A 54,801-nucleotide genomic window follows, 5' to 3' on the forward strand; every position below is an offset into this window, starting at 1 on the left:
CTAGTCATGCCCCTTCACTTTAAGTTAACGACGATCCCCCCCAATCATGGAATGGGTGGGGAATTACACAGCATCATAAGGATGGGGAAGATCATAGCGGAGATAATACAATGCCATGTTCCAACCATGAATGTCTTTTGTAGAGTCCATTACTTTTCAGGATCTCATCCGATAAACAGTGGGCGTTCGAGCATTTGGCAGCTGCTTGACTCATAGATCTATATTGCTTTCATCTCCCTTCTCCCCTTATGAAATGTTCACCATCAGATAAAATAAGGTGATAACAGTTTTAGGGAGGTTGCAGCTAGACCTAGGCCTAGTTCACACGAACGTATGGCTTTTATAGTTTTTTGCGGTCCGTGTTTTACGGATCCGTTGTTCTGTTTTTTGAATTCCGTTGTGTTTCCGTTCCGTTTTTCAGTATGGCGTATACAGTAATTACATAGAAAAAAATTGAGCTGGGCATAACATTTTCAATAGATGGTTCCGCAAAAACGGAACGGATACGGATGCATTTCCGTATGTGTTCTGTTTTTTTTGCGAACCCATTGACTTGAATGGAGCCACGGAACGTGATTTGCGGGCAATAATAGGACATGTTCTATCTTTCAACGGAACGGAAACGGAATGCTTAAAGAACATATTCCGTTTTTAATGCGGAACCATTGAAATGAATGGTTCCATATACGGAACACAAAAAACCGGCCCGTACACTCACAAAGAAAACGATTGTGTGAACTAGGCCTTAGAGGCTAGGGGCTTTAACATGTGTGAAGATTAAGATGACGGTCTTCTGGTAGATAGAGGCTGTGAAGAAAAGTAAGACAGGAGCTTACAAAAATTCATCCACACCTAGAGCTCTGCCCTCTCCACCTTGTAAGTTTTCTAATGTACAAGTTTCTTTAGCGTGAATATTTTGATGCCTGACAAGCGCTCTTTTGTAGGTAAAACATTTGTCACATTCTGAACATGAAAATGGCTTCTCTCCTGTGTGAATTTTCTCATGAAGAAGAAGACATGACTTCCGGGCAAAACTTCTCCCGCATACTGAGCATGAAAATGGCTTTTCTCCTGTGTGAACTCTTTGATGTTTGACAAATGCTGATCTCTGGGTAAAACTTCTCCCACATTCCAGACATAAAAATGGCCTCTCCCCTGTGTGAATTTTTTCATGATCGACAAGAACTGATTTCCGGGTAAAACATTTCCCACATTCCAAGCATAAAAACGGCTTTAACCCTGAGTGAGTTTTCTGATGTACAAGAAGAGCTGATTTATAAATGAAACATTTCCCACATTCCATGCACAGGTATGGCCTTTCTCCTGTGTGAATCCGCTGATGCTCAACAAGAACAGATATGTGGTTATAACCTTTCCCACATTCAGAACAGGTAAATGGCCTGACATCTTGGTGAAGTCTCTGATGTCTCTTCAGGTGATCTTTGCGTGTAAAACATTTCCCACATTCTAAACAGGAATATGGCCATTCACTATTCTGAATTTTCCTGCACTTGGATAGACTCTCTTTATATTTCCCACAGTTAGTACTTGGAAAAATGTTACCTCCGTTACGACTTGCACTTTCAGTAACAATCTTTGACATATTAGGAGATGGGGCTTTGTAATCATGTGATGGCTCTCTATTCCAAAGAGCTGGGGATATATTGGGGTTAATGGGGGAGTTTCGAAATATATCTTCTTCAACATGGTTATCTTCTGATCCACAATCTGGAGATAAACAGAGCTGTTTCTCTGTGTCTCTGTTGAAGTGATCTGCCAGAAAAAAAAGATATATATATATTTATTTATTTTTAGTTAAAAAAATATGTTTTGGTAAAAAAAAATTATCACGCAACACTCCTTCAGCAAAGATTTTTACAAAATAATTATTTTCTGTGTGCTTGTAACATGGATTATAAAAAATACAGATTCTTATTCATTAGCATTGGCATTACTATTACTTGAAGGGGTTGGGCCACTAAGACTAGTCTCAATTTTTCAAAACAGGACCTGGTTCTGAAAATTTTTGTAATGGGATGTATAGCATGGTACCGAGTTAGCCAGAAAAACAAGATTTTTGTGAACTCGCCTGTAAAATCTCTTTCTCGCTTTATTCATTGGGGGACACAGGACCGTGGGTATAGCTTGCTGCTGCCACTAGGAGGCGACACTAGGCTGAAAGCTGTAAGCTCCTCCCCTACAGGCTAAACCCGCTCCAGCCTGGAGAGAGCATATCAGTTTTTAGCTTTGTGTCGTAGGAGGCAGACCTCCCTGCCTTTCAGAGTGTTTGTGCTCCAGCAGTAGGAGAAGCAGAATTAAACTAAAAACCAACATAAACTGCACACTGCCGTAAGACCAAACCAAACCAGGTCCCAACTGGCAAAACCTGGACCCCACTTGCCGCATAACAAACATTGGGTGGGTGCTGTGTCCCCAATGAATAAAGCACCAGTGTACGGTGGAAAAAAATGGATAGGGCTGAGACCTGCCCCTTTAGAGAACTAAGAGCCAGATCCAGTTCTAATCCGGACTGAAGAAACGCCAGTACTGTAGGAAGGGAGAACCTCCTGGGAGGAAGACAGCGTTCCAAGTCCGATAGTAAATCTTGGAAGAGGAGGGCTTCCTAGCCCTAATCATAGTCCGAATGACTGCATCAGAAAAACCCCTCTGTTTCAACAGCCACACCGTTAAACATAGCGTATCTAAATTCTGACGGAAGACTGGGCCCTGGGAGAGCAGGTCGGCCCTGAGTGGAAGGGGCCACAGTGCATCCCCCAGAAGGAGAATGAGCTCTGAGTACCAAGCTCGTCGAGGCCAGTCTGGAGAGATCAGGATTGCCTGGATGCCCTCCATCCTGATTCTGCACAGGATCCGAGGCAGAAGTGGTAAGAGTGGGAACACGTAAAGGAACGAGAAGCTGTGCCACGAGAGCGTCCACGTCGTACGCTACCGGGTCCCTTGAACGAGACAAGAAGGACGGGAGTTTGTGATTGAGCCTGGACGCCATCAAATCCACTTCTGTACGTCCCTACCGGAGCCTCGAACACCTCTTAAAGGAGAGACCAATCCCCTGGGTCCACCGTCATCCGGCTGAGAAAGTCTGCCATCCAATTGTCCACTCCCCGAATGTAGACTGCCGAAATCACCGGAACATGGGCTTCCGCCCACTGTAGAATCTTCGCAGACTCCTGCATCACCGCTCGGCTGCGAGTCCTTCCCTGGTGGTCGATATAGGCCACTGCCGTGGCGTTGTCAGACTGTACTCTGACTGCCCGACCCTGCAATACGGGAGTCCAATGGCAAAGTGAGAGGTAGATGGCCCGGAGTTCCAGGATGTTGATGGGCATTTTGGACTCCGATGGAGACCAAACACCCTGGACCATCCGGGTGGCGAAGACCCCACCCCAGCCGTGGAGGCTGGCGTCAGTTGTAATGACAGTCCACATCACTGGGAGAAAGGATTTCCCCGAAGACAGGTACGCAGTCACGATGCACCAACTGAGCGCAGAGCGCACTTGCCGAGATGGACGAATCCTGAGATCCAGAGAGTCCAGGGATTTGTCCAAGGATGACAAAATGGCCACTGAAAGCACTGGGTGTGGAATTGGGCAAAAGGGATTGCCTCGAAAGAGGCGACCATCAAGCCCAGCACTCGCATACAGTTGCGGATAGACGTACTGTGGTGCTGGAGTAGCAAACGCACAGACCTCTGAATGTCCAGTGTCTTGTCCAGTGGCAGGCCTACCATGGCTGCACCTAAATCCAACGTCATGCCCAGGAACCTGACCTGAGTGGCAGGAGACAGGAAGGACTTCCGCAGATTGAATATCCACCCGAAGCCGGATAGAGTGCTCACAGTGATCTGAAGACTCTCCTCGCATTGAGACGTAGGAGCCTTGATCAAGATGTCGTCCAGATACGGGAGAAGAGTAATGCCCCTGGACCGCAGAAGGCCCAGAAGGGGAGTGAGCACCTTTGTGAATATTCGCGGAGCTGTCGCCAGACCGAATGGTAGGGGCGACAAATTGGTAATGGGATGATTGAATGGCAAACCGAAGAAAACGTTGGTGAACGGTTGCGATGGGAACGTGGAGGCAGGCATCCTGGATGTCTATGGACGCCATAAATTCCTTGTACAAATGAAGCAACCACGGAACGAAGGGACTCCATCCTAAATCGCTGAATACGGAGGAAGCGGTTCAATATCTTGAGGTCCAGCACTAGGCGCACAGCGCCATTTTTTGGGGGGGGGGACCACGAACAGGTTGGAATAAAAACCCGTAAACCTTTCCTCTAAGGGCACCGGTGTTATCACCCCCCGTGAGAGAAGGGATTGAACTGCGTGAAAGAATGCTGCAGCTTTGAGGACCGACCTCGAGTGTCCATGCGTCCGAAATATGGGTTCGCCAAATCTCCTGAAAAAGGAGGAGACGCGCCCCCCCCCCACCCATGAGGGTGGGGACGCACCTTCATGATGAAGGCTGGTTTCCGGGAGCAAAACAAGGTTGCTGAGCCCACGGATGCCAGGCCTGCGGGGGCTTAAAGGACGGGCCCTTCCGTTGAGGTGGGTGCTGGATGTGTGCCCGAGAACCGGCGAAAGGACTGGTAACGGGAGGAGGAAACTCAAGAACGAAAGGAACGCTTGACCCTGGGTTGGGACAGATGGGCGCTTTTTCCACCCGTTGCTTCCGAAATAATCTCGTCCAGCCGGGCACAAAAGAGTCGCGACCCGACAAAGGGAAGCCTCAAAAGAGAGCGTTTAGAGGATGAATCTGCCGTCCAGACCTTGAGCCATAACTCTCGCGGATAGATATCGCGAGAGCTGAGGAACAGGCGACCAGCATCCAGAGCCGCTTTGCAGAGATACTTCCCTGCCTGAGAAATTTGGAGCGCTAAGGACTGAAGGTCAGCAGGGGGAGAGGGGGGGGGAGGTCAGATGCTAGGTCTTGGTTCAAACGGAGAGCGCACTCAGAAACCGACTTGGCTACCCATGCAGAGGTGAAAATCAGTCGTAATGCCGAACCACTAGCCGCAAAGACAGACTTGGAGAGTGATTCTATGCAACGGTCTACCGGGTCCTGGAGAGAAGAGCCATCCGCTACCAGAATAGCCGTGTTCTTAGCCAGGCGAGCGACCGGTGGGTCCACCTTCGGCGGGGAAGCCCATTTTTCCACGTAATCGCCTGGAAAAGGATAGAGTAGGTCCAGTAGCTTCGAACAATGAAGCGTAGACCTGGCTGGTCCCACGCTTTTGCGACAACCACAGAAAAGTAATTGTGTAATGGGAAAGACTTAGGTGCCTGCCTTGAACGCAGAAATGACACCCCCTGGTGGCTGGTGGAGGGAAGATTCTCCTGAACCTAGAAAGTGTCACGTATAGCCGATATCAGGCTATCCACCATGGATGCAATCTGAGAAGAATGCTCCGGGTCCATTTCCGTATCCGAATCCCCAAACTCACCCTCCGACAGTGCGTCACCTAAGAGGGAGGACGCCTGTGATTGGGAGCCAGGAGGGGGAGGGGATGTTGAGGCGTCAGAGGAGGAACGGTGGCCTGCTCTGGGACGCTTACTAGGATGTCTGCCTCTGGTTTGTACGCTATGCGACGGTGTGGATTTCACCGGTGGCGATTTCTCAACCAAACGACTCAGCAAGGAAAAGGTGGAATGGGAGATTTTAGAGAGGTCTTCCACTGCCTGGGACAGGGACCTTGCCCAGTCAGGTTCCCCATAACCAGGATGGTCCTGCACTTCTGTGGGCTGCTGAAGAATAGGGAGATGGCTCTGTGCAGGCGCATGACATGCAGAGCATAGTGGTAGTGACTGGCCACGAGGGAACTTCACTGAGCATGAAGTAGGTGGTCCTGCAGGGTGCATGAGGGGGAGTATTGGCTGGGTCAGACATTGTGACACAGTCTCTATGCTGGAGGGGGTAGCGATCTCCTACCAGAAATATGGCGGTCCTCTTGTAGCTCGAAAGGAAGGAGGAGGAATCTTTGCCGCGGTGGGAGAATAAGCTTCGCCTCCTCCAACTCTGAGAAGGAAGGCGGAGCAGCCGATTTGGAGGAAGCCACGCCCCCCCCCCCGGTGTTCTCCCCGTGTGGCGCATGGAGCCGCCATTAGACGCGAACATATGTAAAAGAATGTGGCCGAATCTGGTTATCACCCCCCGAAAGTGGCCGCTGCGGCGATATGCACCCGCACTAAAGGGGTGCCGATTCAGCGATCACTTAAAGGGTGCCGGGGGGGTTGAGGGAGAAGCATGAGATGCCGCCGCGGTTAACCCCTGTCATACCTACCGCATGTGGGGAGCAGAGATTGACTGCAGGTGGGTGGAAAACCTCACTACCCCCTACAGGCCGGTATGGGAGACAGGGAGAGGGGGAATATACTCACCTGTCTTCATCTGTGGTCTTCGCCCTTTAAACCTGTACCAGCAGGGCCACCACCATGAACGCTGGCACAAGGCAGCAGGGGTCCTGGCAGAGAAGGGCTGAAGAATAGGTGGCCCTCTTGCTGGCAGGAAGCAGGGGAGCGAGGCTGCCCTGGTCTGCTTTGTCTTCTTGGGTGGAGGCAGGGCGGTGGAATGAGTACCACCGGCCAGCCTCCTAGAGAGACATACGCCATGCGAATCTGTGCCCCATCCCGGAAACCTATAAAAATATAGAAAAATTTATAATAAACGCCACTCTGCAAAGTAGGGAGGTCTGCCTCCTACGAAACAAAGCTAAAAACTGATATGCTCTCTCCAGGCTGGAGGGGGTATAGCCTGTAGGGGAGGAGCTAACAACTTTCAGCCTAGTGTCGCCTCCTAGTCAGCAAGCTATACCCACGGTCCTGTGTCCCCCAATGATATGAGCGAGAAAATCTGTGTGATTTTTTTTTTTAACAAAGTATTATAGCTAGAGATGAGCGAATTTCATATTTTGAAATTTGTTTGCGCTTCGTTTGGTGGTAAAAGAAGAATTGCATTATGGATTCCGTTACCACGGACCATGACAGAATGCATGACGGGATGCCTTTGGAGGTATTCCGTTATTCATTCTGTCATAATAGAAGTCTATGGGGGGTCCTCTCCTGCATAACGGAAACAGGAAGGATCAGTTATGCAGGCCATAGACTACTATTCTGACAGAATGAATAACGGAATGCCTCTAAAGGCATTCCGTTATACATTCCATCATAGAATTGCGTTATGGTCCGTGGTAATGGAATTCATAACACAATTCTGCTGTTACCACCAAACGAAGCGCAAATAAATTTCATAACATAAAATTCGCTCAGCCCTAATTAGAATTAGAAAAAAAAAAAATTAAATATATTTTTTTTAACACAAAGGTAATTGCATGTAATCAGAGTTGTAGGGAAATAGAGATCAGGTAGAGCTGCATGTGCCCAAAAATTTGAGCCCTTTGGCCATGCATGCCAGTTTATAAAAGTGGAGTGAGAAGTGGGTATTTATGAATTTAGACACACTTATGAATTGTGACTTTATAAAATGTCCACATTTTGTAGTCTCTTCCAGTATGTGGCTGGCAGCAAAACTTCTGTAGACATACACCTGTGACAGAATTCTGTTACCATGATCTTGGACTGTTATCTGCAGTAATTGATATGTAGTGCTGTAGTCCATTTTTCTTCAATATTTTGCTCCCTGTTCCCCAGAGACCTCCTTACCTGGGATGGTATCTAGAGAAACGCCTTCTTCCTTACACTGCTGATCACAACTGACATAGGTCTCTTCTTTTTCTAAAGCAGCTTCGACGTCTTCATCCTAGAATGCACAATGTACATTTCATCTGGAAATGCAAACCCTTTTTTTCAAAGATCAAGAAAATTTGGAATTGTTTTTTTAGTATCAGTTTTGTTTCCCCCCCAAATGGTCACTATTTTTTCACAAAATAAATCAAGTTTTGTAAAATATCTTTCAGAGAAATCATCTTTCTCAACGTATCAGTTTCTCCTCTCCTAAAGTAATAATTTCCATCTTTGGAGAGTTAGATGGACTCTCCGCTCACTCTTCCTGCTCCTCCACCTCCTCTCATGCAAATGATTCTTTAGTGAACTGAATGTTTTTGTCACGGGTAATGGGGAGGGGATAACACACAGAAGGAATAGACCGGAGTCTAGGCGTCAAAGCTAAAGGAGAGGGATGGAGAACTCCTAGGAATCTCTAGACCTCTCCCTGACTCCTGCCAGTATTAGTAGAGCCTGAAGGTGGAAATACTCATACACCGGAACCTTATCCCTGGAAAGCCCTAGGAGTGGTAGCAGGGAATGAGACTACTGGTTCCTCCCCAGATGAAGAAACCAGTGTCTCCCTGAGGCCCAGACAACAACCCACACAAGCGAACAACAAAATGCACTTAGCTTAAAGAAGAAAGGAGGAGCAGGAGATCCAAAGGAACAACATACCAGCTTAAGGCCTCTTTCACACTTGCGTTGTCCGGATCCGGCGTGTACTCCACTTGCCGGAATTACACGCTGGATCCGGAAAAACGCAAGTGTACTGAAAGCATTTAAAGACGGATCCGTCTTCAAAATGCTTTCAGTGTTACTATGGCACCCAGGACGCTATTAAAGTCCTGGTTGCCATAGTAGGAGTGGGGTGCGGCGGTATACATACTTAGCCGCACGGATGGTAAGTATGCTGCTCCCCGCTACACTTTACCATGGCTGCCAGGACTTTAGCGTCCCGGCAGCCATGGTAACCACTCTAAAAAAGCTAAACGTCGTATCCGGCAATGCGCCGAAATGACGTTTAGCTTAAGGCCGGATCCGGATCAATGCCTTTCAATGGGCATTCATTCCAGATCTGGCCTTGCGGCAAGTCTTCAGTTTTTTTGGCCGGAGCAAAAAGCGCAGCATGCTGCGGTATTTTCTCCGGCCAAAAAACGCTCTGTTCCGGAACTGAAGACATCCTGAACGGATTTCACTCCATTCAGAATGCATTAGGATAATCCTGATCAGGATTCTTCCGGCATAGAGCCCCGACGACGGAACTCTATGCCGGAAGACAATAAGGCAGGTGTGAAAGAGCCCTAACCAACACCAGCAGGAAATATCAACCGCATGGTAAGCAGTGGGAATCAGAACCAAATAGAGCCTCAGTAATGACCACAAGCTGCACCTGACAAGAGGTGTGGTCATTACCAAACAACAACACTGCAAGATGAAAACAGACAGACTGTCAGATACCCTTACGTGCTGCCAGTCTCTCAGATCTTCTCACCTCTGTCATGGGAGGGACCGTGACAGTTTTGTTCTGTCAAGAAGGAGAGTTTGATTTGTGTGTGCAGCAGCCCCTGTCCTCCTGTGTGACAGGAGGCGGCTGCACATTAGTTCCTATGGGCTGCATGTCCTAGGCCTCCGTAAAAGTCAGGTCCCGATTCCTCGCAAGGCATCAGGCTGCCTTCTCACCCATCGGGTCCCCATCACAGCAGAGAACCAATGGAGGCCCTGACTGATAGAGCAGGGGCCCAGCTATCAGTGACTGCCAGGCCCCTGGCCTGATTGGGCACGTACTGCTCCGGTCAGCATGACGTAGTAGAAAGTTACATTTCAGGAAGTCACTTTCCGCTAGGACGTACTATTACATCAGCTGGCGGTGATTCCGCCGAAGGTTATGAAGAGGCACAGGTCTCTTCATAACTTCGGCGGATCCTCTGCCAGTTCTAAACGCAAGACAGCTTCCTTGCTGGCTTACATTTAGACCTTTTTCTACGCCTGAAAACAGGTGTAGAAAATAGTAAGTGAGACGGGGCCTGTTGGCCCACCCCCTTCCCCCGACCATGCCACACCCACTTCTTAAGACCTGGCATGAGCAGGGAGAGGTCACAGATTGTGGTGCAAATAACCATAGGCGTATTTAAGCATTACAAATAACTCCCATAGAGTAATTCTCAAACTCCAATGCTAATGCATTGGAGTCTATGAGAAAAGTAATCTCATGATTGCTTGCTAAGGGGAAAAGTAAAATAAAACTACATAAACAATTTAAAAAAATAAACACCATGGGTGTTGTCGCACGCGAAAGTGCCTGTACTATCAAAATAGAAAAATACTTATCCCATATGGCAAAACAGAAATAAAGTCAAATTCACCGATTCACCGTTTGTTGGTCGCTTCAGCCCACAAATTTTTTTACTAAAAAGTGATCAAAGTCATACACACCCCAAAATGGTATTTATGAAAAGTACAGATCTCCCTGCAAAAATTAGCTCTGACACAGATCCTTTCACATAAAAATAAAAAGTTATGGGGTTATAAATATGGTGATGTAATTTTTTTTTTAATTTTTTCTGTATTCAATCACAAGAAAAACTATACAGGTGAAACTCAAATTTTTTTTATATTGTGCAAAAGTCCATTTATTTCAGTAATGCAAATTAAAAGGAATTGCATTGATGCAGCTTAAAATTAGAATTTTGTAAAAAAAAGGTTCAATATTCTAGGCTCAAAGTGTCACACTCTAGTCATCTAATTAATCCATACCCCCTGAGCAAAGGGGGCCTCAAAATTGTGACTTTGGGGTTTCATAAGCAGTAAGCCATAATCATCCAAATTATAACAAATAAAGGCTTGAAATATCTCGCTTTGCATGTAATGAGTCTCTCTCATATGTTAGTTTCACCTTTTAACCTGCATTACTCAAATAAATGAACTTTGCACAATATTCAAATTTTTCAAGTTTTACCTGTACATGTGGGGTATCTTTGTAATCATACTGACCCAGAGAATAAATGTAACAGGTCAGTTTTAGGAACTCCACCCCATTTGGAATTTTTTCCCGCTTACATTGTATGCAACCATAAATGGTGCCATTAGAAACCACTTGTCCTGCAAAAGCCAAGCCCTCATACAGCTATATGAATGGAAAAATGGCTTACATTGAAACAGAATTTTCCGCCAGAGTTGTGGTGCAAAACGTTACCTCTTACGATGAGCCCCCTTTCCGTAAGGCCTCATCCCTTCAAACCCCAACCCTCCGGGAAAAGTTGGAATAATTTGGAGAAATCCTGGTTGCACCAAATCGTGCCACTCCTTAAACAGATTCTAGGCACAGAATTGATTCTTTGTAAAAACAAGCCCATCTTATTTAGTAGACAAAGCAGTTCAAGTTTAAGAAAGGGCAGACAAAAGCCAGAAATGTTGCTTCTGTATCCCATGTATGTCTGATGCACTAATTTGCGGGTTACAAATTTAAAATGAACACAGATTTTTGCAAAGAATCAATTAAGTGCTGCCCCTTTCCTTGAAGAAACAAAAAAAGAAAAGCTCAAGTAGTGTTAAATTACACTTTGCAATACAAAGATTAAAAATGTGACATTTAGGACCAAATGATAGTATAAGGCTCCACATTTTATATATATTATTTGGCAAGACCTTAGCTTTACTCACCTGATGATTCTGCAAAATACTGTAATCTTCCATGGGGACATTTTTCTTACTGTGAAAATCTAAAGAAAAAATATAAATGATTCAGTCACTGGGTGTATATGCAAAGTTTTCTGACACTTTTCAGAATCCTGAGTAGTCCTGGCATGTAGTAAAAATACCATTACAATACAGCTAACAAACTACAATCATGGGACACCAATTTTGCATCCAACTGTAACATTTTGTTTCAAAAATGCAGATAATTTCCTGTTTGTGGCTAATACGACATAAGCAGAGCCTTAAGGGGGTTGTGCCAAGGTCTAAATGTATCCCATATCGACAGGACTATAAAACTTGGAAGATGCACAAACACCTCCTGAAAATAAAAGTTCAAGTTGTGCCTATGTAAACCTAAATGGGTTATCCAACCCCTATAATGCCCCGACACCTCATACAGATTATATACTTACCTCGCTCCACGTCACTCCTGATGCCGACACTGCATCTCCCTTTCACGCAGATCAGAACATCCAGTGACAAGGGGCAGCCAAAAGCAGGCCGCGACAGGGGACGAGATTCCCTAGCATCAAGGGTGACGCTTGGGAGGCTGGTCCCAGTCGCGGCCTGCTATTGGCTGCCCCCATAGCCATTGCTGGACGTTTTGAACACGACAGGGAGATGCAGCGGCAGCCGTGCAGGCATCAGGAGCGACGCAGGTGACGGGGAGCAGGGCATTATAGGGGTTAGATAACCACTTTAATTACTGAAACTAAAGAGCCCAGAAATCTCAGGCCAGGTTCACATCTGTGTTGTGAGCTCCGGCATTGTAATCTGGTCACTGTATCCGGCGTACATGCCGGCTTTCAGCCGGACAGAAAATGCTACATTTTATGTCCTGCAGACAGTCGGCATATATGCTGGAAAGCGGACGGATTACAGCCAGATCACATTACAGTGAATGGGGATCCGACGGTGCACGGTGGTATCCGTCTATGCCAAATACAGTGAAATTCGGCAGTCTGTTTCTCCGCCAGAGCAGACTGCAGGAGTTTACAGCACAGATGTGAACCCAGCCTCCAGGTTTTGGAATCAAATGTACTGATAAGAAGCAGGTTATGGTTAAGGTTAAGCAAGGTATGCCAGGTTAGGCCAAGTTCACACTTCAGTTATTGGGTCAATTATTGTGAGCCTAACCAGCAGTGAAGCCTACTAAGAGATTAGGTATAATGGAAAGATTTCTTACCTGTTCTGTGTTTTTGACCCACACCTGGTTTTGGTCAAAATAACTGATGGAAATAACTGACCAAATAACTGAAGTGTGAACTTGGCTTTAGCTGAGATAAGCAGGTGTGAATAATGTCTGCCATCTTCCAAAAGAGAGTGGTAACAAAGAAGTACCTTATAAACAAGGAGATAAAATAAAAACATCTGACATTCAAAGCAGAAGACCATTCATGATAGCTGATGAGCACATTGTGGGCATTTTTAGCCTAATCCTTATCTGTGACTTACGACCCAAGAAAGCACCTTATTCTTTTCTACCTTTTACTATAAGCTTGTGAACCAGAAAGATCCTTCATCTACTTGGCTTGGATCTGGAACTCTCAGATAATATTACTTTATTGATGCACGTGGAGAGGAAAAAGTGGAGTGTATGAGAAGGACAACTTTTTGCATATGGAAACTTCCCATTTAGACTTTTGAGGGTCGCTCTCCTTTAGTTCATCTTTAGATACACATAAAGGCAGCAATGAGAAACAAAATCCTTCCCTACATCCAATCTTATCAAGTCCTGAAAAAAGCCCAGCTGCAGGTTCTGCTGGGCTCATCAGATTCACAATGCACAGGACCTTCCACAGTTAAGTCCATGTCGAACCAGGTAATAGGCAAAAAGGACCCACATATAGGTAGTGAGTGTCTAGGTCAATTATCTGATCTTAGAAGGTGTTGTGGGTGTAAGGTTCTGCTTTGGTCAAACTTTCAGCCACAAATATGATAATATTTTATACAAAATGCAAAAAGAGAAAAAAATTCCTACAAGATTGTGTCTGTGCCAGTAGTGTGAAATTGTCCAGCAAGGGCTAATGACAAGGTTTTATGACTTAGAGAAGTTACCTTGGGAGGATTGCAGCACTAGGCTGGAGAGTCATGTCTTGTTCTACAAATTGGGTCAAGTAGAACTATCCTAAAGGCGGGTTTACACCGCAGGATGTTACAGCCAAATGTCGTAAATAAAGCATTCCAGAGACCTGTGCCTCTTCATAACTTCGGCAGAATCACCACCAGCTTAGGGGTTTATTAACCCCTTCCCGACATATGATGTAATAGTACGTCCTAGTGGAAAGTGACTTCCTGTCTTTCCCAATAATCTGCCCAAAAATCAAGCCATGTAAATCCACCTTAAGGCTATGTATACCTTCAGGGACAATTGTTTCTAATAGGATTGCATTTGACTCATTTTTGGCTAAAAATCATTTTATAAATTGTTCGTTATTAAAAATATTGAGCTCTTCTGTCACAAAGGGTTAAATGTTTTTCCAGCTGTGAATCGTACTTTCACCTTGTGCTGGTCACCTAATAAACCTCATCTCTAAATTACTAAACGGTTATAAACACTTATTTAAGCCACATTGTTATCAGCAAGTTAAGAACAGAACTTCAATGAGTGTTTATAAGGTGAGAGAAAAGGAGTCGTAAGCTCCCTGCCCAACGGAAAAGAGAGAAAATACAGATCCTGCTAGTTCAGAAATTTAAAGCTATGCAGGGAAAACAGCTCATAATTTTTAATGAAGACCAAATGAAAATATTATTTTTAGCTCAAAATGAGTACAATGCAATAATAAAAAAAGAATGCCACCAAAGGTGTACATAACTCAAGTAGGGCTTTTTCCTAGGTGAGAAATTATTGAACCCGGATGCCAATATTTTCTGAAGTTAGTAGTTAATACTCACCTGGGCTTATATCTACAGGAATTTCCTCCATTTTACACTGATAATCACCCCAAACGTACATCTCTTCTGCTACAGTCTCAATTTTAATATCAGTCAGATCTTCAGCCTGGTTCAACAATAAACAAAAGTCATCTGGAAAAGCAAGACCGTAAGCAACATCTTCACTAAAACATGTTAGAATGCACAATTCCTCAGAAGATCATGGGTCAGACCTCGGCTTCATTTACCTGATGATCCAGTGAGATACTGTGATCCTTCTCTTGACAGCCCTGGGCATAGAGAGAACTGAGACATCTGTCAGGTGTAGTGCTGTCACTGGGTCCACCTGCAGAATACACAAAATTGCTGAATACATTCCGAGTATTAGATTATGTTGTCAGAACTTTTGAGTATAAAAAGAGTTCCTCATATAAGGCCTATACAGGTATATGAATAGGAACATTAAGAGAAGCCATTTTGGTCTGATTTTGTCTTATTCAAGAGGGTAATATAAGTTCAAACCCTTGTGAACTTAGAATCACTAACTCGAGATTAAACTTGTGTAAAGACTTTTGTTTATAAAACTTAGGAGGGTTTGAATAGTCTGCTCTTGTGTGAGAAGAAATTTAGACAGGTCTAATAAAATGTATTTAGCCAGATAAGACACTGAAGTAGAAATGTGTGAGTTTTAGGTTAGTTGAAATGGATAGAAAAAGACTTTTCTTTGGGGTTTTTATATTAATCAATGTATGAGTGGTTTTGATTTTTATATCATCGATTTAAATATGTGTGTTTTATATAACTAAGAGTGTGGTAATTATAGATATATTCATTTTAAGGTTAGAATTGAGGTAGAAATTCCTATGTAATTTCAGGATGTCTCCCAGAGAACAGTGTAAGTTAATGATCTCTTTCCCTGAAGATTTCTTGAATGGAGAAATGTGGACACAGGTGATCATAAACAAACCCTGTCTTTTTACCAAACAATGACCAACAGTAGTGTAGAGTGTGTTTGGAATTAATTAGGTTTAGTCAGAGATTTAGAAAAAGAGACTAGACGTCTGTCTGGAATCTTAGTTAAAGTTTATCCCTTCTTCAAATTAAGATGGAAATAAGTAAAATACAAATTAATTCCCAAAATTTATACATGGACCTTTGGTGCCATCTAGTGGTAGAGTAAATTAGGCTTAAATTGTGAAATCACTAGGGGAGGTCCTATTAGTTATAAAGTGATGTCACTAAGTAAATGATCGAACCAGGCCAGTCTCATTTTAGATGGCATAAAAAGATAGTATGGGATGACAGAGGGATCATCTTCTTGAATCAGCTTTGCACGGTCATCTTGAAGAAAACATCTTGAGACCTGAAGACATCTTGATCCATCGGATGCAGCCACTTGACCACCTTTTCAGCCTTGGAAGCAGTCATCTTATAACCATTGAAACAGATTTCTGCTAGCTGACATGGTATAGTATAACCTTACATATAATTTATAGGATAATTAACTAATATATATTCAATCAACCATACTTTGTGTATAGTATCCGTTTTGGAATAAGATTGTGGTGTACCTGCAGCATCATCCTAAAACTTGATCCGATTCAGGGAGATTTATATGTACTGTTGGAAACACGGTATCATCTCCAAAGAACTGAATTCAGTTATAGGCCGGTACGGTTAATTATGTATATATATATTTGTATCACTAAAAGAGGAAATCTGAAATAGACCAGATTTGGATTTAATTAAACATTTGTCGGCTGAGAGAAAATCAGGTATCAAATTTATTTAAAATATAATTAAAGGGTATATGTGATACAACCAGTGAACTTATGTGATTTTATACACAATTTGTGATTTCTATTTTGTAAGTATATTAAAACAAGCATGAATTATACCAGTCTGGTGGTGCTTCACTATGTCAAGTTTTCTTGAATAACATCTAGGAAAAAAAAGAGAATCTTGACTGTGGGAAAAGCCCGTACCTTCGATTCAGTTATCGACCAGCCCCGGCCGCCCACTGTGACACAAAGAAGACAGACACATAGAGATACTGACTGTGTGAGACTGAGTCCACCCCCACTGCTCCGCCTCCGTGCTCTGCCTCCCATCTGCCTCCCGGCAGCGTAACGTCGCTCACTCCGACGTCAAGCGCCTGCTCCGCCTTCAGTGTGGGAGGAGCAGCGCGTGCAACGTAACGTAGTGGGAGGAGCAGCGCGTGCGACGTAACGTAGTGAGTGACATCACGTCTCGTTATGTTACGCTGCCGCCGGCTGCCTAGTTTGAATGTTGAAGTGCGGGACTGGAGCACTGCCACGCCACCAGCTTCTGCCTGCCCGCCCCTGCGCCCCAGTAGTGCCCAACTGGCTGTCATTGCCGCGACAATTTGGAGTCCTCCTGACTGTCCCAGCAGTAAGTTAGTGATGATAGTGATAGATTATATTAGATAGTAACTTATGTAAGTGAGCTATTGAGCTTGAAAAAAAGTTGTGCAAACTGCAAACTATATCAGTAGTTACTAACTACTCATATACTTTGCACAAGTTTATTTACAAGCTCAATAGCTCACTTACATAAGGAACGGACGTCTTACAATAGGGTGGGACACTGTCCGGGACACTGTTATGGGGGGGGGGGGGAGATGTGTTATGTGGATGATGACACATTTATATAGCACAAGATGCTTGCGCTGCCATATATGTGTGTCATCCACAGATCCCCCCGGCCACCCATAACAGTGTCATCCACAGATGCCCCCCGCATCTGTGTCAGATTCCATCATTCCACAATCCACACAGATGCCGCCATGCCAGTGTCATCCATAGATGCCCATACCAGTGTGCCATCCACAGATGCCCCCCTAATAGTGTCATCCACAGATCCCCCATAACAGTGTGTCATCCACAGATGTCCCCATAAGTTCCATAACAGTGTCATCCACAGATGCCCCCATAACCGTGTGTCATCCACAGATGCCCATAACAGTGCGTCATCCACAGATGCCCATAACAGTGCGTCATCCACAGATGCCCATAACAGTGCGTCATCCACAGATCCCCCATAACAGTGCGTCATCCACAGATCCCCCATAACAGTGCGTCATCCACAGATCCCCCATAACAGTGCGTCATCCACAGATCCCCCATAACAGTGCGTCATCCACAGATCCCCCATAACAGTGCGTCATCCACAGATCCCCCATAACAGTGCGTCATCCACAGATCCCCCATAACAGTGCGTCATCCACAGATCCCCCATAACAGTGCGTCATCCACAGATCCCCCATAACAGTGCGTCATCCACAGATCCCCCCATAACAGTGCGTCATCCACAGATCCCCCCATAACAGTGCGTCATCCACAGATCCCCCCATAACAGTGCGTCATCCACAGATCCCCCCATAACAGTGCGTCATCCACAGATCCCCCCATAACAGTGCGTCATCCACAGATCCCCCCATAACAGTGCGTCATCCACAGATCCCCCCATAACAGTGCGTCATCCACAGATCCCCCCATAACAGTGCGTCATCCACAGATCCCCCCATAACAGTGCGTCATCCACAGATCCCCCCATAACAGTGCGTCATCCACAGATCCCCCCATAACAGTGCGTCATCCACAGATCCCCCCATAACAGTGCGTCATCCACAGATCCCCCCATAACAGTGCGTCATCCACAGATCCCCCCATAACAGTGAGTCATCCACAGATGTCCCCAAAAGTTCCATAACAGTGTCATCCACAGATGCCCCCATAACCGTGTGTCATCCACAGATGCCCATAACAGTGCGTCATCCACAGATGCCCATAACAGTGCGTCATCCACAGATGCCCATAACAGTGCGTCATCCACAGATGCCCATAACAGTGCGTCATCCACAGATGCCCATAACAGTGCGTCATCCACAGATGCCCATAACAGTGCGTCATCCACAGATCCCCCATAACAGTGTGTCATCCACAGATGTCCCCATAAGTTCCATAACAGTGTCATCCACAGATCCCCCATAACCGTGCGTCATCCACAGATCCCCCATAACCGTGCGTCATCCACAGATCCCCCATAACCGTGCGTCATCCACAGATCCCCCATAACAGTGCGTCATCCACAGATCCCCCATAACAGTGCGTCATCCACAGATCCCCCATAACAGTGCGTCATCCACAGATCCCCCATAACAGTGCGTCATCCACAGATCCCCCATAACAGTGCGTCATCCACAGATCCCCCATAACAGTGCGTCATCCACAGATCCCCCATAACAGTGCGTCATCCACAGATCCCCCATAACAGTGCGTCATCCACAGATCCCCCATAACAGTGCGTCATCCACAGATCCCCCATAACAGTGCGTCATCCACAGATCCCCCATAACAGTGCGTCATCCACAGATCCCCCATAACAGTGCGTCATCCACAGATCCCCCATAACAGTGCGTCATCCACAGATCCCCCATAACAGTGCGTCATCCACAGATCCCCCATAACAGTGCGTCATCCACAGATCCCCCATAACAGTGCGTCATCCACAGATCCCCCATAACAGTGCGTCATCCACAGATCCCCCATAACAGTGCGTCATCCACAGATCCCCCATAACAGTGCGTCATCCACAGATCCCCCATAACAGTGCGTCATCCACAGATCCCCCATAACAGTGCGTCATCCACAGATCCCCCATAACAGTGCGTCATCCACAGATCCCCCATAACAGTGCGTCATCCACAGATCCCCATAACAGTGCGTCATCCACAGATCCCCCATAACAGTGCGTCATCCACAGATCCCCATAAAAGTGCGTCATCCACAGATCCCCCATAACAGTGCGTCATCCACAGATCCCCCATAACAGTGCGTCATCCACAGATCCCCCATAACAGTGCGTCATCCACAGATCCCCCATAACAGTGCGTCATCCACAGATCCCTCACAACAGTGCGTCATCCACAGATGCCCCCATAACAGTGCGTCATCCACAGATGCCCCATAACAGTGTGTCATACTGTCATCCACAGGTCCCCCATAACAGTGCGTCATCCACAGGTCCCCCATAACAGTGCGTCGTCCACAGATCCCCCATAACAGTGCGCCTGCGCACTGAGGAGAGACAGAAAGGAGGGCAAATAATCAGTGGAAGCAAGCAGAGGACGGCACAGCAGTCGACTGAATAGCTTCTTTTGTAAGTAAATTGTTTTATTATAAATGTAGTTTAATGTTTTTTTCTTTTATTATATTCTGGCTTTTGCTTGGTTATGTATGATGCTTTTTGATAATAAGTAAATGTAGTGGTGCTATAATGTGGACCCCAGGCCTCTCTGATGTCCTGCAGGCTGGGCTGTGGCAGCATACGGTTGGTCAGGCAGCAGAAAGGCTCTGGGGCTGTCATTGTGCTCTGGAACTTTCCCCTTCACAGCCACTGCTATCTCTCTCTCGTACAGTGCAGACTCTGCAAGAGGCTTTCCATTTGCTCTACAGGTTGGTTGAAGCCTTCCTATCTTACTGGTGGCTGGCCCTGCCCCTCAATTGTGCTTCCGGTGTTTCTCTCCGCCCCTAGACTGCAAGGGGGTGGGGCCTGTTGGGGGTCATGTGATTGGGCTGCTCAGTCAAAAATGCCCGGGCCTATTTTTTGTCCCAGTCCGGCCCTGCATGCTGGTAACTCCAGGGTCAGCATGCGCAAGACAAAGGACAGATGAGGGGGGGGGGCTGGAAAGACGTTATCCTAGTCCTCTCTGGCTTCTATGCCCTGAACTTCCTGTCTGCTGATGCCACAAGGCATGTAAGGGAGCTGTGCTCTTCTACATCACCTGAAGTTGGCTTGCTGAATAATCCTGACTTGTAGAGTAAACTGAGGTTTTGTTCTAGATGTTTCAGTTTCTTTTTTCAGCTTGCCTGTGTAGATCTTGCTCAGTGTCGCTTGGTCTTTCCCCATCTGCTTCGTTTGTTATTTGCTGTTGCTTTCTGTGTCTTGATGCTGGTGTGTTTCTGCCTTTTTCACAGCCGTCTGTCTGCATTACTGTGTCTGCAAATCTTACATTATGTCTGTATGCATCTCCCACTATTTTCCATGTCTCGCTGTATGTATGTATTGTTCTTGCTTTCTCACAAACATCACATGACTGCACTGTGTGTTTCAAGAAAGAGAAGCAGACCTGGAAGAAGTGGGGCGCATAACTTAAAAAGAAGAGTCACTTCAGAGGCCGATATGTATCAGGTTAGGTTAAGTGCACCACATACACACCAACGCTACAGGAGTTTAAAAAGATAGATAACTGGAATACCCCTTTAAAGGGAACCTGTCATCCCAAGCCGCCAGCAGTACCTGCGTGTAGCCAGCAGCATGTTCCCGATGATGCCTTTCTTCCAGAAGGCAGATGCAGCAAAAGTACTGAAAACGTTCTTTAATCCCCTGCCCGGCGCGCTTCTCTAGTCAGGCTTGAAGTCACGGAGACAGCGGCCTCCTTGCTTCAAGTCACGGTAACCGCGCCCCCTTCCCTGCCCCTTCTCCTGTGACTGACAGCCGGCTGTTCGGCAAAGGCAGCCGAACTCTCAGGTATAAGCGCTGTCAGTCACAGCGAAGGGGTGACTTAAAGCAAGGAGGCCGCTGTCTCCGTGACTTCAAGCCTGACTAGAGAAGCGCGCCGGGCAGGGGATTAAAGAACGTTTTCAGTACTTTTGCTGCATCGGCCTTCAGGAAGAAAGGCATCATCAGAAACACGCTGCTGGCTACATGCAGGTACTGCTGGCGGCTTGGGATGACAGGTTCCCTTTAACTTTGACTGCACAGAGTAGTCCTCCATTTGACTGGCCGTGCTGCTTCCACTGATAAAGATATAGCCATATGCCTCATATAGCTTTCAGAAATTCCTGTAACTAAAATATCTGTTCAATACATTAGAATGGAGATTTTTGCAATTCACGTACCATTGAATGGAGCAGTGGCAGAAATACCTGCAAAAAATCTGCCATGTGTGAACTTACCCTCGGGGCATATTCAAATTCAGCAGATTTTTTGCAGAAACCTGTAGGACTTTCCTTTTCATCTGAATGGAGTGAACAGAAATCCATGTGCATGCTGCAGAAACAACCCCGTTGGGTTTCTCCTGGAGCACAATATTACCTATCGTCAGGTTAGCTCATCAATATCTGATTGGTGGGGGTCTGACACCCAGCATCACCACTGATCAACTGTCTGAAGGGGCTCCAGTGCTCCAGTGAGACTGCAGCTTCCTCAAAGCATTTCAAGCACAGCCAATACATTGTATATACAACCCAGGACCATTCACTTGATGGTGCTGAGCTGCACACAAGCCATGTGACCGACGGCCGCTACTCTTCAAACTGCTGATCGGCGGGGGTGCCAGGATTTGGAACTCATTGCTCAGATATTGACGATTAATCCTGGAGGATAGGACCTCAATATTCTACTCCCGGAAAACCCCTCTAAGTCACAGAAATTTCACCCTATGTGTGCCACTCATTATATTTGTTTTAGCACTGGAATTTTTTGTTTATAAAACTAAAGCAAAAAAACAGGAAATGCAAATAATTAATGGCAATTCATTGTGATTTTATGATTCAATGAATTTATGAAAAAATGGTAAACTTGATATGAGAGAAAGGTTACATAAAGGGGTAATGGCGTGTTAAAGGTGTTGTCAGAGTTCAGATCTGAACACGGACATACCCATTTTTCACCCGGCAGCCCCCATGATGTTAGCATCGGATCGTGGTGGATCACGCAGGGCAAGGGCTTTGTTATTTACAATAATGGAAGCTTCTGCCCAGCAGTGTATTCGGTGACGTCACTGGCTCTGACAGGCCGGCTTTAGCACTGCCATAGCCGTTTTACAGGTGACGTCACCGGGCTCACTGCTGGGCGGGATGTCATTAATTGAATTAAATATGCTGGTCTAGATTGTCCCGCAAAAAATTAGCCCTCCCACAGCTGAGTAGACATAACTATAAAAATAAAAAAATGATGGGGTTCAGAATATGGTGATGTAAAAAAATAATAAAAATTTTTCAGTTTTAATTTTATTTTTACACTATTTAGATGCGTAATCATTGTGGTATCATTGTAATCGTACTGACCCAGAGAATGAAAGGCATGGGTCACTTTTGTCGCAAAGGGAACGCCATAGGGACAAAACCTGTAAAGCGGTGGAGGAATTGCATTTTTTTTTCCAATTCCACCCAATTTGGAATTTTTTCCCCCGCTTCCCACTACATTGTATGCCATAATAAATGGTGGCATTACAAAGTACAACTTGTCCCGCAAAAAATAAGCCCTCATACGGCTACGTGAACAAAAAAAAAAAAAAAAAAAGCTATGGATCAAGGAAGATAAAGAAAAAAATGAAAAAATAATAATAACTCTGGTATCCAAGGGGTTAAACTGAGCGTGTGTGACCACCTCAGTGAGGTGGAGAGAAAATAAGAAAAAGTACAAACTACATGTGGTGGTATACGGATAGATTTCAGTGAATAACTCAGTGGCTATAGTAAATTTTTAATTACATGCAATTACAAAAGTATTCAGATCCACGTGCTGTCTTGAGAAAAATGTTGAATATTTTTGGTGTTCTTTAGCCAGTAGAATAGCCCTTGAAATATGAAGCGTATTGTGGTAACTGAGAGGATGGTGCTGCCTCAGGTAACTTACTAGAGCAGTCTCTATGGCTCCATTTTCAACCCCCTACTTGGACAAAACACCCCATTGTGAGGAGCAGATCATGTGTCTAGTACAGCTGACGATTTCAGTGGTTACAACTCACCTGGGCTGATCTCTATGGCAATTTCCTCCTCTTTGCACTGCTGACCGCTGCTCATATTCATTTCTTCTCCTGTTATTACCTCAATTTTAACATCTGTCACATCTTCACCCTAATTTGATATGTGGGCAAAGACAGTTTTAAAGGGAGCCTGTCAGCAGACAATTCACTGTTAATGAGGCCCAAGGCCTTGTAGGGCTTTGCTCAATGTAACGATACCTTTCTTTTAGCGATCCATTGCTTCATTCTGGAGAAAAAGTACTTTTAATCCCTATGCAAATGAGCAGTTAAGTGCACTGAGGGTGGGCCACTCTGTGCACTCTTGTTCCTCCTGCTTCTTCTGCTAGCCCCTACCATTTCTTGATTGGAAGGGCCAGGCGAAATGACTATGCAGGAACCTGACCCTTGGAGCTCATTCTTGGGATCATGAGAGAGGTCGCAGCGGCCAGACCCCCATGATCCAACATATATCACCTATTCTGTGGATAGGTGATAAATATCTTCATGGGATAACCTCTTTAAAAGGATTCTCCGAGACCCCTTTTCATATGGCCAGGCAAGGGATAAAAAGAACAACTCGCCTGTCATGTGGTGCTCCAGTTCCAGCACTGAGATCGCTTCTCCTCCGCTTCTGGTCCCGCTGGACCAAAAGTGTGACGTGTCATCTTCAATGCCAGCCACTCAATGCACTCAGCAGTGAGGTATGCAGGCACAGCACGTGACGACTGAAACCAGCGATTGCAATTTTACATTTTTTATAGTGATTTTGAAAAACAAAAGCTGCACTGTGTCTGGATGATATGGCCAAAAAAAGACCGTTTTCCTAGACAGTTTGCATTAATCTTCCCCGAAATGTTCAAAGGCGTTTTCACCAGGATGTGTGTCTACCACACCAGTGGGAGACACAGCAGCTGATCAACTGAAGGGACCACGGGGCTTCAGCAAGTGCCACATGCCCTTAATTGTTTACTGTGCATCTTGTAGGGGCTGTGTCTGGTGCTTCTGGGAGTTAGACCCCCACTGATCAATATTAATCCTAAGGACAACCCAGCAATATTGTGGCCCTGGAAAAGTCTTTAAGGTTACAATGCATGTTAGTCAGGTGTGCCACGGGCGAATTCTAAGACAGTGTTACCAGCTTTAGGCCCCTTGCAGACGAGCGTGAGCGGATTAGGTCCGGATACGTTCAGTAAAAAAAAAAATAAACGTGATTTTGCAAACAATTTCATTCAGTTTTGTCTGCGATCGCGTTCAGTTGTTAATTATTTTTTGCGCGGGTGAAATGCGATTTAATGCGTTTTGTACGCACGTGATAAAAAACTGAAGGTTTACAAACAACATCTCTTAGCAACCATCAGTGAAAAACGCATCGCATCCGCAGTTGCTTGCGGATGCGATTTTCACACAGCCCATTCACTTCTTTGGGGGTTGCGTTGCGTGAAAAATCGCTGACTATAGAACATCCTGCGATTTTCACGCAACGCACAAGTGATGCGTGAAAAGCAACGCTCATGTACACAGACCCAATGAAATGAATGGGTCTGGAATCAGTGAGGGCGAAATACGTTTGCATCACGCATTGCACTCGCGCGGAATACTCGCTCATCTGCAAGGGGCCTTAGGCACACAACTTTCTTCAGTGTGCTAACCGCATTTTTTGCACATAGCACACTAACAACTTCATTTCTATGGGGTCAAGCAGAGATCCATATTTTTTTGCGAATCTGTGGGGCCTTTCCCTTTTTTATTTTTTTATTTGTTGGTTTAAATGGTTGTGGATTTTTTGTCTGCAAATCTACTTATCCACTTACCAAAATAGCTGGTTGGTATCTTATGGAGTGTTTACATGTTCCGATAGTCGGGCAGACAGATGTTCCTGTGAGCGCTCATTTCCAACAATCTGCCCATGTAAAGGTGCACCTGATCACGCGATGAAAGAGCGAAAAGCTTGTTCATTTGGTGAAAATGTTGTTTATGCAGGAACCTAAATTATCGTTTCTGGGCAGCAGATGGTGTGGTCTAAACAGTGACCTGCTGCCCAGAAACAATGCAGATGTATGAGGACAAGCGATAACAATAGAGATCCCTCATCCTCATACAGTGTCTCCTTCACTGAACGAGCACCCGAAAGTCGAGAAGGAATGCTTCATTCCCTATAATCTGCTGCTCCCTGGCCAATGTAAACCCACCATAACAAGTCTGTCAGTGTCCCTCTCTCTTCTTACCATGTGCCTTCACAGACAGGGATACAGTCATTACCCAGACATACAGAGGGAGGTTTACAAAGATTAAAAAAGTGCATTCCGGTTATAGAAAGTTATCCTCCATCTAAAGGACAGGGGATAACCATTAGATCGTGGGGGTCCTACTGGTGTGACCTCCCATCGATCACATGTACAGGGAACCCATAACCCGTGGACACCTCCCTGAAATGGACAGAGTAGCTTGTCAGAAGAGCGCGCTGCTACTCCATTCATGTCGACGAGAGCACTGTACTCGAGTATAGAAATGAAAGGACCAGACACACTGTCCATTTCAGGGGCAACAAGGGGTATGGAGGCCCCATTCCCACTGGTACGACCCCCACAGATCTGATGGTTATCCTTATCCTGTGGATAGGGGATAACTTTCGATAATCAGAATATCCTTTTAAAGCAAATAAAAAGGGTTCAGTTGCCCTGAACAACCACATTTACATGTTCAAAATGGCCTTCTAAAAATAAAAGCTACAATTTGATTGGTTGTTAGGGGTACACTTTTCCTTTGAGCTGGTAAATCTCGCTCATCATTCTTTGTGTTAGTATATAAATTCCCAGCGACGCTCACCTCTCCAGTCAGAAGCTCAATGATCTTGTTGGTGAGTTCTAGGATCTTCTCATCATTCTTTCTATCATGTATCAGTGATTGAGGTGGAGTCTCGGTGATGGAGCTCTGTGTTTTGGTCCATCCTCTTGAGGTAAGGATATGGCTACTTGACGTCACACACTTGGTGTTTTTCTTCACGACTGTGTAACTCTGTAAGGAGAGACCCTGATAAATATCACTGTATACATTCCTAGCATCCCTTCAGCCATGTATCTACAGTATGGTCAAAAGAAGTTCCTCATGTCAGGGGGAACACTGCACAGCAACAGTATGGGTCAGGCTTTGATGACAACAGGGATAAATCTGGGTCACTCATATAGGCACCAGCATTTTCTCGAAAATGACACCAAATGGACTGTTCCACAGAGACTCACATGGTCATGGACCAGTGGGAAAATGTTTGGTTGACATAAATGCCACACTTGCTGATGATGATTAGACGGATTCTTGTCACAGGACTTGGTGATATGACTATTCACAGAAGCCCTCACCTCTCCAGTCAGCAGGTAGATGATCTCCAGGGTGAGGTTTAATACTGTGTCAGCTATCTCCTTTCTGTCCTTGTCGATACTCAGTCGACCAGTCAGGAAAAGGACCATTGTCTTGTGGAAGGAACTTTAACAAGACAGATCCTTTACTGAAGAAACCTATGTGGAAAAAAATAAATAAATCACCATCATATATGGATCAGAGTATCCCAACCAGAATTCTACTTCAGCCAATGGCATTTATTATGCAGTGAAGGTTACTACAAGGCACTTACTAATGAATTGTTATGCTGGCTGGATTCATTTTTTCCACTACATTATATACTGCTTGTTTCCATGGTTACGACCACCCTGCAATCCATCTGTGGTGGTCCTGCTTGCAAACTATAGGAAAAAGTACTAGCCTATGTGCAGTGCCATGGTCCTGGTCACCAAAGAGGCCAGCTCTTTTTCTTATAGTGTGCAAGGGCGACAACCACAGATGGTTTGCAGGGTGGTCGTAACCATGGAAACGAACAGTGTATAATGTGATTAAAAATGAATGAAGCCAGCAAAGGAGGCAATATGGACAATTACAATAAATTAGTAAGTGCCTTGTATTAACTTTCTCTACATGATAAATGCTATTTTCTGAAGTGAGACAACCCCTTTAAAACGGTTTTCTGGAGCCTAACGTCTCTAACCTGGTCATGTGACATTCCTCTTCTGAAAATCTGCCAAAGTCTCGTCCTTTACCAGGTTTCCAGTCTGATCTATGGGCACACGTATAAAAAGCTGATGCCACCTCATCTACACATGTACCAGTGGAACGAATAGTTCTGGCCCTGACCACAGCACATCCCATGTCCACAGACCAGACACCTGGTAAAGGATGAGACATCAGCAGATGTAGGATTCTATGAAGAGGAGTGTCGTGTGACCAGGTCCCAGAGAGAGCAAGTTATTTGCAAACTTTCTTCAGCAATCAAGAGATGATTCATAATGGTGGGTTGCTGGGTCCAGGAAAACCCCTTTAAAACCACAGACAGGTGGAGTGAATAACTCATCTTGTGGCAATGGCTGGGATATATCACGCAGCAAGTGAACATCAGTTATTGAAGTTGATGTGAGCAACTACAACAAGGACCAAAGTGTGATATCTACACAACTGGGTAGGAGCATCTTCCAAACGGTCTTGTGGGTTTTTCTTGCAAGCAGTGGTTAATACCTACAAAAAAACTGTCTAAAGAAGAATAACTGGTGAACCCGTAACAGGGTCATGTATATCCAAAGCTCAATGATGTGCAGGGGAAGTAAAGTAACTTATCTGTTCAGATGCCACGCTAAAGGTACTGGAGTACAGATGCTGAGAATGGTCATTCTGGCTATGAAAGAAAGGTGTCAGAATACATAGGGCATTGTAGCTCGCTGCATATGGATCTGTCTAGTGCAGACTGGTCCGAATGCCTATGGTGACCCCTGTCTACTGCTGAAAGCACCTACAATACGGATGTGGGCATTAGAACTGGACCATGGAGCAATGGAAGGAGGTGACCAGGTCTGATAAATCATGAGATGGCACCAGGAAGGCACGAACAAGCAGGAAGGAAAGCTGGCAGAGGCAGTCCTATCCATTGAGGCCCTACCTGACAGCTTACAGGACTTTAAGTGGGTGTCCCACAATGTATCACCTCTCCACAGGAAGACTCAGGGGCAGACTGGGAACTTAAAATGGCCCTGGGAAAAAAAAAAAAAAAAAGTAGCCCTATGTCCTAGGTGGGTTCAAACTGACAGAGGGTGGTGCTACACAAGTAGGCAGGATCAGTAATACCATAGTGCAAAATACAGACCCAGCAGAACCAAATACCAGAGTGCAACACAATATACTGTCCTAAAAGCTGTCCCTCTGTGGTGGTCATCGAGAGCCATCATGTTCTGCCTTCCTCGGTGGCTTAGGGGGTGAGATGTGGGTTACAGCACTACCTTCAGCATGCTGCTTGGACTGCCCTTAGTAATGACCCAGTAGTATGTTCCACCAGTGGCCAGGGAAAGAAGAAATAAAATATCTGAGTGCTGCTCCAAGTCGTTTCCTCTGGTGCAGGTCACAAGTTCTTTCTAGCCTGCAACCTGAGACATCTGCGCCACTTGTAGACTGCCTCAAATAGTTATGTGTGGTCTATGAGGGTGAAGAGCAGGGTAAAGACCATGAGTTCCTGTGCCCCACCACAGTATTCAACTGTATCACCATCCTGAGGACAGTGATGCAGTTGAATTCAGGAGATCATGTGTGGCCACTGGACAGGCACATAAGCACCTGATGCCCCCAGCGTTAATTAATGCATCCACTATGTATCCAGCCAGTGAAGGCTTGGGTGGGCCCCTGGTCATCTATGGGAACAACTCCCCTGGGATCCATCTATTCACTAGAACTGAATTCCCAAGCCCCCTCCCTGTTCCTTCTAACTGCACCGTACAGCTTCAGTTAAAGTCTATGGGAGTAAGGGTAGGTTCACATCACGTTTTTCTCATCCTTTTAAAGTATACAAAAAATATACGTTAAACAGATGCCTCGGACTGATGCCATACAGTGGCATCCATTTACCACAGAGTTCCATTGTAAAAAAAATGTATACTTTTTATTTACTGGACTTTGCAGGATACGTGGTGGTCCTCGTTTTAGTATCTTTTTTTTTGTAACTTATATGTCGAACAGATGCATAAAACATGATGTGAACCCACCCTAAAGGAGACAGCTAAGTACGGTGCCCGGCTGGTTCAGTCACTAGAGATCAGTGGGGCTCCCAGAGGTTGGTCCCCCAGTGACTGGACACCTGTCAACTGTGCAGAGATGATGGAGCTGTCCTATTAATACGGGTATGGAGAATTGGAGAATGAGAGCAGAGACATCCTGCATATAGAGGGAACACAGAGAGGGGTATTCCCATCTTAGACAATGGGGGCATGTCGCTAGGATATGCCCCCATTGTCTGATAGGTGAGGGTACCAGAGGTGGGACCAGCACCTATCTCTAAAACGAAGCCTAACACAAGTCCAGCAAAGTAGTGTCCGGCCTTCAGTAAGCTTTCGTATTGGCCCGCCGAAAATAGCTGTGTGCCGTGCCCGGCTATTTTCGGAATCTCCATAGAAATTAATGGGAGTGCACCGCCCTTGTGCGGCCACTGCTCCTATTCATTTCTATGGGGCTGACGGAAATATCTCAGCCAGCGCTCGGCTAGGCGGCTGTGCATGCACGGTGTGCCCTCCGGGACTTTGCCAGCTCCGTTTACGAGATAGGTGCGGGTACCAGAGGTGGGACATGCACCTATAAGATAATGGGGGCATATCCTAGCGATATACCCCCATTGTCTGAGATGACGCAACCCTTTTAAATATTAAAGGTCAGTTGGAGGAAATAGTGGCTGGCAGGGACATCCTGTATATATGACACAAGATGTCCTGTATATGGCAGAGGCCTATTGCCTACAGGGGGCAGCAATTTCAGCAAAGGCCTGTTCATGTGGAAATGGGGAGCCATTCTCTAACGGACCATGCTAACCAGACAGAAGCAGCAGGAGGTGCTGGGAATATTCCACTCAGCCACTCCATAACCGCTGCTGTGGGGGCTTCACACTGTGTGGGGTATAATGGGGCACTATTCTACAGGAAGAGCAGGATGGTACGGAGGAGGAGACTCCGAGCACACTCACACAAGTGACGTCCACCGAGCACTCACCAGAACTAAAACCCGTCCGTCTCTTATGTGCTTCCCCCGTAGCTGCACAGCCCGTATGACTTGTAGATTGTCGCTTCCTCCGCCGACCACTGCGCACAGAATTCGCACTGCAGGAGGGATGGCTGGCAGCCATGTTTTTGTAGATCCCTATTAGTGCGGCGACGGCCATTTTCCAGGGGACATGTTCTCAGATCCTAAGGTGGGAGGAAGCATCGGGACCAGCGTGTGTCATACTGCATGAAGTGACGTCATCGTTGTGTATGGAGAATTTTGGGGAACACACCGTGCTGGGTTATCGCACCTAAATTCTCAGTAACATACAAATCTGACCATGTTACTGTGGGAACACATATGGGGGTATTATTAGACTGGATGGCGGGCACAAAGGGACATTTTACTGTGGGAACACATATGGGGCATTATGGATGGGGCACATAAGAGGACATCACACTGTGTTGCCACACGAGGGGCATGAATCATGATACTTTGGGGGGCATATACAAGAGTGTCATACTGTGTGGGGAACATATAGGGGCATCATACTGTGTAGGGGATAAAATTGGGGGCATTATGCTGTGAAGGGCATTTTACTGAAAGTAACCCACAAGTCAAAAGATGCTGAAAGTGGTCCCTGTTCATGCCTCTGCATCTTTGGGCACGTCGGAGTATGTTGGCCGATACTGCTTTTCCAACAAGATGGGAGTGAACTGTGAGCAAGGGGTTATGGCCACCACATTCCTCAGAATTGTCCACATGCGATGTTTATCTGTGGAAAGTGTCCACTAACAATCCACATCCCTGGATGAACTCAAGGAAAACATCACAAACACTATCCGCAGCATCACAAGCAGTATCAGCCGACATAATCCGACGTGCCCAAAGCTGCAGAGACGTGAACAGGGACCACGTGACTTGTGGGTATAAAAACAATCCACTTGCTCGTTCATTTTGTCATACTGTCGCTGGAGGCGGGCTACTTTTTCGTGGGCCACTTAATAGACTTATACTGTGTGGTAAGACATTAATGGGGCATCCTGCTGCAACGTGTGCACTTAGGGGCATCCTACTGTGTGGGTGGCAGTACAGCGAGCGGGGACATAATGGGAATCTTTACTGTGAAGGAGCACTAAGCTGGTATCATTACTGTTAGGGGCTCATCCATAGGCATAACCAACAGGATAGCAGGCGTGACTATGGGCAGTCACTTATTTCCAGTTTGCTGTGACATGCTGGGCCTTGTAGTCTGCTAGCCGCTAGTGTAAGTCTAATTAAACAGTTTCATACTATAGCAGTCTATGCATATATCATATAAACAGTGCTTGCTTCACATGGGCATAATAGCTTCTGGTGACAGAGGTTGGGTAACTTAGTTCATAGTCACTTCCCTTCTGTGTGAGGTCAGTGTCCACACACTCCTAGGGCCTGATTTATCATTAAGATACGCCACCATTTTGGAGACTTTTTCAACACCACTTGCGCACACTTTTTTTTTTCTCACAAGTAGCATTTCTCCACTGGGCTCGTAACTTTCCCGAAAGGGGCCGTTGCAAAGGCAGGGAGGTGGCAGAGCTGGCATCCCCACCACATTTATCATCTTCTACACCAGGTTTCTGGTGCAGAAGAACACTGAAACCTACTCCTGCCAGGGGCAAATCTACCCCCTTGAGTCAACCAATTAGCTGGCCTCATGACCTGCTTCAGTCAACGCTTTGTGGTGCCAGTATACCCTATAGGACATTGTTATCCTTGGGGCGCCTGGGAGCATTGGAAATAATCAAGAAGATCTGCACCCAGGAGTGCAGGAGAGCTCTTTTTCCGGGGGGAGCTGGCAACTACAATGTGTTATTGGGTTGAAAATTCTCCCATAACTTTGTTCATAAAAAACATAGGGGGGTCATTTATTGAGACCGGCATTTTAGACACTGGTCTTAATAACCCTTATATCTGGCGGTGGATCCGCCAAAGTTATGAAGAGGCGCCGGTCTCTAAAATAACTTTGGCGCATCCAGCGTCAGTCTAAATGTAACCAATGTGTGAGAGAATTTAAATCGCACATCCTCATTACTATGCTTTTGATACAACTGTTTTAATTTTAAGCAAGATAAACAATGGCTATACAGCACTTCTTATCATGAGTTTGCACTATTAGGAGGCATTAGTATACAGTTTGATCAAAGAGCATAGGCCCACTTACCACGACAAGGTCGCCTCCTCGCGATTTAGATTCTCTCTCACACATTGGATACTTTGTATAGACTTTGCTTTTCCCCCTCTTTGGATCAGCACTCCTCCCCATTCGGCTCAGGTGCTTTTAACCACCTTAGGACCGCCGTACGCAGGATTGCGTCCTGCCGGCGGTCCTGCTCTTCTGGGTGGACGCATATACGCGTCCTCCCGCAAGAGCCGAGATTTCCTGTGAACGCGCGCGCACAGGCGCGCGCGCTCACAGGAACGGAAGGTAAGCGAGTGGATCTCCAGCCTGCCAGCGGCGATCGCTCGCTGGCAGGCTGGAGATCCGAATTTTTTAACCCCTAACAGGTATATTAGACGCTGTTTTCAAAACAGCGTCTAATATACCTCCTACCTGGTCCTCTGGTGGTCCCTTTTGTTAGGATCGACCACCAGAGGACTCAGGTAGGTAAGTACAGTAGCACCAAACACCACACTACACTATGCCCCCCCCCCCCCGTCACTTATTAACCCCTTATAAACCCCTGATCACCCATGATCACCCCATATAAACTCCCTGATCACCCCCCTGTCATTGATCACCGCCCTGTCATTGATCACCCCCCTGTCAGGCTCCGTTCAGACGTCCGTATGATTTTTACGGATCCACGGATACATGGATCGGATCCGCAAAAAGCATACGGACGTCTGAATGGAGCCTTACAGGGGGGTGATCAATGACAGGCGGGTGATCACCCATATACACTCCCTGATCACCCCCTGTCATTGATCACCCCCCCTGTCATTGATCACTCCCCTGTAAGGCTCCATTCAGACGTCCGCATGATTTTTACAGATCCATGGATACATGGATCGGATCCGCAAAACACATGCGGACGTCTGAATGGAGCCTTACAGGGGGTGATCAATGACAGGCGGGTGATCACCCATATACACTCCCTGATCACCCCCCTGTCATTGATAACCCCCCTGTAAGGCTCCATTCAGACGTCCGCATGCGTTTTGTGGATCCGATCCATGTATCCATGGATCCGTAAAAAATCATGCGGATGTCTGAATGGAGCCTTACAGGGGGGGTGATCAGTGACAGGGGGGTGATCACCCTGATCACCCCCTGTCATTGATAACCCCCCTGTAAGGCTCCATTCAGACGTCCGCATGCGTTCTGTGGATCCGATCCATGTATCCATGGATCCGTAAAAAATCATGCGGATGTCTGAATGGAGCCTTACAGGGGGGGTGATCAGTGACAGGGGGGTGATCACCCTGATTACCCTGATCACCCCCTGTCATTGATAACCCCCCTGTAAGGCTCCATTCAGACGTCCGCATGCGTTCTGTGGATCCGATCCATGTATCCATGGATCCGTAAAAAATCATGCGGATGTCTGAATGGAGCCTTACAGGGGGGGTGATCAGTGACAGGGGGGTGATCACCCTGATCACCCCCTGTCATTGATAACCCCCCTGTAAGGCTCCATTCAGACGTCCGCATGCGTTTTGTGGATCCGATCCATGTATCCATGGATCCGTAAAAAATCATGCGGATGTCTGAATGGAGCCTTACAGGGGGGGTGATTAGTGACAGGGGGGTGATCACCCTGATTACCCTGATCACCCCCTGTCATTGATAACCCCCCCTGTAAGGCTCCATTCAGACGTCCGCATGCGTTCTGTGGATCCGATCCATGTATCCATGGATCCGTAAAAAATCATGCGGATGTCTGAATGGAGCCTTACAGGGGGGGTGATCAATGACGGGGGTGATCAGGGAGTCTATATGGGTGATCACCCCCCTGTCATTGATCACCCCCCCCCCCCCCCCCCCCTGGTAAGGCTCCATTTAGACATTTTTTTTGGCACAAGTTAGCGGAAATTTTTTGTTTGTTTTTGTTTTTTCTTACTAAGTCTCATATTCCACTAACTTGTGTCAAAAAATAAAATCTCACATGGACGCACCATACCCCTCACGGAATCCAAATGTGTAAACATTTTTAGACATTTATATTCCAGACTTCTTCTCACGCTTTAGGGCCCCTAAAAAGCCAGGGCAGTATAAATACCCCACATGTGACCCCATTTCGGAAAGAAGACACCCCAAGGTATTCCGTGAGGGGCATATTGAGTCCATGAAAGATTGAAATTTTTGTCCTAAGTTAGCGGAAAGTGAGACTTTGTGAGAAAAAAACAAAAAAAAAATCAATATCCGCTAACTTATGCAAAAAAAAAAAAATTCGAGGAACTCGCCATGCCCCTCATTGAATACCTTGGGGTGTCTTCTTTCCAAAGTGGGGTCACATGTGGGGTATTTATACTGCCCTGGCTTTTTAGGGGCCCGAAAGTGTGAGAAGAAGTCTGGGATCCAAATGTCTAAAAATGCCCTCCTAAAAGGAATTTGGGCCCCTTTGCGCATCTAGGCTGCAAAAAAGTGTCACACATGTGGTATCGCCGTACTCAGGAGAAGCTGGGGAATGTGTTTTGGGGTGTCATTTTACATATACCCATGCTGGGTGAGAAAAATATCTTGGTCAAATGCCAACTTTGTATAAAAAAATGGGAAAAGTTGTCTTTTGCCAAGATATTTCTCTCACCCAGCATGGGTATATGTAAAATGACCCCCCAAAACACATTACCCAACTTCTCCTGAATACGGCGATACCACATGTGTGACACTTTTTTGCAGCCAAGGTGGGCAAAGGGGCACCTTTCGGATTTCGCAGGCCATTTTTTACACATTTTGATTGCAAGGTACTTCTTACACATTTGGGCCCCTAAATTTCCAGGGCAGTATAACTATGCCACAAGTGACCCCATTTTGGAAAGAAGACACCCCAAGGTATTCCGTGAGGGGCACGGCGAGTTCCTAGAATTTTTTATTTTTTGTCACAAGTTAGCGGAAAATGATGATTTTTCTTTTTTTTTTCTTTTTTCCTTACAAAGTCTCATATTCCACTAACTTGCGACAAAAAATAAAAAATTCTAGGAACTCGCCATGCCCCTCACGGAATACCTTGGGGTGTCTTCTTTCCAAAATGGGGTCACTTGTGGCGTAGTTATACTGCCCTGGCAATTTAGGGGCCCAAATGTGTGAGAAGAACTTTGCAATCAAAATGTGTAAAAAATGCCCTGCAAAATCCGAAAGGTGCACTTTGGAATATGTGCCCCTTTGCCCACCTTGGCAGCAACAAAGTGTGACACATCTGGTATCGCCGTACTCAGGAGAAGTTGGGCAATGTGTTTTGGGGTGTCATTTTACATATACCCATGCTGGGTGAGAAAAATATCTTGGTCAAATGCCAACTTTGTATAAAAAAATGGGAAAAGTTGTCTTTTGCCAAGATATTTCTCTCACCCAGCATGGGTATATGTAAAATGACACCCCAAAACACATTCCCCAACTTCTCCTGAGTACGGCGATACCAGATGTGTGACACTTTTTTGCTGCCAAGGTGGGCAAAGGGGCACATATTCCAAAGTGCACCTTTTGGATTTCACCGGTCATTTTTTACACATTTTGATTGCAAAGTTCTTCTCACACATTTGGGCCCCTAAATTGCCAGGGCAGTATAACTACCCCACAAGTGACCCCATTTTGGAAAGAAGACACCCCAAGGTATTCCGTGAGGGGCATGGCGAGTTCCTAGAATTTTTTATTTTTTGTCGCAAGTTAGTGGAATATGAGACTTTGTAAGAAAAAAATAAATAAATAAAATCATCATCATTTTCCGCTAACTTGTGACAAAAAATAAAAAGTTCTATGAACTCACTATGCCCATCAGCGAATACCTTAGGGTGTCTACTTTCCGAAATGGGGTCATTTGTGGGGGTTTTCTACTGTTTGGGCATTGTAGAACCTCAGGAATCATGACAGGTGCTCAGAAAGTCAGAGCTGCTTCAAAAAGCGGAAATTCACATTTTTGTACCATAGTTTGTAAATGCTATAACTTTTACCCAAACCATTTTTTTTTGCCCAAACATTTTTTTTTTATCAAAGACATGTAGAACAATAAATTTGGCGAAAAATTTATATATGGATGTCGTTTTTTTTGCAAAATTTTACAGCTGAAAGTGAAAAATGTCATTTTTTTGCAAAAAAATCGTTACATTTTGATTAATAACAAAAAAAGTAAAAATGTCAGCAGCAATAAAATACCACCAAATGAAAGCTCCATTAGTGAGAAGAAAAGGAGGTAAAATTCATTTGGGTGGTAAGTTGCATGACCGAGCGATAAACGGTGAAAGGAGTGTAGTGCCGAAGTGTAAAAAGTGCTCTGGTCATGAAGGGGGTTTCACCTAGCGGGGCTGAAGTGGTTAATCTGCAGAAGTCTGCATAGGGTTTAAAATTCCTACCAAATCTCAGTTGGTGTTCCTGAGAGGCTGTGAACAGGTGAGCTCTTTGCACCAGTTCACATGCGGTGCTGGTGGAGTAGTGGGACCCAGGGCCCTGGTGGCTTTTCTGCGCAGTGGGTGCTGTGTGGCTACTGGGTCCCTTTGCCTGCTGGAGCGGTGTGGGGGCGCGATGGTCGCCGCGCCATAGTTAGAGTAGGTCCCCACTTAAAAGGAGACAACCTTGTCGTGGTAAGTGGGCCTATGCTCTTTGATCAAACTGTATACTAATGCCTCCTAATAGTGCATAGCAAACTCATGATAAGAAGTGCTGTATAGCCATTGTTTATCTTGCTTAAAATTAAAACAGTTGTTGTATCAAAAGCATAGTAATGAGGATGTGCGATTTAGATTCTCTCTCACACATTGGTTACTCAGTCTAAATGTAAGCTGGCTTACATAGACCATTTTATATGCCTAGAACAACAGTCCTGTCCCCTTCCCTGCACGTGCCACTCCTACTTTTTTAGACCTGGCCTGAGCTGGGAAAAAGATATCATATAGGTGTATTTCTGGATAATAAAGTACCACCATTTTGATCATTTTACGGTGGCTGCACTACCCATTTTTTTTTTTTTTTTCTAGTGTAATGCTTAAGTTTAAATGTCAGTTCTTGTTCCTCTGTCCATGGCATCTAGGATTGCTCCAAACAACATTTCATTGTATTGTACATTGACAATAAAGGCATCTTATCATGTTAACCTGTTATGAGACTTTTTAATAAAGAATATGATCATAATGCAGTATTTATTTTATGAGACATCTGTCAGGAATGTCCAAATCAGGGTTATTTTCTTCATAAACACCACAGACATCCAGGTTCAACATTCACTTGGGTGAATCCATGGCATAAAAATAATACAAATACATAAAAAAACTACCTGCACCTCTGGGCGCTAAATATACAGAAGGTCACCTAAGGTACTTCAGCATAAACAGGGATCAGGCTTTGCCAGGTCAACACAGGTCATGCAGTCTCCAAGCTCTGACACTGTGTGTGTTAGGGTGCATTCACAAATCCGCAAAATACAGATACCGGCTGTGTGCGTTCCGCATTTTGCGGACCGCACATGGCTGGCGTTATATAGAGTGCCTATTTTTGTCCGTAACTGTGGACAAAAATAGGACATGCACCATATTTTTTGCAGAATGCGGACAGCACACTGTGTACTGTCCGCATGTTTTGCGGCCCCATTGAAATGAATGGGTCCACACCCGTTCCACAAAATTGGGGAATGAATGCGGATCCATTTATATGGTCATGTGAATGCACCCTTAGGCCCCTAGCAGACGAGCAGGTATTCCACGCGAGTGCAATGCATGATGCGAACGCATTGCGCCCGCACGGAATACGGACCAATTCATTTCAATGGTGCCATGTACATGTGCGTTGGTTTTCACGAATCACTTGTGCGTTGCAGCATGTTCTATATTCTGCAATTTTCACGCAACGCTGGCCCCATAGAAGTGAAAGGAGCTGCGTGAAAATCGCATCCGCAAGCAAGTGCGGATGCGATGCGTTTTTCACGGATGGTTGCTAAGAGATGTTGATTGTATACCTTCAGTTTTTTTTTTTTTATCACGCACGTGCAAAACGCATTAAATCACATTGCACCCGCGCAATAAAACCTGAACAAACAATCGCAGAAAAAACTGAATGGCTTTGCAAAATCGCGCATTTTTCACTGAACGCATTCGCAACACATCCGGACCTAATCCGCACACCCTGTCTGCAAGGGACCTTAGAGGCTTGTAACTATAACCACAGTAATGAGCACAGCAGCTACACCTGGGTTCATCTCAGGCTAGGGAGAAATCTTGTACTGGAGTAGGAGGGAACAGCTGGTCCCTCTAGCAAGCCACCCACCATTCCATAAAAATCCAAGCCCATGAAACAGTTGAAAGAAAAGTGCCTTAGCAAACTACACTTTGCTAAAACAATCCAGCTTTTCTGGATCTCTTTTACCTCACCCTTCTTAGCATTCTGGGTGAGATACAGTTGTAAGAAAAAGTATGTGAACCCTTTAGAATGATATGGATTTCTGCCCAAATTGGTCATAAAATGTGATCTGATCTTCATCCAAGTCACAACAATAGACAATCACAGTCTGCTTAAAATAACACACAAAGGAATTAAATGTTACCATGTTTTTTTTTTTAACACACCATGTAAACATTCACAGTTCAGGTGGAAAAAGTATGTGAACCCCTAGACTAATGACATCGACAAGAGCTAATTGGAGTGAGGTGTCAGCCAACTGGAGTCCAATCACTGAAATGAGATTGGAGATTAGTTACAGCTGCCCTGCCCTATTAAAAAAACACACCAGTTCTGGGTTTGCTTTTGACAAGAATCATTGCCTGATGTGAATGATGCCTCACACAAAAGAGCTCTCAGAAGACCTACGATTAAGAATTGTTGACTTGCATAAAGCTGTAAAGGGTTATAAAAGTATCTCCAAAAGCCTTGCTGTTCATCAGTCCACGGTAAGACAACTTGTCTATAAAAGGAGAAAGTTCAGCACTGCTGCTACTCTCCCTAGGAGTGTCCGTCCTGTAAGGATGACTGCAAGAGCACAGCGCAGACTGCTCAATGAGGTGAAGAAGAATCCTAGAGTGTCAGCTAAAGACTTACAAAAGTCTCTGGCATATGCTAACATCCCTGAATCTACGATATGTAAAACACTAAACAAGAATGGATTTCATGGGAGGATACCACAGAGGAAGCCACTGCTGTCCCAAAAAAACATTGCTGCACGTTTACAGTTTGCCCAATAGCACCTGGATGTTCCACAGCAGTATCAGCAAAATATTCTGTAGACAGATGAAACCAAAGTTGAGTTGTTTGGAAGAAACACCCAACACTATGTGTGGAGAAAAAGAGGCACAACACACCAACATCAAAACCTCATCCCAACTGTGAAGTATGGTGGCGGGGGCATCATGGTTTGAGGCTGCTTTGCTGCGTCAGGGCCAGGACGAATTGCTATCATCGAAGGAAAAATGAATTCCCAAGTTTATTAAGACATTTTGCAGGAGAACTTAAAGGGAACCTGTCATGTGGATATTTGATTATAATCTAACTATATACAATCAATAACTACTAAAAAGTACCTTAGATGTATTCACTTACTGGTGTGACAGATGGTTACCTCATAATATACACACAAAGATGCCACATGCCGCATGCTAATGAGCTGATTCGAGTCCGGCGTATATTTAATTCAGAACTATAGCCACTCCCCTGCCCACCTGCTGCTGCCATTCAGCAGCAGGTGGGCGGGGAGAGTCAGGAGCTCATGAATATTCATGACTCATCATTATTAGCTGGAGCTTTTCAATACAAGATGTTGGCAGATTGACTGGGTCAATTAAAGAAAGTGACCCAGCATTTTGCTAAGCGAATCAGTCACTTATTTATGTTGCCCTTAGTTAGGACACCATAAAACTGGTGACAGGTTCCCTTTAAGGCCATCTGTCCACCAGCTGAAGCTCAACAGAAGATGGGTGTTACAACAGGACAACGACCCAAAGCATAGAAGTAAATCAACAACAGAATCGCCTAAACAGAAGAAAATACACCTGGAGTGTCCCAGTCAGAGTCCTGACCTCAACCCAATTGAGATGCTGTGGCATGACCTCAAGAAAGCGATTCACACCAGACATCCCAAGAATATTGTTGAATTGAAACAGTTCTGTAAAGAGGAATGGTCAAAAATTACTCCTGACCGTTGTGCACGTCGGATCTGCAACTACAGGAAACGTTTGGTTGAAGTTATTGCTGCCAAAGGAGGTTCAACCAGTTATTAAATCCAAGGGTTCACATACTTTTTCCACCTGAACTGTGAATGTTTACATGGTGTGTTAAAAAAAAAAACATGGTAACATTTAATTCTTTGTGTGTTATTAGTTTAAGCAGACTGTGATTGTCTATTATTGTGACTTAGATGAAAATCAGATCACATTTTATGACCAATTTGTGCAGAAATCCATATAATTTCAAAGGGTTCACATACTTTTTCTTGCAACTGTATATACCACCTCCAGTACTTTATCACACACAATATATACAAAATATAATTTGTATATATGTACTTAAAGGGGTTTTACCATCACAGACAATGGGGGCAGGACCCGCACCTACACAGAGAACGGAGCAGGGAAAGTAGTGGAGGGTGCACTCCATTCATTTCCATGGGCCGCCGAAAATAGCCGAGTGCTGGCTCGGCTATTTTCGTCTGCCCTATAGAAATGAATGGGAGCGGGGAGCGAGCATGCGCGGTGGGCTCCCATTCACATGTATGGGAGCAGCGCTTGGTTGTGGCCGGACCCCGGTAAACCCAGGGTCCTCCAGCCACAACTCTTCCCGCTCCGTTCTCCTTGTAGGTGCGGGTCCCAGAGGTGGGACACGCACCTATTAGACAATGGGGGCATATGCCCCCATTGTCTGTGATAGGAATACCTATTTAGGTTTGCCATGTATAATACACTATTTTGATATGCCTGTGTGATGTACTATATAACACTGTGATATGTGAATGAGGTATTAAAAGGTCAGTTGTATTAGGCTGCTTTCACATTTCTGTTAAGGATCCTGATCTGGAATAAATGCCGTCTGTCAGCTGGACAAAAAACGCTGCATTATGGAAGCGCTCAGTAGTATAGATTAAGGTGCATGGAGCACTGCTGGTACTCGCCCTCCCTTGTCATCTTCTCTGGGGCTGCACTGCCCTGAAGGTTTTGGCCACATACAGCGTCAGGACGGGCCAGAGAAGACAAGGAAGTGCAACTGGAGAATCGATCGCCAGACCTGGAGAGGAGCGGTGGAGCGGGAGAGGTAAGTGAAGTTCTTTATCTTATCACTGATCTGAGGTTTGATGGGGGTCTGACATGGAGGTCTGATGCGAGTTCCAGATATGGGGGGCTGAACTGAGTTCTTTATTTGGGGGTGTGATCTGAGGATCTGATGTGAGGTCTGATAAAAAACATTTTTTTCCCATTTTCCTCCGCTAAAACCTGGGGTGCGTCTTATAAAGCGAAAACTACGGTAATATATTGTATAACCTTTATACATTTTTGTGGTGTTCACCATGTGGTAAAAGTGATACGATAACTTTATTCTGCAGTCAGTATGATTATGGCAATACTAAATTTACATGTGGTTTGCTACTTTTATGCAATAAAATGTCTTTATTTTCGAAGACAATTCGTCTTTCTGTTGCCACACTCAATGACCCTTATTTATTTAGGAGATAAAATGAATAAAAAACCCTCAGTTTTATCTTCTTTTTATGTTCAACGAGAATTCACCATCCAGGGGACAAAGGCACACAAGATGGTGGTGTACTATGGATTCCAACTAGAAGCAGCCAGATCCCTTTATTTATAGCTTTAGAAAATGGGAGAACATATTAAAGTATTATTTGATGCATGATCAGCATGACGTACTAGTACATCAAATTGTGAGAAGTCACTTCCGACTATGACGTACTATTGCCCCGTTCATGCAAAACCCACCTTAAGACTCCCATTTGTCACAAAAAACACTAAAATAATTTTTTTCGTGGTCCAACAAATAAAGTTACAATCATGTTGCCATATGAGCAATACTTGCTAAATATAAATAAACAATTAACTAAAATTCTTATACTAATAAATAAACACAAACAAAATTGTGGTAGAAATTGGCCGTGGTCTTTTATTAAGGGTTACATCAATATAATATTATAAACACCATAATAATTAAATAAATAAATCACCAATAAATAAATACTCATTTTAAAAAATTCATTAAGTCCACAAATTATCCCCCCAGCAAAGCTGGGTGACTAACCCCCCTTTAATAACAGACCACGACTTTTCTTCTCCTAAACAAGGGAGGGCGGGCGGGACGACGTCCTCTTCATCCAAGCTCCGCGGCGGACAAGCTCCAGACCCGCTGCGATCCTCTTTAAATATTCAATTTTTTCCCGCCCAAGAATATCAAACACCAATCACGGGCTGGCAGAAAACAGGTACCTCAGCAACAGGTACGCAACCAGGTACCAATCAGAATCCTCACTTAGAAATCACCTCAGAAATGTAAAGGAATCATATATTAAAACACAAAAAGGCGGGAAAATAGTAAAGACAAGGCTTAATTAACCCTTACCATAATGCTCAATGGCACCATGGCGGGCATTCAGTATAACTTCTGTGCCCACTATCATGTTGCCATATGAGCAATACTTGCTAAATATAAATAAACAATTAACTAAAATTCTTATACTAATAAATAAACACAAACAAAATTGTGGTAGAAATTGGCCGTGGTCTTTTATTAAGGGTTACATCAATATAATATTATAAACACCATAATAATTAAATAAATAAATCACCAATAAATAAATACTCATTTTAAAAAATTCATTAAGTCCACAAATTATCCCCCCAGCAAAGCTGGGTGACTAACCCACCAGACATGAGGGAATTATCCCACATGTCCCCCCCTAAAAACCACGGCCTTCTCTATCATGTCCTGCAAACCTGAATTAAAAATGTAATTTCCTATATCAGACAAGTGTACCAAATCATTCCGATACAGGCCTGGAACAAAACCTTCCAGCTCAGTGTGTCTTATGGACCATCCATTCATTGTAGGAAGAAATTTCTCCAAATTTCTATTAATCCTTTTCCTAATTTTTTCCATAAAACCAAATTGCTCCCCTTTCCAAATCAATCTCGGTATAAATTCTGAAAATATCAATATTACATCAGGCAACATAGATTTAATACGTAACATATCTGATTTCATATGATCAAGCAAATCCAAGGTCTTAATTTTGCCCAAATCATTACCACCAGCATGAATTATTAAAACATCTGGACATGGCAATGAAACCAACTCTCCCCTCAAAATCGGAATGATTTGGCACCATTTTAAACCTCTAAAACCCAACCAAAAAATTGAAATAAAACAAGAACCAAAACAGTTATTTTTCAAATAGTTACGCTCCGCAGCCCTTCTTTCTGCCCAGAACACAAAAGAATGGCCCAGAATCCAAACAACCATCTTCTTTGCACCTGAAAAATATCAAAATCATTAAAGAACCAAATTAGGCCTAACATACAATTTAAATCTGTTAGATTCCCATCGACCAATTCTCTTTATTATTGCCTCATTTAATCCCAAACCGGCTGCAACAGTTGCCGCGCCAATTCGGAAAGAATGAGACGAATAATTCTCCTTACCTAGCTTCAATAAAACCAAACATTTTTTTAAAACAGCATTGAATTGATAAATTGTTAACACTGACCCATCCTCATGAACTAAAAATGACCCTCTGCTCTGCGGTCTAATCTTCAAAAAATCACCTACTGTTTTAACTGGGCACAGCTGCGATTCGTTCAACCTAGCTAACTTAATCCATGTGCCTCTTGCTAACTGATCCGTCTTTGATTTTTTAATAAAAATTTCAACTGTATTAACAAATAAGTTAACCTCGTCAACCTGTAATGGAGACACCGACCTTCTATTGGCTGCTACTAGCTCCCCTATACGCAATGCCCCAAAAAATAACACCACAAACGCCGTTTTAAATAAAACCGCTTCAAAATTTGAATATGTGCAACCATCTAATACTGACACTAAAGACCCGAGCAACTCGAAGGTAATTGGACGTCTCACATCCGCTCTTATAAACGACCTTCTGACTCCTTTCAAAAATTGTCTTACTATGAATTGATTCGAAAACGACTGATGACCAGCTACTTTAAAAAAGAATGAAACACCTGCAACTGAAGAATGTAAAACAGAATAACCGAGACCTTTATCTAATAGAGAACAAAGAAACTGAAAAAATACATCCAAATTAAAGTCAAAACATGCAACATTACTAACAAAACAAAACTGATACCATCTCCTCCAAGCTAACGAATATACTTCCCATGTACGCGGAGCTACAGACTTCTTAATAAAACTGTTGATTACATCCGGATAAGATTCCAAACTTGCTTTGGACACGGAATTCCAGCTTTCTCTGCCTGTGGAACTAGATAAAAAAATCTCTCCCACTGATCGCGGGACAGTGAATCAGCAATTTCATTAACATTACTAGGAATATACTTAGCTTTCAACCAAACATTGAGCTCTAAGCAACAATAAACCAAATAACATAATAATCTAACAACTACTTCGGAATGAGAAGACAAGCAGTTAATTGCAAACAGCACACCCTTGTTATCAGTATAAATTAAAACTCTCTTATTCCTAAAAACATTGCCCCAAACAACCAATGAAACCACTACAGGGAACAATTCTAACAACACTAAATTTTTATTTAAACCTAACTCAAGCCACCAATCCGGCCATGGTTCAGCCGACCACTGACCATTCAAAAATGCACCGTACCCCCATGACCCTGATGCATCCGTAAATAAACCTATTGATCCTGCCTCCTGGAATTCATCTTGCCAAGCACAACGACCATTAAAATGAATTAAGAATTCATCCCATACCGCTAAATCGTCTTTGAGAGCTCTTGTGATCCTAACATGTGCATATGGAGATTTCAACCCTTTCGTTGCCATATATAACCTCCGGGAGAAAATACGACCTACAGGAATGACCCTTGACGCAAAAGCTAGCACTCCTAATAAGCTCTGTACCTCCTTCAGCTGGGCTTTCTTTACTGAAACAATTTTATTAATTAACAATCTCGCCTTCTCAATTTTTTCCATAGGCAACCTGACTTCCATATTAACTGAATCAATTATAATACCTAAAAATTCAATCACCTGACCAGGCCCTACTGATTTTTCCTTTGCTAATGGAACCCCAAAATACTGACAAATTTGTGAAAATCCTTCACATAAACGAGAACACTCATTAAAACTACCAACGAATAAAAAATCATCTAAATAATGTATAACATTCACAGAACCCAACTCTTTAATAACAACCCAATTCAAAAAGGAGGAAAATGACTCAAAGTAAAAACAAGACCAAGAAAACCCCATTGGCAAACATTTATCAAAGAAAAATTGCCCGTTGAACTGAAAACCCAATGAATTAAAACCTATAGGATCTACTGGCAAAAGACGAAAAGCAGCCTTAATGTCTGCTTTTGCCATAAAACACCCTTCACCAACTGAACGAATAAGAGAAACAGCCTCATCAAAAGAAGTATACGCTATATCTTTGTCTAAAGAATCATTCAAAGACTCATTAGCTGGATATGATAAATGGTGAATTAATCTAAACTCATTGGGGTTTTTCTTTGACACAATTCCCAAAGGAGATACCCTAAAATCAGCAAAAGGCGGGGAATTAAAAGGACCAGCTATCCTACCTTCTCTTAACTCCTTAACAATCTTATCCTCAACAATATCAGAATGCTTCTTAACTGACGGCAAATTATCATTTAATAAACAACCTTTACCAGTAAATTTTGGTACATAAAACCCATTAACAAAACCTTTAAGGATTAGCTCCGCCTTCAGACGGTCTGGGAACAAATCTAGCCATGGAAGCATTTTTTCCCAATTCACTGGTGTCTGCGCTTTTTGAAAAATCTCTGTTTGACTGAATTTGAACAGCGGTTTGGTTAGATTTTTTAAAACACCGAAAAACAGGGTGTGCGCCCGAACAAAATGAACATTCGTGCCTGTATCTACAGTTGTTCAGCCATCTGCATGCAGACTCGTTGTATGCAAAACAAACACCTTTTTTCATAACAGCGCCAGACACCATTGAATTAACAGGCCTATTCTGAAAACCTCTTTTTTGCGGCAACATTAAACTAAGCCAGAGACCCACGTCTTTGGATCCCCAACTCATGTTACTATGTACTGCTAACTTCTGACGAAAAGTTTCATCATATAAAAACCATGCAAAGCCACCGAAATTACGGTACGCCTCTAGAATGGAGTCCATATGCTGAAAAAGACCAACGCTACTATTAGGATGTTTTGCACAAAATACTGAGGAATATATAAAAAAGGCCTGCAACCAATTATTAAAAGATCTTGGCGCAACCCTCTTTCTATCCTCCTCTTTCTCCAACACTTTCTTCTCAACTTTAAATGAATCCTTTGCAGAAGGGAGTAACAATAAAATATCAATGTACTCCCTCCTCCAAATTCTCTCTTTTATTGACTGAGCCAAGTGAAACCCCAAAGGAGAGCCGTCACATGTCAACGCCTCCTTTAAACAAGTTTCACTTATGCCCCCTCCATTATCAAGCACCAAATCATTAGCTATCTTATTACTATTTAAAATATCAGCACCTGCATCAGCTGAAATATCCTTCCACACTGATGCAGGCTGATCTACTGCAATAGGCGCACTAGCTGCAGCCCATTCAGAAAACAATTTAGCTAAACTGTTTAACAATCTACTATCATTGCTCCCTATGTCGGTAGGCAAAGCAAAGCTCTGCCCACAAATCTCCTCACCAGTCTCCGGTCGTTGGTCCATGCTGGGAACGCTTGAGGCCGGCAGTTGCGCTCTACTCAAAACCCCAGGTTGCGATACCGCACACCTGGAGGAGGAGCGCACCCTGCTACCTTTACTGGAACTTGCACCCGGCGGCGAATAGGCCCTCTTCGGTCTCTTGATCCGCTTCGAAGATCGCAGCTCAACGCACTGGGACGCGCTCCTTGATGACCTCATAGACGCAGAGGCTGTCACTCCTTCCCCGACGTCATCACGCAGCGCGACATCACGTGAGCGCGCCTCTTCCTCCTCGGCCGAATCGCCGTCCGCCAAACACCGCTGAAGCCACGCCTCCCCTCCTCTTGACTCGGTGCGAGCTCTGCAGGAGCTCTTCCATCTGGAACGGTGAGTACGCTCTCTTCCTCTAGCTTGGCTTGTACGCGGACTTCCTCGCTAGCTGGAGCTCTTGACACGCCGCCGCTTTCCTCCTCCAAACGCCACCTGCCACTTGACTCCGCTTCTCTTAGTCTTCAGTCCGCCGCCACTCAGCCGCTTCTGTACCGCTACCCCGGTTCTTGCCGCTTACTTCTGCCTGGAAATGCCGGCGAGCTAAATAGCTCTTTTGCAGCTACGCCGGCAATACACCAGGGCTTCAGCCGACGACCTCCTCAGGCAGCCTACGACGTCCTCTTCATCCAAGCTCCGCGGCGGACAAGCTCCAGACCCGCTGCGATCCTCTTTAAATATTCAATTTTTTCCCGCCCAAGAATATCAAACACCAATCACGGGCTGGCAGAAAACAGGTACCTCAGCAACAGGTACGCAACCAGGTACCAATCAGAATCCTCACTTAGAAATCACCTCAGAAATGTAAAGGAATCATATATTAAAACACAAAAAGGCGGGAAAATAGTAAAGACAAGGCTTAATTAACCCTTACCATAATGCTCAATGGCACCATGGCGGGCATTCAGTATAACTTCTGCGCCCACTATCATTATACCAACATGTGCACTAAATCACAAAAGTGGTCAATAAGGCTTTTTCAGGCCAGTAAGCAATTTTCCTCAGTAGTAAGAAAAATTGCTTAGGCTGAGTTCAAATCAACGCGTATTTTTCTGTTCAATAGAAAAATAAGGGAACTAAACGGATCCTGTAAAGAAAACAGATCCTGAGCATGCAGATTTGAGCCATTTAGAAAATAAAGTCCTGCATGCAGTGATTGGCTGCTGAGGTCACGTGCTGAATCCAGGCACGTTACAGTGCACGTCACTGACACCGTGATGTGCCTGGATATGGAACGTGTCACCTGCAGCCAAGGAGTTGTACTTTGTAATCCATTCATTTAATGGTTTATCTAATATATTGGAAAATTGTAATTTTGATCACATGAGGGGGTGCCAATCGGAACCCTTTTGTCTAACCACGCAAATGCTGCGGTCAGTACAGCATCTGAGGGGTTGAAGGGCTGGGAACAGAGCTAGCTCCAATCCCGGTTGCTGTCAGCTATGTAATACAGTTCGCACCAGCCATGCATGGAGCAAGCTCAACTGGCCAAAAAGAACCTTGATGTCATATACTAATGAGCCAGCAATTGCCCGTGCCCCTTAAGGGTAGGAATTGACTGCTGTTCACCTTTCTTTCTATAAGACATCCCACTACCTTACCTACGACACTGATTCCGCTCACTGAAATCCTACATCAACACCCAGATATGCACAGTACAATATTCACTGTGGGCAGCAGGACCGGACTGGGACTGAAATTCAGCCGTGGCATTTTAAAACAGACAGGACCATTTGTTGTATGGTGAATGTGAAATATGTTTGTGAACTCCCCTCCCCGTGCCACCCCAGTGCTAATGGTATATTTGGATGGACATTACATTCACCACTACTAAACATACCAGCTAATACAGCACTACATTACTCATAGTGACATCTCTAATGTAGATGTTCTTTCCTCATCTTCGCCATTGGGAACGGACCATAATGACATCTTTCAGCCTCGTCTCCGCACACGGACCTTAGATTCCTTACTTTTCCATCACCCCCCCCCCCCTCCCCTCCTGCTGCACCAACAGGGTTATCCTGCTGCTACCCCCAATACTTTGCCAGCTGTGCCCCGCAATGCCCCCGAATACTTTACTGCAGAAATTATAGTGCCATACAAATAGTCCTTCCTATAGTAATAGTGCTCCCAAAAGTTCCACCAATAGTAATTCTCACCCAAAGTGGCCCTAATACTAATAGTGCCTCCTATAGAGATAATGCTCCAAGAATGCACCTGTTAGTAGTAGTGCCCTCCATATAATGCCCAATAATTTTGCTCCGCATTGTACCCCCAGTAGTAATAATGCACCCTACAGTGCTCCCAGTAGTAAGGCCCCTATATGGTGTCCCCAGTAGTTATTATAGACCCCTCTATAGCGTCCCCAGTAGCTATTATAGGCCTCTCTATAGTGTTCCCAACTAGGTATAGTGTCCCCAAAACTGAGTCCTGCCCCTTGTTTTAATATGTGAAGCAGGCCACAGGCCTCTTCTGGCCTGCAGCCTGAGTTCCAACTTCCACGTGTTACGTCCTGGCTCAGTCATCGCGACCAACTGAGACTCACAGATGGTTTCAATTATGTCATCACTTTGCGACCACCTGCACTACCAGATAGGATTTCTTACCCTCCCCACTGTTTCTGGTCCATGCTGCCTCTAACTTGCTCTCAAATATGTATGATACTGTATTTGGTAGCTGGTGGTCCCCTTGTAAATTTCAAGAATATAACATGTTGCAGGCAGGTAGGTAGGTCTCCAAAGCTACCCTTGAGAATGGTGTGGATCATTGTCTGCTGGAACCTGGACAGTTTCAGCCTTTTCTTTACATCTTTCTAGCTCAATTGATTTGGCTCAGTGTTGTAACTATAGGGGTCCCTGCGATCTCAATTGCAATTGGACACACAGTCCCTCCTCACCACACTAAGGCTGATTGCACTTATTTGATCTCATATCGTGAATCTTTTGGTGCACAGAGATGCTGGAATGGAGGAGGCAGAGGCAGAGGAAGAGGATTTATGGAGCACAGGCTGCTGGACATCCTCCACTGTGATAAGAGAAAGAAGTGGCCAAAGGAGGAAAAAGGCGCTCATAGGGTGAGTAGGTTCAGAACAGGCTTCCAATTCAGGAAGAATGGTGTTGCTCACCTGCTGTCGTTGCACCTAATGTTCAGTGCAACTGTACTGGAGGCGAGTAGGAGTGGTTTAAGTTTTGCTGGTTGGTGCTGCCGGTTACGTCCGTGTTCACCTTTGGCGGGGGCCAGGCCGCCGTCTGGGTCAGTGTATGAAGTATGTATCCACTGGACTCTGGGGTCGAGTGGAGGGTGGACCATAGGCGCAAAACACAACCAGAGTTTGTTTCAAACCAATAGTTTTTTTTTATTATTTTTGTTATCGTGACAACGCGTTTCGGGGTTCTGTGGACCCCTTTTTCAAGTCTAAAAAACATACAAATTATATAAAAAGGGATAATAGTAATAATAATATGTCCGTCAAGCTTAGATTTAGATGTAGATATAAATGAATGAATGGATACATATATACGTCAATACCATGATGTCAATAAAAAGTAAAAAATTATATAATATAATAATAAAAATATAAACAACTATCAATTGTAAAATATGGAAATAAAATGTAAATATATATATATATATATATATACAGGTCCTTCTAAAAAAAATTGCATATTGTGATAAAGTTCATTATTTTCTGTAATGTACTGATAAACATTAGACTTTCATATATTTTAGATTCATTACACACAACTGAAGTAGTTCAAGCCTTTTATTGTTTTAATATTGATGATTTTGGCATACAGCTCATGAAAACCCAAAATTCCTATCAAAAAAAAATAGCATATCATGAAAAGGTTCTCTAAATGAGCTATTAACCTTATCATCTGAATCAACTAATTAACTCTAAACACCTGCAAAAGATTCCTGAGGCTTTTAAAAACTCCCAGCCTGGTTCATTACTCAAAACCGCAATCATGGGTAAGACTGCCGACCTGACTGCTGTCCAGAAGGCCATCATTGACACCCTCAAGCAAGAGGGTAAGACATAGAAAGAAATTTCTGAACGAATAGGCTGTTCCCAGAGTGCTGTATCAAGGCCCCTCAGTGGGAAGTCTGTGGGAAGGAAATAGTGTGGCAGAAAACACTGCACAACGAGAAGAGGTGACCGGACCCTGAGGAAGATTGTGGAGAAGGACCGATTCCAGACCTTGGGGGACCTGCGGAAGCAGTGGACTGAGTCTGGAGTAGAAACATCCAGAGCCACCGTGTACAGGCGTGTGCAGGAAATGGGCTACAGGTGCCGCATTCCCCAGGTCAAGCCACTTTTGAACCAGAAACAGCGGCAGAAGCGCCTGACCTGGGCAACAGAGAAGCAGCACTGGACTGTTGCTCAGTGGTCCAAAGTACTTTTTTCGGATGAAAGCAAATTTTGCATGTCATTCGGAAATCAAGGTGCCAGAGTCTGGAGGAAGACTGGGGAGAGGGAAATGCCAAAATGCCTGAAGTCCAGTGTCAAGTACCCACAGACAGTGATGGTCTGGGGTGCCATGTCAGCTGCTGGTGTTGGTCCACTGTGTTTTATCAAGGGCAGGGTCAATGCAGCTAGCTATCAGGAAATTTTGGAGCACTTCATGCTTCCATCTGCTGAAAAGCTTTATGGAGATGAAGATTTCATTTTTCAGCACGACCTGGCACCTGCTCACAGCGCCAAAACCACTGGTAAATGGTTTACTGACCATGGTATCACTGTTCTCTATTGGCCTGCCAACTCTCCTGACCTGAACCCCATAGAGAATCTGTGGGATATTGGGAAGAGAAAGTTGAGAGACGCAAGACCCAACACTCTGGATGAGCTTAAGGCCGCTATCGAAGCATCCTGGGCCTCCATAACACCTCAGCAGTGCCACAGGCTGATTGCCTCCATGCCACGCCGCATTGAAGCAGTCATTTCTGCAAAAGGATTCCCGACCAAGTATTGAGTGCATAACTGAACATAATTATTTGAAGGTTGACTTTTTTTGTATTAAAAACACTTTTCTTTTATTGGTCAGATGAAATATGCAAATTTTTTGAGATAGGAAATTTGGGTTTTCATGAGCTGTGTGCCAAAATCATCAATATTAAAACAATAAAAGGCTTGAACTACTTCAGTTGGTGTGTAATGAATCTAAAATATATGAAAGCCTAATGTTTATCAGTACATTACAGAAAATAATGAACTTTATCACAATATGCTAATTATTTGAGAAGGACCTGTATATATATATATGAGAGGCTACCAAAGGTTCACAAAAATGAAAAGAACCCTCCAGGAAGGCCCATTATTTCTGGAATTAATTCCCTAACCAGTAATCTCTCACATTACGTGGACATCTTTTTACAAAAACATGTTACCCGTCTCAACTCCCACTTAAGAGATTCAACACTGTTAATCTCACTTCTGAAAAAAATAGACTGGGACCCATCATACAGGTGGCTGACTTTGGATGTGGCGGCACTCTATTCAAATATTCCACACGAGGCGGGCATCCGTACAACGGACCATTTTTTGCAAATGGATGACCAATTGACTTCAAGACATAAGCAATTTATCCTTGATGCCATCAGGTTTATCCTGACACACAATGTCTTTACGTTTGAGGGCAAAATCTACAAACAGCGCAAAGGGACCGCAATGGGGACGCGATTCGCGCCAAGTTTTGCCAATCTCTACATGGGTCAGTTTGAAGAGGCATTCCTTAACAATAATCACAAGTGGAGGGAATCAATTGTATTCTACAAAAGGTACATTGATGACCTAATTTTTATTTGGAAGGGGAGCGAAGAAGATGCCCAAACATTTGTGTCCTACCTAAACAACAACACTTGGAACCTCAGTTTTACGTCCACAAGTTCTAATATATCAATTGAATACCTGGACCTGGTTTTATATTCTGAATGCAACACCATCATGACAAAAACCTTTTTCAAGAAAGTGGACGGTAACAGCTACCTGGACTATGAGAGCGCACGTTACAGAAAATGGAAAGACAACATTCCATTTAGTCAATTTAAACGAATAAGGAGGAATTGCTCAACAACCAATGACTTTATTGAACAAAGCCAGATTTTATGTTCCAGATTCCAAAACAAAAATTACCCAAGAGGAATAGTCGGGGGGGCCTTCAGACGCGCCTATGAGCAGAGCCAAGAGGACTGTCTAATAACCAAAAAGAAACCAGACACAATGGTCGACCGTATGAAATCGAAATCATCCTTTATCACCACCTTCAATCCCAACCATGGAACACTAAGGAACATCATAACAAAATATTGGCACATCCTGAAGGCCGATCCCTATCTCAAAGAAACGATCTCTTGCAAGCCCCACTTCACATTTAGGAGGGCCCGCACACTAAAGAATGCACTAGCCCCGAGCAAACTAAAAAGAATAAAACGTGCCACAATGACCACATCCAAATGGTTCCCCGAATCTAAAGGGAGCTTCAAATGCAGCCATAAACTATGCAAGTGCTGCGATAATATCAATAACCGCATAACGACCTTTAAGAGCAACACCACAGGGTAAGAATTCGTTATCAAAAGCCTCATGAACTGTGCTTCAAGTTTTGTCATTTATCTTTTAGAATGCGCCTGTGGACAGCAATATGTAGGTCGAACCATTCAGACCCTCAGAGAACGCCTAAACAACCACAGATGGAATATCAAACGGGGCTACCTAAAACACAGTGTGTCCAGACACTTCCTGGCCATCCACAACAAGGATCCCACTAGGCTAACCATCACGCCCATCGAACATATCTCTGACAGCTGTTCCGACAGGTTCAGAACTTTACAACGGAGAGAAATGTTTTGGATATACAAGCTCCAAACACTGGACCCTTACGGTCTCAATGAAAGCTTAGAAAACAAATGTTTCTAAATCCAACAGGACCACCTCCCCATAACTCTCTCTTTTCTCAATTTCCACCATTATACCATTTATTTCCCTAGTATTGCTGCGTCCCCTCCCCCCAACACACCAAGCATCACCTTGCACTCATTCCCCTGCATCCCCAACATACTCACTATCCCACCCCCCTCATATCCCGTCCCGCCCACCCCCATCATGTCATTCACCCTTAGCATAGTTGCTTTCCCTTCTCTCCCTTTCGCCCTGTCCCCATCACCACTCTCAGTCTCATCCTGCAGTCATCCCCTGCTTCCTCATAGCCCCACCCCCTCACACACATCGTTCCCGCCCTTCTACATTGCTGCCCCCCCCCCGTCCACGTCCATGCGCCGACACTGCATCGCATTGCGGCACTAGGCTCCGCCCACTACATAAGCCCCGCCCACTCAGGGCGTTTGCGTCACCACCAGCAGCTAGCTCCGCCCATTCAGGATGTTCGCACCACCCAGCCAGCCCAGTCCCTGCCCACTTCTCCTCCTCTTTGCCGGTCCAGCGCGCGCTCCCAGCACACAGCATCTGGACGCCGCACGTGCCAGAAGCTGGGAGCAGCGCAACTTCCATCAGCTGCACTCACCGGTATGTACTCCAGCGCTTCTTGTCTCTCTTCCTTCCCCTCACCACTTCCTCTTGTATACACCTTATCATGCCTT

At 44.7% G+C, this 54,801-nt stretch overlaps 1 protein-coding gene across 1 annotated transcript; it reads right to left on the reverse strand.

The window, feature by feature from the left end:
* Positions 1–578: 578 nt before the first annotated feature.
* Positions 579–30,321, reverse strand: LOC122940578 (gastrula zinc finger protein XlCGF26.1-like). Its single transcript, XM_044297206.1, has 9 exons — positions 30,147–30,321; positions 26,438–26,593; positions 25,908–26,096; positions 23,085–23,193; positions 14,557–14,654; positions 14,330–14,435; positions 11,399–11,457; positions 7,676–7,772; positions 579–1,773 (listed from the first exon to the last, which is right to left on the reverse strand). The coding sequence occupies exons 2-9, from the start codon at positions 26,543–26,545 to the stop codon at positions 833–835; spliced, it is 1,707 nt and encodes a 568-aa protein (XP_044153141.1). The 5' UTR covers positions 26,546–26,593; positions 30,147–30,321; the 3' UTR covers positions 579–832.
* Positions 30,322–54,801: the final 24,480 nt, after the last annotated feature.

This window comes from Bufo gargarizans, chromosome 6, assembly GCF_014858855.1.
Source record: "Bufo gargarizans isolate SCDJY-AF-19 chromosome 6, ASM1485885v1, whole genome shotgun sequence".
Classification (NCBI taxonomy): Eukaryota; Metazoa; Chordata; class Amphibia; order Anura; family Bufonidae; genus Bufo; species Bufo gargarizans.

Bases quoted from the DNA above. Each gene is read 5' to 3' on its own strand.
- LOC122940578 (XM_044297206.1), bottom strand. From the start codon at position 26,545: ATGGTCCTTTTCCTGACTGGTCGACTGAGTATCGACAAGGACAGAAAG. The intron at 26,097-26,437 runs GTGAGGGCTTCT...CTCTCCTTACAG, and splicing joins TCTACCTGCTGACTGGAGAG to AGTTACACAGTCGTGAAGAA. The intron at 1,774-7,675 runs GTAAGGAGGTCT...TTTTTCTGGCAG, and splicing joins TTCTCTAGATACCATCCCAG to ATCACTTCAACAGAGACACA.